This window comes from Urocampus carinirostris, chromosome 9 (assembly GCF_059441175.1).
Source record: "Urocampus carinirostris isolate Australia breed hairy pipefish chromosome 9, RoL_Ucar_1.0, whole genome shotgun sequence".
In the NCBI taxonomy this organism is placed as follows: domain Eukaryota; kingdom Metazoa; phylum Chordata; class Actinopteri; order Syngnathiformes; family Syngnathidae; genus Urocampus; species Urocampus carinirostris.
The window spans coordinates 25,605,496-25,663,449 of record NC_142357.1 but is presented as its reverse complement, the minus strand read 5'-3'; the positions used below and the strand labels follow the sequence as shown (position 1 = coordinate 25,663,449).

At 40.2% G+C, this 57,954-nt stretch overlaps 1 protein-coding gene and 2 long non-coding RNA genes across 3 annotated transcripts; 2 read left to right on the top strand and 1 right to left on the bottom strand.

Annotated features, from left to right (window-relative positions):
- Window positions 1-10,688: 10,688 nt before the first annotated feature.
- On the top strand, window positions 10,689-57,000 carry LOC148359911 (BTB/POZ domain-containing protein KCTD12-like). The gene is made up of 2 exons (XM_088343348.1): window positions 10,689-11,972; window positions 56,121-57,000. Exons 1-2 carry the CDS (start codon window positions 11,138-11,140, stop codon window positions 56,765-56,767), a joined length of 1,482 nt encoding a protein of 493 aa, XP_088199474.1. The 5' UTR covers window positions 10,689-11,137; the 3' UTR covers window positions 56,768-57,000.
- Window positions 41,902-43,318, top strand: LOC148359913 (uncharacterized). Its single transcript, XR_015851257.1, has 2 exons — window positions 41,902-42,143; window positions 42,852-43,318. It is a non-coding gene; the product is annotated as an uncharacterized LOC148359913 (long non-coding RNA).
- LOC148359912 (uncharacterized) lies at window positions 43,402-44,906 on the bottom strand. Its single transcript, XR_015851256.1, has 2 exons — window positions 44,507-44,906; window positions 43,402-43,777 (listed from the first exon to the last, which is right to left on the bottom strand). It is a non-coding gene; the product is annotated as an uncharacterized LOC148359912 (long non-coding RNA).
- Window positions 57,001-57,954: the final 954 nt, after the last annotated feature.

Below are 57,954 nucleotides of genomic sequence, written 5' to 3'. Positions count from 1 at the left end.
GTGAGTCAATCGAGCCATTGTATGTAGGAAAGGACGCAACTGCTCCAGGAAGGAGTTCAAAGAGCTCAGAAACTGCCAGTGCTTATATTGCGTCCGCTAAATACTTCAGCTTTTTTAACACTACACTTAGCTAGCACCTCAAATGTAACTAAATAATGATCCGAGATAACGGTAGTACACGGTAACACCATAATGTTTGAGGTTAAAACTCCTCGAGTCAGAATCAAGTCTAGCGTGTTCCCATTTTTATGGGTTGGCAAATCAACCAGTTGATTAAAGCCAAATGCATCAATTAGAGACCTAAACGCAATAGTAAGTGAATTGAGTGGGGAGTTCATATGAATGTTAAAGTCTCCCATAATTATAATTTTGTCTGCATAGGTTACTAGTTCAGACAAAAGTTCAGCAAATTCGTCTAAGAAAGTTGTGTATGGCCCAGGTGCACGATAGATAGTTATTACATAAATTGACAATAGAGAGGACCGCATCACAAGAGCCTCAAACGCCTTGTAATTATTAGAGGTACGTGGATTAAATTTGAGCGATTTTTCAGAAATTAGCGCAACACCACCACCCCTTTTCAACGCGCGTGCTATATGGCTACTCTCGTAGTCTGGGGGAGAAGCATAATTTAGCGCTAAGTACTCATCTGGGCGTAACCAAGTTTCACACAGACCCATACAGTTAAGTTTATAATCACGAATAATGTTATCAACAAGTAAAGCTTTTGGAGCAAGCGATCTAATATTTAACAGACCAAATTTCAGCTTTGCTGAATCATTTGACTTAGCTGAACTCTTTGTAGTCTTTGTCGAAATCTTCAAAGGCTGCCGCTCTTGTGGCTTTTCGTGTGGGTTGTCCGGCGAGGGATGAATGGTGGAATTAGTTACATCCTCGCGTCCTTCCTCGCGTCCATCTTGCTGCTTAGACTTCGCACGCTTCACACATCTACCTGCACGGCAACCACGCTTCTGTTTTCTGTCCTTACGGCGCCGTTGTCGTCGTTTATTAAGCGGAATAGCCGTCCACAAGGATGCCGGGTCTCTTTGAAGTTCGCTCGGTATATCATAGGCGGTATAAAAAGTGCCCGAAAATCCTAAATTTAGACGCCCACCCAACCGAATAAGTTCGTCCCTACTGTAAGTATTTTTGGCCACACATGTGTCCAAAAGTGAAAGCAAAAAAGACAAGAGAACGGCAATAAATAGAAGATTAGCTGGAGAGCAACGAGCCGCAAGCATGTATCCATGCGCCGCCATGTTGGAGTCATGGATTTTATTAAATCATCAACATAGACTGTGCTTTTTATCTCTTCTGTAATACGACCATCCTGAACACATTTACAGGCACAACAACTGTCCAAAACAGTGTCAAAGTGGTCCTAAAACTCAATAGTCAGTCTAAACATTAGCTGAAAACACATCTGCAGAATTTATATTTCATTTTAACCATTATTAATTTCTTAACACAATCTAAATTACATACAAATGCAACAAAATGGTCATCAGAATGCCATCTTTTTTATTCTAGAAAAAAACGAACAAATGAAAACCAAAACTTAATTTACGCCGAGGTGCTTAACTTGTTTGGATGTTTGGGCATTTGGGTTGGCCATGATCCAACTTCTTTTGTGTTTTTTGCTCCTTTTTCCCTTTTTCTTCTTCCTTCTTTATTTTTATGTATGTTCTTATCTTGCTGTCGGTCACCCCTCTTAAAGGATATGACCAGGGTAGATAGATGGATGTGGTAAAAGGATAGTGGGATGTTTAGACGGGTTCTAAGGGATGGGCAGAGCACCTGTATGATGCGGCAAGGGTAAACCAGTGAAAGCTGTCGGGCCCTGCTGTTGAACAGAAGAGTGTGTTGTGTCACCCTGACCGGAGTGACATGTCCGCTTTCTTGTGACCCGTTTCATCTGGAGGAACGAAAGCAGGACCAACTTGGGTGCCGAGGTGCTCAACTTGGGCATTTGGGTTGGCCATGGTCCAAACATTTTTGTGTGTGTTTTTGCTATGTTTCCTTTTTTCTTTTCTTTGTTTTTGTGTATGTGTTTGTCTTGCTGTCAGTCACCCCTCTTGAGGGATATGTCCACGGAAGATAGATAGATAGATAGATATTTATATTGATATGGGACACATACTCTGGCATTATTATTATTTCATGGATTTTATTAAATCATCAAACATCACACGGTGAAATAAAATGTGCTGAAGAATATATGGTGTGGCTCTCTCTCTCTCGCTCTCTCTCTCTCTCTCTCTCCCCCCCAAAAAAAATAAATCAAAATATTTTTGCTTTTATTGCTCTTTGGGTCCAAAAGGTTCCCGACCCCTGGTTTACTGGTTTAGAGCATAGCGAGAGCTCCCTTATAAGGAATCATTACTCCAAGTGATGAGTTGCAGCAGCAACTCAGTTGTCTTTCTGTTTGGAGTCAGCAGAGCATCAAAGGCAAGCCCACCTCATTGCCCCAGAGCAGAGGTGTCCAAACTTTTTTTCTGCTGACTGCCACATACAGAAAAATCGAAGGACCCTGAGGACACTTTGAAATGATGAGACTTGAATTTGTTTGGACACCTAGAAACAAATCAATCAAACACTTCAATCCTACGTGAATGAAACTTCCATGTTACAACTTTGTTTAGGCACAGAAATCGTAGCTTGAGGAGGTGAAGAAAACAACACATTTTCCATCCATCCATCCATTCTCTGCACCGCTTATCCTCAGTAGAGTTGCGGGGGTCCTGGAGGCCATCCCAGCCGTCGTCTGGCAGTGGGCAGGGGACACCCTGAACTGGTTGCCTGCCAGTTGCAGGGCACATGGAGACGTACAACTCACTCGCTTATTCACACCTAGGGACAATTCTAACCGGCCAATTTACCTGACTTGCATGTTTTGGGGATGTGGGAGGAAACCAGAGTGTCCGGGGGAAACCCACACAGGCATGTGGAGAACATGCAAACTCCACACGGGGAGGTTGCGGTAGCTGGACTTGAACCCTGAACCTCTGCCCCGTGGGGCTGCGCAAACCAACCAGGTGCCGTGCCACACAACACATTTTATTCCACCCAAACTATTCAGTTTGGGGGTTTAATGACAGGAGATTGTCATGGTCGCCCTGGCGACCGGTCTGCCCCGCCCCCTGGGCACCAGCTGAAGCAGATCAGCTGATTGCGTGGCTGCTATTTAAGGTTGGGTGGTGGGTATTGCGGGGGTTGGCTCAATACACATTGTCCGTTCTGTTATGCCTTGTCCTGTTTAGTTGAGTTGGAAGAAACCTGTGTTTGCACGTTTTTGTTAAAGCCTGTTTGTTCTGTCTTGTCCCTGAGTTTTGGACAACGTTTATTTTGGTAAATAAAAGTTTTGATCGTCACGCAATTGAGTTCTCCCTTCCTGCCTCCTGCCTCCGTTCCGGTCCCCATCACGTGAAAGAATGAGCCAACCAACATTTGAACTCAGCAAACGATCCCAGCGCGATTTGGGGAGAGCTGGAGGACGCCGTTTGGCAAGCACCCATTGAGGTAACCTTCCCTGCCCGCTCGAACCACGGCCCCGCCCGTCGTGGCCAATGCTGTGCCTCGAATGGGGTCCCGGGAGGTTTTGACGCCTGCCAGTCCGACTCCGCTTCCTGCCAGTCCGACTCCGCCGCCTGCCAGTCCGACTCCGCCGCCTGCCAGTCCGACTCCGCCGCCTGCCAGTCCGACTCCGCCGCCTGCCAGTCCGACTCCGCCGCCTGCCAGTCCGACTCCGCCGCCGCTGCCTGCCAGTCCAACTCCGCCTGCCAGTCCGACTCCGCCTGTCCTGTTCGACGCCCCTGCCTGTCCTGTTCGACTCCCCTGCCTGCCTGTTCGACTCCCCTGCCTGCCTGTTCGACTCCCCTGCCTGCCTGTTCGACTCCCCGGCCTGCCTGTTCGACTCCCCGGCCTGCCTGGTCGACTCTACGGTCTGCCTGTTCGACTCTACGGCCTGCCAGTCCTGGTTCCGCCTGTCCTATCTTGCCGGTTCTGATTCCGCCTGTCCTATCTTGCCGGTTCTGATTCTGCCTGTCCTGTTTGCCGGTTCTGATTCTGCCTGTCCTGTCTGATTCGACTCTTCTGATTCTGCCTGTCCTGTCTGATTCGACTCTTCTGATTCTGCCTGTCCTGTCTGATTCGACTCTTCTGATTCTGCCTGTCCTGTCTGATTCGACTCTCCTGTTTGCCGGTTCTGAGTCGACTCTTCTGTTTTTGCCTGTTCTGAGTCGACTCTCCTGTTTTTGCCGGTTCTGATTCGACTCTCCTGTTTTTGCCTGTTCTGATTCTGCCTGTCCTGTCTTGCCGGTTCTGATTCTGCCTGTCCTGTTTTGCCGGTTCTGATTCTGCCTGTCCTGTCTTGCCGGTTCTGATTCTGCCTGTCCTGAGTCCAACTCCCCTGTTACCACCTGTCCTGATTCCAACTCTTCTGATTCTGCCGGTCCTAATTCCAACTCTTCTGATTTTGCCTGTCCTGATTCTGCCTGTCCTGAATTTGCCTGTCCTGATTCCGACTCCGCTGCCGATCGCCTGTCTTTTCTGTATCCAGTTGGTGGCGAATAATGACATTTTCAATCTACTGTAATCTGATGAGGTACCATAGGTAAATAATTTGGTTGCAAATGTTTAATGGATTTACATTGAGCATCCCACCCACTCCCCAAATTTTGTATTTTAAGTATGGAAAAAAAGTTTATTTAATTTATTTCAGTAGAAAACGGGAAAAAAAATACGTTGAAACTGGTATATACATCTTAAATGAAAACAATTATAAAGTCAGTTACTGTTATTCTTGTACTAGCTCCTGACTCTTTGATCGGAAGAAATTTATATCATCAATTTATTTTATCCTGTCTAGAAGACGACATGGTGCCACGGGCCCCCAATGGAAGCCTATGTAACTCGTGGACTGGTTCTGAAAATAGATCTCCTGTCATTATGATTTCTAGGAAATTCGACATCCTACCGGGATAATGTTTTTGTGATCGACTGAGCCTATTTCAACACTATTTCTAATAATTACATCCTGGTAATAACATAATGATAACAGGAGAACAACACAGTAGTAACATGATAACTTGTTATTTTCGAAATTAATATCAAACTGATAGCCCTCTGCGCTAATAGTCAACAAAAAAGTAACTCTCACCTCAAAAAAGTGAAGTGAAGAAAGATTACTTTTCCTCCTCTGCTTATTCATTTCCCATCCAGGTTGCGAGATAAGTAAAACAAGCGCTTGAGCTGAGCATTTCCCTTGAGGTTCTTATTACAGAATATTCTGGGCACAAATCGGGTACAGAACAAAGCTGTATGATTCACAAGTGCGGGGTCAAAATAGCTCATGATCACTTTTATACCACGACGGCAAGCTTTGACAAAAACAGGCAGTGGAAATATCCCTACTTCACACCAGTCTTTTATCTAGAGTGTAGATCAGACCTGGGTACCCCAATCTCAAATGGCCACATGTCCTTCATGATTTTGGAGGTTTCTTTTATACAACTCAGGGGATACAAATTACCAGCTTGTTAGCAAGCTGGCAGAATATTGTTAATTCTCCCTCTTTTCTGTTCCTATTTTCAGTACTCTGTCCCCTTGGTTTCTTGCTAGTTTGTTGTCTTTTTCATCATTTTTAAGCACCCAAGTCACAGTGCTCTTGTTTATTCAGTGTAACAAATCCCTGCTGAACCTCCCAGATTACGTGTACCACTTCACGGACTATTGGACTGTCAACTTTGCTACTCGAGCTTACTGGAGTTACAAAGAGTTACAAACCTTTTTCTTTTTATTAGGCCACGTTTGTTTGCCTCTAGGGTTCTGGATACTGTTGTTGACTGCCTTTCCAAGTACCAAATCCTGACCCGATTAAGGAATAATTGTACAAATTCGTGCTTCTACATGATGCTTCTGCACCATTCTGAGTGAGTCATACATGACTGAAATAACAAAATGTTATAAATGATAAACTTGTACAATCATGACTATACTGTATATGCAGTGACAAATTAATATTACAACATGACCCCTGGTTTAACGTTTCAAAACAAAACTTCAGCCGATAATTCACTTTTTCTGAGACATTTTATATGGGGGCAGAACGGCAGCGCAGTGTTTAGCGCGTGTGCGGCACAGTTCTGAGGTCATGAGATCGAACCTTCCTGTGTAGAGTTTGCATGTTCTCCCCGTGCTTGCGTGGGTTTCCTCCGGGCACTCCGGTTTCATCCCATATTCCAAAATCATGCATGTCACGTTAATTGTCCGTTCCAAATTGTCCGTATGTGTGAATGAGCGAGTAAGTTGTCCGGCTCTTTGTGCCCTGCGACTAGATGGCAACCAGTTCAGTGTGTCCCCTGCCCACTGCCCAAGGACAGCTCAGCTGGGCTCCAGCACTCCCACGACCCTACTGAAGTTTGAAAAACACTGCAACAATGTACTGTAACACTTCTGTTTATTTAATGCATTTTACACAAATCAGTCGATTATAATGTCGCACCTAGTAGGGGTAAATCCCTTACATGTGCAGATGTGCAAGGGACAAGCAGCCGCCTGCTGTCAAATCCAAAAGTACTTCAATCATTTTGAAAATCTACAAGCAACAGTTCATAAGACGAAATATTTGGATTAGTCTGGGCGACGTGTAACTCAGGGTCACACGGCGGCGTATGTTGTTGCAAATTGCCGTGAACGGGAACAGCAGGGATTTGAGCCGTCAAGCCCTTTTTTTGGCAGTCGGTCTCGACACATTCCGCACCCTGCGCCGGCCCGTTTAGCAAGAGTGGACTGATCCAGATTTTTTCAGACGGGGCCGCATTGCATCCAAGTAGCCAGAGATTGGAGAGCCCGGTGGGAAATCACAATCCCTTAATGCTTTTGGACGGCGGAGGTCGGATACAGACTCAGCAAAAAAAACGAGATGCCAATTACTCAGAAAGGACAACTATTGACTGGGTGAAGGTCTGCACATGTGACACTTGAGTTGGATGCAACTGCGTCTTTTCCTTTGCATTTAAAATTTCGAACAAATGCACAAGGAATCTGCAAACTATTCGGGATTATGGGAGCCACATGATTTATTTGGGAGTACTCGGGAATGCAACAAATGAAAAACTCATTTATGTGAAGTCAAGAGAGGCATGGGCGACTGTGCCTCACCTTTCATTGTGGGAATATAAAATTAAAAATTATTAAATGTTTACATTTATTCTTTGTTAAAAAAGTGGTGTCGTTTGCGTTCTTTAAAAAGTTGCAAGTAGAATATTTTTTTCTCCATTGAATATTTCCATCCATTATCTGCACCGCTTATCCTCAGTAGGGTTGCAGGGTGCTGGTGCCCATCCCAGCTATCTCCGGGCAGTGGACAGGGGACACCATGAACTGGTTGCCACCCAGTCGCAGGGCACACAGAGACAGACAACTTACTTGGTCGTTCACAACTCGGGACAATTTGGACCAGTCAATTAACCTGACATGCGTGTTTTTGGAATGTGGGAGGAAACCCAAACTGGCACGGGGAGAACATGCAAACTCCACACAGGTTTGATCCCATGACTTTAGAACTGTGTCACACGCTGCCCTAACAATGTCCACCGTCCCTCTCTGTTTTTATCTTACTTTCAGCCCTGCTGTTCGAGGACTAGAAACACTTTAGGAAACAAGAAAGTTGGGAGGTTTTTAGAGAGTGATTTCATGCTCGTTGCGTTTTTTTTTTTTTTTTTTTTTTTTTTTGTAGCCTGAAAATGGTAAAAGTAAGAACAGGTCTGTTTCGAATACAGTCCAAAGGCCAACTCAAACCTGAAAAGATGAAAAAAGAGTTTATTAGTACTTAAGAAATGAAGTGACTGAGGCTGCGATCATGACTTTAAGCCAGGAGATGGCGTCACAGAGTAGCAAAATTTCAGGTTACGGACACTACTTTTAAAGTTCTTAATAAATACATATATATTACATGTCTTATTTTTAAATGTATACGGTATGTACAGAAAATTTTGGTGCACCGATCGAATTAACAAATACATTCCAATATGATCAAATAAATTAAGCAATATTGTCACGGTTGCCATGGCGCCCAATTGGCCCCGCCCGTGTGGCACCAGCTGCAGCTAGTTTACAGTTTGGGTTCCCCACTATTTATACCCTGTCTTGTCAATCCCCGGTTGTCGGTTCGTCTGCAAATCTCTGATTTTACACGACAAGCCCTTTTTCGACCCTGACTGACGCCTGCCCCGTTTTTTGCACCTCCCGCTACGACCTGTTTTGATCTTGACCACGTCTGCTCTCCCGTCCCAAATAATGATCCGGTTTGGATCTCGACCACGTCTGCTCTCCCGTCCCGGCTTATGACTCGTTTCCGGCCCCGACCGCATCTTTCTCTCCCAGTCCCGGCTACCGACCAGTTTTCCGCCCCTGACACCGCTATCGCTCGCTACACAAGATCCACTTCCGCGTTCAGAGCGACCTGCTTCCCGCGTCCAGCAATCCCCGGATAGTGGGTGTAACCATTTCCCTTTCTTCTAATAAAACTTGAGAGAAATGATAGGCGAGTGGTTCCTGTTTCTGTTCTGGTCCTGACAAATATTTTCTTATATCTCTGTCAGTCATCTTTAATTTTCAACAGTGACAAAAGATCATTTTTCTTAACATAAGAATTCTAATTTACATGAACCCTCATTGAAAGAAGCACGTATCTTTGAGTGTATATTTCGTACATCTTGCAAAATATGTTTTCATATATATTTGGGTTGGAATTTAATGAACTAACAATCAAATATCTATTAACTAAAACAAACGGTGCGATACGGCGGCTGGGTTGTTAGAGCAGAGGTTCGGGGTTCTAGTCCAGCTACCGCAGCCTCCCCATGTGTAGTTTGCGTGTTCTCCCAGTGCCTGCGTGGGTTTCCTCCGGGCACTCCAGTTTCCTCCCACATTTCCTAGGTATGAACGAGCGAGTGAGTTGTCTGTGTTTGTTTGCCATGCGACTGCCTGGCAACCAGTTCAGGGTGTCCCTTGCCCACTGCCCGAAGACGGCTGGGATGGGCTCCTGCACCCCTGCGACCCTACTGAGGATAAGCGGTGCAGATAATGGATGAATGAATAGATAAAACACACGTTCTCAAAGGACAGTGAGAAAATACACAAGGAGTACTGGTGTACGATACAGAAATGACTCAAGATCAACTCAAAAGCCAAACAAAACCTCTTTGTAGGCCCGTGACATAAAAAAAAAATCTAAAAAGAATGAATGAATTCTGGTCACAAAAACATGTTGGCACAATACCTCATAGTGCCCGCTAAGTGTCACTGTTATCACATTTTATTACACCACTCTTGATTGATATGTCATTGTCATCCATGTAATTCCGCTGCAGTAAACGTTTACCAGGATCAAATACTTGAATTAATTGGTTAATATCAGAATACTGTTTATGCTAGCAAATATCAGTATTTGAAATATCGCAGCTGATACTCAGTATTCTCTAGACGGAGAGTCGAACAAGGGGTTGATTGAAATTAATTTCATTTGAGTCATAAATAAACCCATACCTGACGACTTTTACGTTTTTCTCGTAATTTAAAGTTGTTGGTTCTTTTCATATAAAATTCTCTCCACCATAGGCTATAAAATTATTTATTCAGGATAATATTTCTGAAAATATACTACACTATACTAGTAAATGGTTTTTTTTTTTTTTTTTTTTTTTTTTTTTTGGGTGCAATGAATGGGTGCCGTGTTGTATTTGTAAGGAAATATACTATACTATACTATACTATACTATACTATACTATACTATACTATACTATACTAGCAAGTAGGTGTCGTGTTGTGTGTGTAGTATTTCTGTGGTAGGATTTCTCAAGTATTTCTTTTTTTTGGTGGTGTTTTGTTGTATTGTCATAGCATTCCTGAAATAGTATTCCAACAGTAATATCTTAGTGTCATTTCACTCTTATTTTGGTTGTTTTACTGTAGTTGTATTTTATGGAGGATTTTTTTAAGTATTTCTTCTACTGTTTATGTAAATTCTTCTAGTATGTCTATAGCATTATTGTAGAATTTCTGCAGTATTGTTCTAGTATACCTGCAGTAGTATTTTTGTAGTCCTGCCGTAGAAGGACATTTGTAGTATTTCTGTAGTATTATTGTAGTACCTCTGCAGTAGTAGGATTATTTTAGTATTCCTGCAGTACTGTTTTTGTAGTGTTTCCGCAATGAAAGAACTAAAGAAGATGCGATTCTTGTTTTTAACTTGGAAAATAAACTTGTTCACACAAATGATCTTTGTTTTTATTCATCAAAGTCTGACTTGTGAGTTGTGAGCAAATAGGTCCTCTGTTGCGTTTGTAAGGTTTTGTATTGCTTATTAAAGAAAACTGCAATCATTATTAAGAGGAGCAATTGGCTGAGGTTGACAAGTATGTAAACCCAAATCTCACTAAAATGCTATTGTATGCAATTTTGAGGGTTGAAAAAGAAATGAAGAAATCTATACAGTATATTAGATGTTTTACTTTTAAATGTATACAGTATGTACAGAAAATGTTGATTCAGACGTTTGTCATCTAAAGAAAAGATTTAATTCAAAACAAATATTCTCTTGGGAGGTGGGTGGGTTCTCGTACGTCATCGCCGGTGGGCGTGGTTTAGCGGTTGGACTAATGCGCCTGTAAGCCGCAGAAGAGCTTCAGTGAGGCAGAAGGAGGAGAGTGTGTGGAGAGTAGCAGCCAATTTCCCCATAGTGATGGAAACCATCCAGCTATTCCTTTACACCTTCCTTGTCTCTCACTACTTGTGGAACGTCTTATTTATCGTGTGGCTCTTCGTCGCGGGGACGCCCACGGAGCTCAGTAACTATGGATTGCCTCATTGAAGTTGGCGAGGACCAGCGCAGGGAAACACGCTACAGTCGTTATGGACACTTGTGACATTCTCGCACTTCCTCTTCTGTGCAGGATTTCCGCAGGATATCTATTTCACACAACGCATCGATCTGAAAATCTGCAATGTTTTGGTAGTTTAGGGTCTGATAGTCTTGTGCGTGCATAGAGGTATACATCTGTCTTTTTAAATCACGTTTTATTAGGGGTTGGGAGTTCTGCAGTTGATCAATTAGGACCAGGTAATTTTTGTACGATGGCGCTACCAGATAGTGGTATTTCGACAGAGGAGTTACCCTTCCCAGAGATTATAGAACTAAATGTTGGTGGTCAAGTGTACATAACCCGCTACTCCACGCTCACAAGTGTGCCGGACTCTCTTCTGTGGGAGATGTTCAGCCGCAAGTCAGCCAAAGGGCTGGCCCGGGACACTAAAGGCCGTTTCTTCGTGGATCGGGATGGATTCCTTTTCCGCTACATCCTGGACTACATGCGGGACCAGCAGCTGGTCCTTCCGGATCACTTCCCTGAGCGTGGGCGACTGCAGCGGGAGGCCGAGTTCTTCAACCTGCCTGAGTTGGTCAAGCAACTTGCGCCCAAAATCAGTAAGCAGAACTCGCTAGGGGATGACGGGTGCCAGAGCGATCCGGAGGACTCGTCGCCTGGGGGGGAACCTGCACGGAGTCTAGGTTCGTTCGGGGCGGCGGCAGCCTGCTTGGTCCCCACTTCAGTGGACGGGAAGCGGTCCGGTTTCATTACTATCGGCTACCGGGGCTCCTACACCCTGGGCCGTGACAGCCACACCGATGCCAAGTTCCGCCGGGTGGCCCGTATAATGGTCTGCGGGAAGACCTCTTTGGCAAAGGAGGTCTTCGGTGAAACCCTGAACGAGAGCCGGGACCCTGATCGCCCGCCGGAACGCTACACATCCCGCTACTATCTCAAGTTCACCTTCCTTGAGCAGGCCTTTGACAAGCTGGCGGACGCCGGCTTCCACATGGTAGCCTGCAACTCCACTGGCACCTGCGCCTTCGCCCACGAGCAGACGGACGACAAGATCTGGACCAGCTACACAGAATATGTGTTCTACCGTGAGTGACGATACCAAGCCCACCCTCCAAAAACCCTGCCCACCCAAACCCTGTTGTCTGCAATTGTCCCCGTCCCAGTCTAAAAGACTTCTCTCTAGTAGATGTGCAGTACATATTCAGCTTCAGGCCCCAGACCGTCCCTCCTGTGAACAGTTACCCAGTTCCTGCCTTCTCCTTTGCCCCTCAGACCTTTCTAGTCACCTCTCGGGCGAGAGACCTCGTTCGCCTTGACAAAGCACAACTCTTTCAGCGATCCTACTTCGAGTTTTGAACGTTACGAAGAAGGAGAAATACGGCTATTGTGTGCTCTATAACTTCACTCATTCCCTTAAAACTACACCTCATACATAAATCATTGGTGTAATTTGACTTCTTATAAGCCTCGAGGGTGTCGCGAGGGCTAAAAGAAGCAACGTCCTTGGTTCTTGCCATAGAGGGACAGACGGTTGTCGGTTTTCAGAGACAGTGTCGTGTAAAGACTTGTGGACAAAATAAAAAAATTGCAGGTAAAGTCAACATTGATTGTGCCAAATGACCTTTTAGTATCATAAATTCCGGACTACAAGCCACTTCTTTTTACTACGTTTTAAACACTTTAAATACGGTGAATATTATTAATTTTGTTTTTAGTGGTGGCACAAAGAAGAGCTGCTCTTTCCTAAATTCGTCCTAAATACAAAACACTGCGGTGACGTCTTAATTATTTATGACATACTTTTAGAAATTAGTCGATGTTTTTGCCAACATTATTCATATTATACCTAAGCGGAGAAAAATCATAGGTTTAATAGTACTTTATTCAATATTTGCAACATATGATATGTCAACTTTTCATCCCTGAATCATATCCTCAATTTCTAATGTACCTCTGAATTGAACAGCATTGCAGTTATTCGGCAAAAACTGCACTTCTCTTTCCCCATCATTGGTATCAATATCAGATTGTTTAAGTCTTTATTAGTCCTTGAGGAACAATGACGAGTGAATACAATTGGGTCCGATTCTGCGGAAACCACCAATCATAAAAAAAAGACAACCTTATGACTTTGTTGCAATCTGGCACTATTCTCCTCAGTATGGTTGCGCTGGCACATTTGTCCAAAAATATAGGGCGACGCATCCCTCATTTGCGTTTACTTGGCGTAGTAGTAAATATGTGCTCGTCTTTGTAATCAGCATCTTGAATGGTCACAATGCCGGCTTTTACTCAGGTGCGCTCTGTCGTCTGGAATTTACGGTAATTGTGCCACCCGCATTAACAAGGCAGAGGACCAGAGTGTGGTGATGGGGGTACTGTTTTCCCTTTCAAAAGGGCTGCTCAATATCAGTACTTTTTTTTAGTGTTCCACCGCTCGATAAATACCTCGACCGAGTCTTGGTTTGACGTTTTATGTCCGTAGTTATGCGATGTCGCCAGCAGATGATACCCCGAAGCTGTAGCGTAGCCGTTGCTCACGGAATGTGTACAGATCGCTAACAGTGATGGGAGTGAGGCGTGACATATGAACGTGTTACTGGAACGCATTTACTTTTCTTGAGTACTGTAACACGTTATTAATACAATTTTGTTACTCAACTGTCGTAGCAACATGGTGCGTTACTGCGCTACTTATTAAAAACAGATGAATTGCAACGTCCTCTAATCGTTAACTTTTCCTCCTTGTTTGCATTGTTACTTTTAATCCTCGATCCGCCAGCAGCACAAGTGGGCATGTTCATATCTACCTACGAATTAAAAACTAAATACAGTTACAGTGTCGCCATTTCAAGTATGAGAATGCTGGATTTCTCTCTATCAATTCTGAAATTTTTGCGACTGTACATACTCGCATCCAAGCCGTGTTTACAACTATAAAATAAAACACTTAAATCAGGGGATCAGTTTATATGCGCATATTTGGTTGTTTGTCACCAGTAGCAAATAGTAGGGCGGTGTGGGAAGGGGGTGTGGCTTATACAGGGACAACAAAATCAATGGAGCAAACGTGAGCATAGAATTTACTGGAAAAAAGTCCAGAATTTGGGAATTTTTAATTATTTTCGCAATACACCATGCCTAAGGAAAAAAAACCTGTCTTGGACAGTACCCAGTAATGGAGAAGGAATTCTTTGGTTGGTTTAAAAACAAAAGGCAAAATAGATATGGAGTGCCTCGGCTAAGCATTTGTCTGCAATTGCACAGGCCAAGAAATATGAAGGCTTCACTGCTTCTGCAGGTCGATGTACACGTTTTCTTCGATTTATTTTATGATGTGTCTATTTCTAAGGAGTTTTAGGGGCTCGGCTTTAATGCGAGGATATACGGTAATTTGTAACTAGATAATTACTTCCAGAGTAGCTCGCTACTTTTGGGTGTCAGTAATCTGGAGGGAAGGGGGGTTGAACGGAAAAATGTTTCAAATGAAGTAAATAGTAACTGTAACTTATTACTTTTTTTTTCAGTAACGCGCCCAACACTGATCTTGAACATACCTCAAGATGTCAGGGCAGTCATTGGGAAATGGTGGGAATTGAACGTGCCGTTGAAAGATCAACAAACATTGAGTTCTTTTGAAAGCCGGCGGGGTATTTGTCTGCCGTTTGTTGTGAAATGTATGACGGTACGTCAGCGTCGATTTGTTAGACTCGCGGGAATGAAGTGTTCGACGATAAGATTTGTCAAATAAAGGATGTTCTATTTCATTTGTATTTTGGATCCTGAATGTTGTTTCAGAAACAGACTGATGACATTTGGCTCCAGTAGGAAAACTTTCCTTTAATTTTTTTGGAGTTTTTTTTAAAACCTTTGTGGCATAGTACTGTGAACCAACTCCTAATCGTATGTTGTAATACTAATTACTGTACATCAGCATCTCGGATTGCACACAAGTTATAGACTAATCTATTGCAGATAGTGATACATTGGTGATTAAGGAGGCAGATAACAAATATTTTGCAGTCAAGTTAAATTGCCAGCATTGCTTCTCAATAAAAGCCAACCCTTATTTTTATTTAATTCCCCAACTGGCGTAGTAAATGGAGGAAATGGTACAAAAGGACCACGTCATACCATTCCTGATTGGCTCTTGCAAAAAAATAGGATCAAGTCAAGTCATGTTTACTTGTGGGGCCCTTAATCACAAGAAGTCTCAAAGGTCATTCATAAGTTATAGAATATAAGTGTTTTAAGCCTAGATTTAAGCAGTACCATTGAGGTTACAGATCTTATCCCAGAGGGCAGAGTATTCCACAGCACTGGGGCCCGAATGGAGAACGCTTACCCCTGCAGATATCTTCTTAGCTCTTGGGATCACTAGTAGACCAGAATTTTCAGAGCGAAGGCTCCAAGCAGGAACCTAGGGGGAATTAAATCTAAAAGATATGAGGGGGCAAGTCCATGCACAATTTTGTACAATACCAACAGAACCTTAAAATCACATCTTAAGCTGACAGGGAGACAATGCAGGTAAGCCAAAATCGGGGTATAGTAGTAATTTCCAACTTTCTTGTCTTAGTTAAAAGTCTCGTTCCAGCATTTTGTACCAACTCCAGGCTCTTAATGCTAGACTTCCAGAGGCTGATGCCAATATCTTCCAGTATGGTGAATATTGGCGCTGATAATCAGCCCAGTCTATTATTGGTCAATCTTTAACCAAGACTGGCTTGTTTTGGAGTGTTGACGAGAACAGTTTGGGTCAAAAATGTATGGAACTGCTATTTAAGGTATTTTTACAACAATTTTCAATTTTATGATAACAATTTAACAATAGACATTTGTTTGATAAAAATTTGCTTGGTTAAATCTACACAAATAGTGAATAGGTCATAAAGGTTTCTGCTATTTTTTTTTTTTACTTAAAAGCTTTACACTCACACTTATGAGCAACTGAAAGGTTTTAAATTACATAGAGATGCACAATGGCTGGGCTGATAGAAGATTATATTCGGATGCTTGGAGTGGTCGGGGATCGGGAGCTGCCGTACCCAATTTGGCTGCCAGAGGACTTTACAGACCCCAGAAAAGCAGACCACACAAAAGCAGATGTTTATCAATTGTGTTGGTATTTTATGGGTGTGCCCTGATGGAAAACTTAATCGAACAAACTCGCAAAGGCCTAAAGTACTACTGTGTAAATCTTCACAAAAATCGGTTCAGCCGTTTTGGAGCTTATAAGTCACATACAAAAATACACACTTGTACGCTCACACACACCCACTTAAAACGGGGTTTATAAAGTAGTTAAGATGAAAAAATATATATTGATTAAGAAAAGGAGAGATATTATACTTTTCATGTTTTATAGACCTTTTTCCGTTTAATTGTCCCCAAATTGGGTTACCTTTGGCCCAAATGGTCCTTAAGTTGACTATACATGTGTTTCTATTGTTACCAGAAGGAAAGCTCTGGTGATTCCTTACCAATAGTGTCCTGTACTGCTCCATTTATTGATTATTAAGCAGTACCTTTGGCCTTGGCGTTATTTGTTTTTTCCTATCCCGTTGACAGTGCAAATGTTACTTAAAATTCCGTTTTAAATCAAGTAAAGCAACTACACTTAATTAATACCGTGCAGCCCTTTCCATATGTACATTCATCCCAAATGCGCTATAAAGGCTTATTACAATATGCATAACGTTTTTATTAAGAATACATAAAAAGTGTAGGCAATGTGCGAACAAATTTCCAACAGATGGTAAAATGCCAGGCATCAGAGACATCATAAAAACAGATTACATAACCCCATTTACAGTCTATAAAGGTGGCGGGATGACTTTCATTCATTCTTTTCCTAGTCCTTGTGCATTAGTCTGTCGTCTGTGAAAACTGTGGAGGCCTGATCCTGCCTAAGTAGTAATAAATGTATGAATAAAGAAATAAATACCTACAAATTGTATGCCATACAAAAAATAATACATAAATGAATCATGTAGTACCTAATTGTATGCCATAAATGCAATTTATTCATCTATGTATGCATTTTTAACAAAACATTTTTATTTCAGTATTTTTTTTGGTCGTGTATTTTGAAGTATATATTGTCATGTATTTTTTGTTGTGGATTGAGTTGTGTCATTTTTCACAGCAAAATTGTATTCAAATGGTGGCCCAGTTGCCTGTGCTTTTAACCTGTTGGTTGATCAGTGATAATTGAATTGGCTATAGGTGAAAACCTCACCTAATATGACACGCCCTCTCATTTTAATGAAATACATGACAAAAATAAATGGCAAAAGACACGACACAATACATTAAAAGTACTGGATCAAAAAAACAACAAACTGAATGATTAACTACACGATAAAATACAAATAAGAATAATTGAAAAAATACATGCCAAAATGCACGACAAAGTACACAACAAATACACGGCTAAATACACGGCAAAAAAAATGACAAAATACAGGACAAATACACGACAACATTTAAGACAAAATATACGACAAAATATATGACAAAGTACATGACACAATACACAACTAAATACACAAGACAACAAATGACAAAATACACGACCAAATAAATGACAAAACACATGACAAATAAAATACAAAACAAAATACACGACTAAATACTCGAGAGAATATATGACAAAGTAAATGACAAAGTACCTGACACAATACACAACTAAATACACAAGACAACAAATAACAAAATACATGACAAAACACATTACAAATAAAATGATAAAATACAAGACAAAATACACAACATATAGACGAACAAATACACAACAGAATATATGACAAAGTACCTGACACAATACACAACTAAATACACAACAAAATGCTTGAAAAGAATACACAACCAAATACTCAACTAATTACACGGCAAAATACATAACAAAATATATCACAAAAAACATGACAAGATACACGACAAAATACAAGAAGAAATATATGACAAAATAAATGACAAAGTACACTACACAATACACAAGAGATACACGACAAAATGCGTGAAAAAATACACAACTAAACAACAAAATACACGACTAAATCAATGACAAAAACACGCTAAAATACATGACAAATAACATGACAAAATACAGAACCAAAACAAGACAAAATGTATGACAAAGTAAATGACAAAGTAGATGACACAATGCACAAAAAATACATGACAAAATGCACGATAAATAACACAACTAAATACACGAAAAAAATCCACCCTGACATAAACATTTTGTTGTCACAAAATGCACGACAAAATACGAATAAATGACAGAATATATTGAAAAAAATCCTTGATGAAATACACAACGAAATAAATATTGAAATAAATGACAAAATGCATAAATAACTGCATTCAACACATTTATGTCACATATTCCGGTATTACATGATTGATTTACGTGTTCCTTTATTCATAAAGAATATACCTCTAGTTATTTATTTCTGTCTCCATTTTTTTCTACATATGGCGTGATCGGTCCCCTCCGTAGAAAACAGAAGCAAGCTAACCGTTGAATTCCACCGGGACAACAAGTTACAGGGCTGCAGTATGTAGGTGAGATAAATCCTTTGGTAAAGCTCTGACTCATGTAACACGAGATTATCGCTCACGAGCAGTTCTCCCTGCTCACACACAAACCAGAAAACAAATCACAGCAAAATATATATATATATATATATATCTGCAAAATACATATGATTCGCTTCCTGGGAAACAAAAGAGACCTTTGGGAATGAGAGCGTATTATTCCTGCGCTGTCTCTAAAGTGCAAAGCAAACAGGCAGCATTCCTCTGTTGCTCTGCTCGGGCACACACTGCAACTGGGAAAAGCTCTTTTAGTTGCCTGCTCAAGCTCAAATTGGGGGGGTGGTTGAAGTATTTCCACTTGCAGTTGCATTCAGAGAAGAAAGTAGGGGAGGGCAGTTCGATCCAAATATCGATATTATCTAAACTAAGCAAGTACTATCGACCCTTTGCACGTGACCTCACGTTGCCTTCTCTGGCAGAATGAGAACCATAACCGACGGCAAGAGCATTTGACCACACGGCAGTTGAATAAGCAGTTGAGTTGATACAAATACAGACGTTGCCCTACTTACGAATGAGATGGGTTACGGACGATCGTTTGTAAGTTGAATTTGTTCGTTCGTTGATTCAGTGCTATATTTTGTATGGAATGTATGTTTAAGGTTTGTATCAGTATGTTTAAGGTTTATATAAGTAAGTTTAAGGCTTATTATATGTATTGTTTTGTACTAAAAAATAAAAATTTCATAAAGTAATATGCCCTATAAAGATAAATAAAGTTCAGCTTAACTTACTTTTGGAAGATGAGCTTCAAAAGTTAAGCGACTTCCTCTTTCGTGGTAAAAAGTGGCCGAAAAAAAGCGCTCCGACCATTTTCTCAACCGCATCAATCTTTCTTATTCCACTTTCATTTCAAAAGGAACGGCTCACCTTCTTTACACTTTGCACCACCCATATAGAATGGATTCACAAGATATTTAACAATACAAATGTCAAAGTTCTTACCGCGCTGGAGGTAGTATAGACATAGACAGTATAGAATGTTTACACACGAAATTGGAAGAGGAAGCAGATTTATTTTCTTCCGGGTGGATGCTGGGTGACCTCTCACAGCGCCACATGCCGGTAGCGGCGGAACGAAGCACTACAGTACTGTCCTGTACTCGGAAAAAACGTGCAAAAGACAAAACCTAACTTACAGCAATGTCCGGATATTTTTCGACATCCCGAAAAAATGTTCGTATTTACCGTTTTAGGTAAGTTCAATGGTCGTGAGTAGGGGGAGCGTCTGTACCAATTATCTCGACAGAAGAATATAACCACTACGTTTTACCATGGTAATTATTTCCTGTGCGGTGGGCAAGTTTCTAAGCCCGATATCGAATTGTATCCCTTTGGTGAAGACAGAAGACGGAAATGTTTATCTGCAGTCAAACGGAGGGACTAGTCTTGGTCTTAGTATTCCAGGATTTGCAGCATTTTTGCAAAAAAAAATTATACGATATGTTTGATGAATTTTCGAGCAATTTAATGCTAAGTAGGTATGAGTCATGCCAAAGACACTTAATATAATAAGTTAGCTAGTGATGTTAGTATCTTACTGTTGCCATTTTTCACTACATAAAAGAGCTGCTTTTATTGTGATTACCAGGGATTCATACCAGAAGTCTCCCGCACATCACATGTAATAAAAACTGTTATGTGCTCTAGCATAAAGCTTATTACACCGAAATAAACTGCCAAATTCCTGAAACCTTACCTCAATGTCTTGCATGGTCCATAATAAATGTTCATAATTAATATGTAATCCTTGCACTAACACACATTTCCTAGTGCCCTGTTTACATGTAGAGTGCCTGTAGTCTAGGCCGTGACCTGTAGGGGATGATAACGCTTCATAGGACAACGCCGTACAAACTACTGCCAGCTACTGTTGATCACGATTGAAGAAGAAATGCCATGGCAAAGCCACCAGAGAGCAGTGTCGGTGCCATTTTTAAGCAGACTTCTTGAGAAACATGCTAGCAATTTCAAGCATTTACAAGCACTTCACCCAAAATTCTAGCAATTTTCAAGCCTTGAATAATTCAAGCATTTTCAAGGACTTCAAGCACCCCTACGAATCCTGCAAACTACCCACGGCCTGGTAATGGTCCGTAGCCCTGTGTTTGCCGACCTGTATTATAGCACGTAGATACTGACCCACAACTGAAGTGTGAAATTTTGGACTCTCGTGTTGTAGTCAACCAGTCTCGAAATTCAACAGCAGGCGAGCGCCGATTACCCCTGCCGACCCTGCCGTTTCTACATTAGCATTTGGCGCTAAAACGGCGTTCTGGGGAAGCATCGCACTTCATGATTCAGCTGTAAAACATCAAAAAAAAGGAGCAGGGAGGAAGGGGGGCTCAGAGCGCCAGTCTGTTCTGGCTACCCTCCGGCTGCAATTCTCCCCTCCTGCTGCCATTGTCATCCACATGGCAGCGAGCCTTTCGTATGATCGCCTTGTCTCGCAGCCAGCTGGGTCAGCGCTTTCCCTATTTGGATAGCAGAGGAGAGGAGAGGAAAGGATGTACATCAAAAGGGAAAAAAGGGGGGCTGGAAATTGGGCCGAGGAGGAGGTGGGCGGGATAAAAAGGCGAGGCAAGAAATTTCGGTGCTCGTGTCTGATCTCCCTAAGCGAGGCTTGCCTGAACTAGCAGCAGCATATGTTCTTCAGAGAGGAAATGGGCTTGAACTGTCGTTTGTGTTACACCAAACAAACGTCGATCCATGAGATTGCTATACATGTCATGTGAGTCGAATCGATTTACAATGACATTACACGGCCAAGTTGGGAACTTGATATTTTGGGGACAATAACCTCCCCCTTTGCAGATGATAATGGCCATGGTAGAGTAATAGATGTCCAGGTGAAGATTATTGGACCTTTGATCCCGTACTGACCCGATCCTTAATATTTCACATTTTTACTCCAGCCCAGAAAAGAATTAATGTTGTACTTGTGTTAATTTCATAACCCATAGACAGAAGTATTTTCCTCAACACACATTTTCTATTTAACGAAACCTGAACTGGGCAAAAAACAACAACCTTTACATAGCAATAACCAGGACTAAACTATTAACTTTTTTACAATGAAGTACTTTGCTCTAACCTGTTTAATTGTGTTTATTTACATTTTAAAATGGGCTAAAAATGAATCACATGGATCTATTTTATCACGATATACAGGGAAAAAAGAACAGAGGCAGGAGTGTTAAATAATAAAAATTAATAAAGGTATTCAATAACAAACCATAAGGTCAACATAACTGTCAGAAGATCTAGACCAGAAATCCCCCAAAATTGAAATGGAAGTAGACAATGATCCAACAGCCTCAGCACAGTCCTTAAATACCAGTTTCTTGATTACAGTCAGTGGCCTAGGGGGCATGCTGGAAGGACCAAAAACATGAACAAAATAACAGACAAATAAACAAATATGTGGCTAAAAAACACTATTCACAAATCATCCAATCCAGAAAACAAAAAAAAAACAGATCAAACCTGACCTGTAATTGGGTCATTGTCTTTCACTGCTGATACTTCTGACAGCCTCTGCTGTAGGTACAGTCCTTAAATACCAGTTTCTTGATTACAGTCAGTAGCAGAGGGGACATGCTGGAAGGCAGCAAAACATAAACAAAGTAACAGACAAATAAACAAATATGTGGCTAAAAAACACTATTCACAAACTATCCAAACCAGAAAAACAAAAAACAGATCAAACCTGACCTGGAATTATGTCTTTGTCTTTCACTGCTGACATTTCTGACAGCCTCTGTTGTTGGCACGGTCCTTAAATACCAGTTTCTTGATTACAGTCAGTAGCCGAGGGGCATGCTGGAAGGCCCCAGAACATAAACAAAGTAACAGACAAATAAACAAATATGTGGTTAAAACACTATTCACAAATTATCCAAACCAGAAAACAAAAAAACAGATCAAACCTGACCTGGAATTATGTCATTGTCTTTCACTGCTGACATTTCTGTCAGCCTCTGCTGTTGGCACAGTCCTTTAATACTGGTTTCTTGATTACAGTCAGGTATGGGTAATAAGCTAAGGATGTGCGTGTAACTGTCCGTCTACCACCAGAGGGCCCCAATCCTCTGGAGGATGGTTATGTGCAAGATTCTGACCTTTTATATTCCTCTGATAAACAAAAATGAAAGCGATAATATATGCTTTGTGTAAAATATGTTGCCCTCCAGGGGGCCCCTGCTGGTAAGCAAGCCCCAAGCAATCGCCTGGGGAAGCTACGCCTCAGGTGCCGATTTCAAGTGGTGCGTGTCAACGGAGCAGAAATGCTACTGAACGGGCACGATACTTTGACTTGATCCACTTCTTTCCGCACAAAGTAGATGGAACAGAGGATGATATCTAATGAATACCATAACAGAAAACCTCTAGTCCGACAATTTTCCTTGATACATTTTGGTTCCGTTTTCCACATCTCAAATTGTCTGCAGCCTCGGATGTTGTCAGCACGCTTCTCGTTCGAAGCTCCTCCGCTGACTACATCTGTGCCTCGTTGCTTATTTATGGCCCCTCAAATCATTCGGCTGCAACTTTAGGACCGGCATACCACCACTTTCAGTTTCAACCTTTTTGGGGTGCAAGCGGGAGTCTATGTTCGTTTTGGTGCTCCCCGATTCGCCGTTAACCGGCAACGGTGAAGCCAAGGCGAACCCGGACACACGGCAACTAAAAGAAGAGAATTACGAGCCGCTATTGTCTTGCTCCTTTTCCCTTCATTGTAATCATTCACAACGCGTTTTCCTCTCGACAGTCGTAATCAGGAGATTGCGCTCGCAAGAACAGCATCTCGGCTAGTTATTAACTGGTAGGAGAGATAACGGATAATGCAAGGAGTGGGAGGGCCCCGGGCGGACTTGCCCGCTATTATTTTGGCCTTTCGCTTTCGCGGCGCCTGCAAAGTCATAATGCAAATGTTGGCCAGGACGAAAGCTCGCATGTAAGCAAGCCCTTACCCGCGTGCGGCCACGCTAGCTTCGAGCATCCTTATCTCATTGTGCGATCGACTATTTTTAGTCGGTTGGGCGTTTAGCCAGATGTGTACCAACTGCGCTATGTCCTCCAGCATGGGTCCACTTCCTTCTCTCGCCATACATTGTAAGAGTACATATGGGCTTGCATTCAAAGAGGAAGTCAACGTGAAAGTAATGGTGCAAGGACCGTTGAGTGGGCTTTCAGTCACGTTAGGGTTGCCAGATGTTTTGCTCTTGATTTATCTTTGGGGGTTTTCTTTAGGGTTGCTCAAAATTGGGGTGCAGCGTTCGAGGTTTCCTTCAAAACATTAAAAATATGAGTTCAAAGAGCTTTTATACTTTATCTTACATTGAGCAAAGCTGTTCGGGGTGAAACACATTACGTAGGAGAAATGGACGTCATGCCCGTCCCTATGGGTTTTTAATTTTGTCGCTATTTGTTAGTGTTGCATAAAATTAGTGTAAGTTCAAAAAAGAAGAGTTTATTTAAACGCATCTCAGGTATGCACGTACTCATCAAGAACAAACTAACTGAGGCTGCAATAATGACACAAGCCAGGAGGTGGCAGCAGTGAGTCAAAAAGTTCCAAATTTTGTACAGCTCCTTTAAATATTTGTAAAACTGGACATTCAAACAAAATATTTCACTCTGACAGGGGTGTAGTAATTAATGTTAAACTCCCTTTCCAATTATAGCTTGGGAAATATTGGCCTAAAGTAAAATCTTGATTTGGTGAGTCTGATTACAATTTTACTACTGAGGATAAACGGTGCAGATAATGGATGGATGGAGGTTCAATAGTGTTTAAAACAAAATTAACGATAATTTGGTTATCACAATAAAGTACCAATATTGGCAGGCGCATTGGAGGTGGTGGGTTGGGACACCCAACGACCCATTTGTTTCCCTTAAAGACTCATTTTTTGGGGGGAGGAGGGGTTGTTGTTTGCGCAAAATAACGAATAAAGTCAGTTCAAATTAACCCAAATATTATCACAATCACTTGTTTACCCAACTAAATTTAATGCACTGATCACAAATCACTGCTTCCTAACAAGGATTCACTACCGCTTGGTATTTTTTCTGAAAGAGTTTAAAGGTTTTGGTTTGCTTCTCGCGTGTGGGGTTTAAATGTGCTTATGTGGGTTTTCTCCAAGGACCTTTTCCTCCCACATTCCAAAAAATGTGCGTGTCGGGTTTATTAACGACTCTAAATTCTCAAATCTTTCCTTATTTGTCCTGTTTTTTCCTGGCAAATAAACCTCTGTGCAGATTACCTCTTGCCCAATGTCAGCTGTTATAAGTGCGTATTCACCCTTGATTCCAATGAGAGGGGGTTTTAGAAAGTACAGTACAGCAATCCCTCAGTTATTGCGGTTAATGGGCCCAGAACACCCCCGCCAGAAGTGAAAATCCGCGAAGCACCTTCATAAAAGCCCCCAGCAGTCAAGCTTACCTTGAGATGACGTCCTTACCGACTGAAAGTATACGACTGTAACAAAATAACAACTATAGATCTAAGAATAAAAACACAGAACACAGAATAGCATTTGAATAAATGCTCTGAGTTGTCTTTATACAAAAGTACTACACAATTGGAAGGCTTCTCTCTTCAGTTGAAAAAAGCGATTCAGAGAGTGGCTGGCTAGCTGCACCCAAGCATCAGGTAACCTGAGTGAGCCAGGTAACAGCGATGGTTAAAATACAACCGTCCCAAATGTACAAGTTTCCCACGAGTTGTATGGACAGGTTATCTGTTTCCCGGGTAATAAATGGGGCGTTGGTGAGCTACAGGCTTGGTAGGGGTGGCTTGAGAGAGTTGTTAGGCAAGCCGTAGCAGTAGGCCAGAACTGCAGCCTGGCTCCCCTTTTTCCTGACACTTCCTAGACCAGGTAACAATTCAAAGAGAACCCGCTGGTGATCTAGCTCTTCTGACTCTCCACAGAGTCCGATTGAATTGATTAATTCACTTTCAATGTAACGAACAGCTAAAATACTAGCTATCGCTATGCTTCCATGTTTGTTTTGAGTCGAGACATTGACTTTCGAGTTCGCTCTGCAGTTGGACTGGCAGTATACAGTAGACCTGCCTATCACAGTCTCACATGCAAACAGTCACCCCCATCCAACACATAGAGCCCTACCATACCTGCTCCAGTGATAGCATTTACTATGTGCTGTCTGCCAAGAATACAATGCACAATACGGTGATATCATTGAAATTAAAGACTATTAATTAAAAATTTGTGGAACGCCATAACCGATGTGCAAGTAACAAGTGAGTCTTTGTAGTTGAATGTTACAAAGTCTCTGCTTTCCTTGAAAATGACCTCACATATCCTTTAAATGTCAGATTTATTGGAATGATAAAGAACGGAAACTCTTTTGAGAAGGCACAAACGATAGGTTTGAAGCATTTTTGGCATTTACGATCTATATTTCACCCCTTTTGGTCCTTCACCGTCTTGCGTCCTCCCCCCAGAGAACTATGAATGTGCGATTAAGGGGAATTTAGCGGGCATAGCATTAGGGAAAAGTGAATGGTTCAGTCAAGCCAGTGGCAGATTTTGTGATAAAGAGGCAATTAGAGACATAAACGGTCATAGACAATGTCAAAAAGTACAGGAAGAGCAGCAATGAAGGGTAGGCAAGAGGAAAGAAAGTTTTGTGGGAGGTATAAAAATAACGATAGACAAATCCACTCCTAAGTTTGATTTTGTTTTTTTATTATCTCTATGGTCTACTAAAAATTGTTTTCTAAATCGGTCAATAGCCAATGTATCGATGGTTTCATTTATACGAGTATCTTCAAAAACATTTATTTAGAACGTTCAACATTTATATACAAGCTACAAGAAATACGACATACGACAAATTTCTTTCGTCCCTATAGGGGGAGGTTCTGTTAGGATCTGACACGTCTCCTACGACCAGGTCAGGTTAGTTTGTTTCCAGTTTCTTTGATCCCTGCGTTATTCCAGTTCAAGGTTTAGTGTTTTTAGTTTGGACTTTTCTAGGTTTGGTTTTTGTTTCTGAATTCTCGTTTGGGCATTTGCTTAGCATCTTTGTGCCCACTTCTCTGTTGCTACTTTAATCTTGGTTTTGTTATTCAATACAATTCCGTGTTTCGAGCACCTCTGTCTGAAGTTCTTGCTTCCCCCACATGGGTCCGTTCATCTACGCTCAAATCATAACACGCGGGCCGCATTCGATGTGGCCAAGAGACCTAAACAACTTTTTCATTTATGAATAAATATACATGTAGCCATCTTCATGTTACAGTATATATTTCTTTAATATTTTTTAAATAGATCAGTTTCATCAAATTGATTTTGAAATTCTTACAAATAAAGCAAAACAGATATGTTAGGTCCCTATTTTAAGAACAAAATTTGATATTTTGTTTCGTCGTATAACTGTAGTGGTATTTTTATTTATTTATTTTGTATTTATGCAGTCGGACTTATGTAGTATTTTGTAGTATAATACTGTAGTTTTATAATTGTAAGATTTTTGTAGCCTTTCCATACTAGCCTTTTTGTAGTATTTTTGCAGTTTTTTGTAGAATTTACATACTAGTTTTTTGGTAATACAGTATATCTGTAGTATTTTTATAGTATTTTTATCTTATTTCTGTGGTATTATTTTGGTGTTATAGTATTCCTGTAATTGTATCTTTGTAGTATTTCTGTAGCAATGTTTGTAGTGTTTCTGCAGTAGTATTTTGAAGTAGTTCCATAGTATTTCTTCTGTAATATTTCTGTAGTGTTTTAGTATCACTGTAGTTTTATTTTTGTAGTATGTTTGTCATATTTTTGTAATATTCCTGTGGTTGTACATTTATAGTATTTCAGTTATGTTTTTATAGTACTTCTATTTTATTTATTTTTTTCTTCTGAGAATGAAAGCAAAATAATATATCAGATCCCTGTTTTTAAACACAAAATTTAATATTTAGTTCTGTTTTAATTTTTTGGTAGTATTTCCACAGTATTGTTTTGGAATAATACTGTAGTATTTCTGAAGTATTTTTGTAACATTACTGTGATTGTACTTTTTTGTATTTTTTTTTTTACATTTTTGCAGTACTTTTATTGTATTTTTTTACTTCAGAATAAAAGCGAAATAATAAATAAGATCCTGGTTTTTAAACACTAGATTTAAATTTAGTTCTGTAGCAATTTGGTAGTTTTTTTTTTGTTGTATTTCTGTTGTAGTAATTATGTTGTAGTCACATAAAGGGACAACGGGAAAAAAAGTTGGCACCAAAAAATATTTTTTATGAGTAGTACTTTATTTACTATTGTCTACATTGGTTGAAAATTACTAAATCATAGCGGAAAGAAAAGGGAAAATATAGACTCAACCTTTAATGTGAATCGGTTCACACGAATCCTAAACATACAACGGTTATCCAAAGGTGCAGGACTGATTTTGAATAAGATAATCCCAAAATTTGGGAATTCAATGAAAAAGAACGTTAGAATTGAAATATTATTATTAGAATTTGTTTATATTTCTAATTTAATATTCCCATCTACTAGATCAACTTTCTCAGAACATTTTCTATAGAAAAAAAGAGAAGACATACTGTATTGAAAATTAGCAGTTGCAAGTAGTCTCCTTGCATGGCTGATGCTGCTGTGTGTGAGTGTGTGCGTGAATAGATAAGTGTGGAACACATCGTAAAGCCCTTTGGGAGGTCTTCGGTGTCAGGACCAGAACAGAGACAGTACCCACTTGCGTAGCGTTTCTCTCAAGTTTTATTGGAAGAAAGAGAAAAGGTTGCGCCCACGATCCGGTGATTGCTGGACGTGGGAAGCAGGTCACTCTGAACGCGGAAGTGGGACTTCCGTGGCGAGAGATGGCAGTGTCGGGAAGTGAGAAACGGGTCAGTGGCCGGGACAGGAGAGCAAAAACGTGGTTGGGGTCATAAGCGTATCATAATTCAGGAAAGGAGAGTAGACGTGGTCAGGGACCAAAGAGGTCGAAAGCCGGGACGGGAGAGTAGACGTGGTCAGGGTAAAAAACGGGTCGAAGCTGGGGAACAGACGGGAGCAAAAAACAGGTGGGAGTCAGGGTCGAAAAATGCTTGCCTAGTGTTAACTGAAGTTAGCTGACAGACTGACAAAAGGGGACAGATGGGAGTGAGTTTAAATAGGGACAGGTAGCCAATCAGAGTCTGAGGCAGTTGGCGCCAAAGGAGCGGGCACAGGTGATTCACATCGGTAATCATGACATTCGGTGACTTTGCAGCACCAACCTGTTCTACTTATTGTTGGGTCCCACAGGGGTGAGTCACTAACACTAACTGTGCATGTGTTTCTGTTTTTAAAGCATTATAGAAGTATACATGCAAAAATTGTCATTACATTTCGCCCATTTTCGTTCGGCGGGCCAGACAAGAAAGCCCGTTGTGCCATATGTGGCCCGTGGCCATAGTTTGCACAATCCTGTTTAAAACGGTTCAACGGCAGACTTTATTTTAGGTATCAGTTTGCCGCCGGTGAACTTTGTGCAGATTTGTGAGACGTTCGGGCTCCCGAATGTACTCATAGGTGTAAGCAGCGAGTTGTAAATGTGTCAGTGTTGGCTGTTGCCCGACCGGGATTCACTTCTTGGCCATCTGGAGACTGGCCGTCTAATCTGCCTGCCTAATTATCTGTAATCTGCAAATTCAGCTTTGTCCTTGCTATCTCAGTCCTGTTTGTTGTCACCACCTCGTGATGGATACGTATCAATTAGCTTCAGATGGGCTATTATTTCCTCAACCGCTGTTTATCACTCATTACCGCACTATTATGTAGATTGACAGCTTCCTAATTCCCGAGGATGCAGGCGAGTAGTTCTGCGTGTAAATTTAGTATATGTGTCAATATGTCTTATTCTTAGTGATACTGGGAATTCTGGTATCGATCCAATCCGAGTTAATACTGATACTTGTTGCTTTGAATTGTCATGATCACTGGATAATTAAACCCCACCCTCCATAGCTCATAATTACGATAAATGCAGTGTAGAGATAGTCGCTGCATTTTACACAAACCCTCTTCCGACAGTAACGTCCATTGTCTCGAGTGCCACAAAATGTAGAGTAATTGCTATAAATTATATTTATTTAAGTCAAAATCTAATTTGGTGTACCGATTCAGCAATTAGGTAGCGCTCACGGTTTCTCACCTGAATTGATTCAACATAGCCTCGGGTTCTGACTAGCATTTATCATGAAGGAAGCAATACTCGAACATATTTTAACTTTAGCTTTAAATCGTTGTTTTTTTTCAGTTCATTGATATGGATAAGGATTGATTAGTTCGGAAGGAACATTTTAGAAGAACTCAAATAAATAATGCACGTGTTTGATAAAAACAAACTACATTTATTGACATGACAAGGAAAATCGAATCAAGGACATTGTTGACACAAGCCCTTGTAGTCTTAAAAAATTGGAATGGTAAACGAAATTCTGTAGCAATAATGAAATGACTGATCCATAAGCCCGTGGTTAAGACAATCAACTAATTTAAATGATCAGGAAGTATTTTTTCTAGCATGTCCGAAGTGAAATACTATATGCCCGTGCACCAAATACAGTTGGCCATGAAATATTTTCTTGGTTTACCTCACTGAAACAAAAAGCATCTCGGCCTGCTATGGTTTATGGCCGCATCGGATTATATTTTTTGGCATCACTTGGACGTTATTGGGAAAACAAATGCCCAAAAAACATCAACAATGTAACAAACAAGTGGTAAAAAACATATACAAATTATTAAAGCGGCAAGGTGGCTGGGTGGCGCGCAGCCCCACGTTGTGAAGTTTGCATGTCCTCCCTGTGCCTGTGTGGGTTTCCTCCAGGTACTCCGGTTTCCTCCCATATTCCAAAAACATGCGTGTCAGGTTAATTGGCCGATCAAAATTCTCCCTCGGTGTGAATGAGCAAGCAAGTCTGTCTCTGTGTGCCTGGCGACTGGCTGGCAACCAGTTCAGGTTGCACACTGCCCGAAGCACCCCCGCAACCTTTGTAGAGGATAAGTGGTGCAGAAAATGGATGGATGAATTTACAAGCTATCCAAACCAGTAAACAAAATAGACTTCACATGGAAGTGTAATCGAAAACAGAAATTTTAAAAATGACTCGACAGCCTCCGCTGTCGTCACAGTCTTTAAATGCGGTTTCTTGATTTAATCTAAACGTTTAATCTTTTGTGTCGGCACAGAGCATGACAAACAACGATGCATTCAACATATGCATGCTGGTAAATTTTATTATAGCACATGTCAATCTTGAAGAATGCACAATAATTATAAAATACAATTAAGACACAAAGCTCTCTTTTTGCAGTTTGCTCACTGCAATAGCATTTGCTGGAAGAAGGAAAATATCATATCAAAATATTTATATGATTTGGAAATATACTAGTTTAAAATTTAGGTTTAATTCATTAGTCCCCATAAGGAACCACATTTCAGATCATTTTCCCTTTTCCAATAACATATTTAAGACAAAATGTCTTACATTATGTAGAGTGACAGCTTTCTAATAACCATAAGAGACCAAGGATACAGGCAAGTTGTTCAGAGTAGGGCTGCACAGTTAAACGAAATCTAATCGACATTGCGACGTGACGTAGTGCAATTGTGTAGTCGCACAACACTGCGGTTTCTTTCAAGGATTTATGGAAAGTAACCCTAACAAAGCTCCCCAGAAAAGGACAATGTTTCCTTAAATTGAACATTTTAATAAGCCTTTAAAATTCACCTAAAATCTGAATCCAAGGCGAATCCGAATAAAATTGAATGCTGTCGTTGAACCGTTTGAAAGGTAACACCCTGAAGTTTTGTCCTCAATTGAAATAATCACTGCAAGATCTTCTAACATTAAACAATCGAAGTTGGAACACACAGAAATGGTCGGCTTTAATTCTCGCCTGAATTATTTCTTGCAATCCCATGCAAGATGAGTGTAGCATTTGCATCATTGCCGGAAAACACCTGGACAAATGCATGAAAACGTACGTGTTCCCAGGTTGAATTTATCACAATCTGAAAAACTAAACATTAGTATTTTGCTCATTTTTCTAAGGGTATGTGTAAGCGATTCTAAAAGTGGCCATTTGGAGTCTCCAAAAAGACCAGTTACTGGTGACATCATACAGACACGTTTTTGCTTCTTAACAGTCAGACGGCTCGCCGGTGTCAGGACCAGAATGGAGACAGGACCCACTTGTGTTGCGTTTCTCACAAGTTTTATTGGAAGAAAGAGAAAGGGTTGCGCCCACGATCCGGTGATTGCTGGATTGCAGGTCGCAGAAGTAGGTATTCCGTGGCGAGCGATGGTGGTGTCTGGAATGGAAAAATGGGTCAGTAGCCGGACAGGAGAGCAAAAAGTGGTCGGGGTCGGAAGCGAGTCGGAAGCCAGGAAAGAAGGGTAGACGTGGTTTGGGACCAAAGAGGTCGAAAGCCGGGACAGGAGAGTAGACGTAGTCAGGATCAAAAACGGGTCAAAGCTGGGGGACAGACGGGAGCAAAAACAGGTGGGAGTCAGGGTCGAAAAAGGCTTGCCTAGTGTTAACTGAGGTTCGCAGACGGACTGACCAAAGGGGACAGATAGGAGTGGGTTTAATCAGGGTCAGGGAGCCAATTAGAGTCCGAGGCAGTTTGCGCCAAAGGAGCGGGCACAGGTGATTCACATCGGTAGTCATGACAGCAGGCAGGTTGAAGCATGTCAATAGCACTGGTAGCTCATGCATCCAAGAGTTAAGTACTCACAACAAAACAAAAAACTGAACAGAAAATGCACTTTCCTTTTGAAATCAAAAATCACATCGAAATTGCAATACTGGTCTGAAAATTCGCAATTAGGTTTTTTCCCAAAATCGTGCAGCTTTAGTTCGGAGTGCAAATGTTTAGGGTGCTGAAAGTAATAAGAGAAAAAAGCTTGACTGTGAGAAGTCAGGCTTGGCAAAGCCGTGCGCAAGGACTGTTTTGTAAAACAAATGTTAAGAAATGCGAGCTAAAAGGAGGAGAATTACACATGATGCATTAAGTAGAAGGCAAAAATATCAAGGGAGGCTCTATACCCGCGACCTGGAGCTATGGATGAAAACCCCTCATTTTTTGTTTGGTGGGAATGTAACAATCCACTTTAGCTCTGCTTCCTTCACACCAGACTGACGTTTCCATGGTGATGGTGCGATCCTCGTGTTTGCCATCGTCTCCCATTGTCAGGTCAGAAGATTTAGATGGGTACGTGCATGCTTTCTAAAGCAAGTTCTAAGAAACACACTGAAATAAGGGGGTTCGAAGTCTCAGGCACATTAGGGCATTGAATTTCTCCATCCATCCATCCATCCATCCATTATCTGCACCGCTTATCCTCAGTAGGGTCACGGGGGTGCTGGAGCCCAACCCAGCTATCTTCGGGCAGTGGGAAGGGGACACCTAGAACTGGTTGCCAGCCAATCGCAGGGCACACAGAGACAGACAACCATTCACTCGCTCATTCACATCTAGGGACAATTTAGATCAGCCAATTAACCTGACATGCATGTTTTTGGGATGTGGGAGGAAACCGGAGAGCCCGGAGGAAACCCACGCAAGCACGGAGAGAACATGCAAAGTCGACATAGGAGTTTCGATCTCATGACCTCAGAACTGTGCCGCACACATGTAACCACTGTACCGCCGTGCTGCCCCATTGAATATCTCGTTAACTGTTAAAGGGACTGTATGTAATAATGATTGCCTCCTTGTGGTACAAAAAACGTTGTTGATTTGAAAACTAAGCAAAAATACATAACCTATTATACCCCAAAAAACCATAGGTTGAGAAATCTGTATGTTTGTCTCGGGTCGTGCTACTACGGGCACCCAAAGCGACCAATACTTGGCATGTGTTAGGCAAAGCTCCCGGTTCATCTGCAACATGGAGATACTACCACGGAGAAATATTTTGGGACCTCGCTCAAACCGTTGAGTAGCCACACGGGTAAGAATATTGCGTGTTTTTGTTTTAAAAGAAAAGAAAATGCTGCATTGTTTTATTCAACTCGTGTTTTAGGCATTTTTAAGACTGCTACTCCTAGCCATGTTATCTGCTTCCTGATAAATTTGACTCACAGCCACCCTTACTTATTTATACCCGGCTGGTAGAAAAAGTTTGTTTGCGTTTTGGAAGAAAACGTTATACAACTTTATTCTGAGTCGATTTTTTTTTCTTTCTTTATAGTAGTTGTCCGTGAAGCTAAACAATTCGAGCTCATTAGCTTTAACATTGCCGTTCGATCTCGATACTCTTTTTGTGTTACATGAACACATTACCTTGGACAATGTAACTTTGTCATTTTTAACTTCGTATGACAATTAGAGTGTGTGAGAGAGTTTGTGGTGACATGTACTGCATTCTTAGTTTTATGATATACACTCCGTACCTTGTGCGTTAAGAAATAGTATATTGAACAAATACATCACATAACTGCAAAAAAAAGGAACCATAAATGAAATTGCAGCTCTTTTCTATATAACCTTTTGTCAAGTCAAGTCATGTTTATTTGTATAGCCCTTAATCACAAAGAGTCTCAAAGGGCTGCACAGACCACAGATTATTGCAAAACACAGACTATTATTAAACCATCCCCTGATCTAAAACCTACATGAGGGCAAGGAAAAACTCAAAATCCTAAACATGAGGAAAATGAAAAAACCTTGAGAAGGGACTGCAGATGAGGTAACCTTTGTGAACATTTTTTCTTTTTATTTTCCAATATTGATCAAAACTACGTGGGAAACAAAGTCAATGCAGAATTTTTACATGAACAAATACTACTTGTCGTTCACAGGATCAGCTGAATGGGTGCCTAAAATCATGGAGTCATCACCATCCTTCCCAAGCCTTTGTTGCACAATAATAATAGCTGGTGGAGAGTCGCTTTACCACACCATTCCAAACAGTGGTGCAAACCTTTTTGCTAAATACTTGGTGAAAGAGTAGAATGACTTGTGATAGTGCTTTCTACAAACTTTCTTTGTTTTGCCCCCAAAACATTGCAAGGTGGGTCAAATGTGGAGTTATGGGTTCCATCGACAGCCTTTATTAGCACGATATATTTATATATTTTCATTGCACTATTTTTACAATGCACTATTCTTCATTGGCTTATTATTATTATAACTTGGGCCAGTTTTCTAAGTACTATATTGTAATTCGCATTTTATCTCTTCTCTCTTCCAAGTCCCTATATTACATGTTTAACCCTGGAGTTCCATGCCTAATCTCATTGCATACCATGTTTCTCAATGTAGATATCAATGACAATAAACATAATTCAAATTTTAACTGCCACTGTGAATATGCACATTATATATCTAATTACCTTTTACACATTCTTACCATTTCATTTTGTTTGAATTGCACTGCAAAGAGAAGCCCTCCACTTTCGCTTTACTTGTACAATGACAATAATGGACACGCATTGATTCATTCATTTTTATTGTTTGTTGTGACTGTTGGTTGAGATTGACACATGTTGCAATGTTATATTTCTGGTCAAGTAAATGAATGTTGGAGCATTCAATGACACACTTGCATTTTGACCCAAAAATAGTTTGTATTTTAAACACATATAAATATGAATAAAACAGATATTTACTTGTTGAAAGCAATTAGATCCCAGGTAAACTGGAAACTGGGTGTTTATTTCTCAAACAAGGCAGCTTGGAAAAACATGCAGGTTCCCCGATCAGCTGGTCTTGTTTACAATTGTCATTTCCACGGTAAGTCAGCCAGTAGGTAAATGTACGAAGATTTTCCGGACAAACCTAATCGTACAACGAGAGGAAAAACAAAATATTCAATAGCCATATGTAAACACTATAAAATAAATCAAGGATTACGTTTTTGTACTTTGAACTAAAACGCAAGTTTGCTTACAAATTTGACAAGGTGGTAAACTTGGTGTTTTAATTTGGAAATCACTGAAAACTAAATTGTTCTATATGAAGGCAAATTGTTTTAAAAATATAAAACATAGCATAAAGTAGCGGTGTCAAACATACAGCCCGTGGGGTTCAGAGGAGGTTCAATCAGGCCCGCAGAATAATTTAAAAGTGGAAAAAAATGCACAAACGACATGGAATTCATATTTTTGATAAGATGCAATTCAGAGAGTGTCCACTAGGGGCAGAGTGATGCTGTTTTGAATAGCGTAGAAGAAAAACAACTGTGTTTTTTTTCAACAGCCTTTATACTATAAAGGCTTTAGCATGTATTCATGTATCAATAGCCAGTCATTCTAGACATTTTTGTGATTGAGAGCTAGACAAATAAATGTGACTTGACCCAAAACACCACTTTCTGGAGTGGACACTAAATGTATATAATTCACTTTCACTAGGGATAAACGAGTACTGTATGCGTAACACATTTTATAGACTTACTTCAATAATTGAGGGAATACTGGAAGTCGGGTGCGACAACATTAGGCTAGTGTGGTGGACAGCATCCCGACAAGGCTAGGCTTGTAAATTAAAGGAAAAGGCTAGTGATTGGTCACCGGAATCTATGTAGCTGGTTCTTCTTACTTCTGCTTTGTAGGACTCGTTTCCGGTCTTACTATTCGATAGAGTGACACCTAGTGGTCAAATATTACATAATGTACCTTTAAGGATACAAACACTTGTGATAAATTTAGAAAGCTTGTAATTTCAATGGAATGTTCAGAATTGTTTAATGTTTACACCACTGGTCATTCGGCACAAATCAAGCCGATAGTCATACGCATTATAGCATTTCATTGTGAACAACTCTGTGAAAAGGGGACAGAAAACGTGACGATTCCTTTCTCTTATCCCCACAAAAAGAAATCAGATGGTGTGATATCGGGAAATATGGGTGGCCAGGACATAAGATCGGGATCATTCTGCCCAGACGTTCCAATCCATCTGTCTGGCAATGTTGTGTTCAGAAACGATCTAACCCTGAGGCTCCAGTGTGGTGGTGTGGATGAGCTGAAGGCACGAATAACAGAAGTCGTTGCTACCATTGTCAATGCAATGCTCGGACCCATTTAGCAAAAATTTAACGGCTTGATATGGGCCATGTGACCAATAGTGCTCACATTGAACATCTTTGAACATTTAAAATTGAGATTAAAAGATTTCCGAATTTACCAGATGTGTTTTTATATCCTCAATAATTTCCGAGATGTTCAATGTCAAAATGTGCCCAAGACCTTTGGAACACCCCTTGTAGATAAAAAAAAACAATGTATCCAATTTATCTTAATCTGCATTTGGATGCCTTCATCTTTTATTCACAAATTTGATAATATTAAAGCCCGAAACAGTCAGAGACCGACAAAGTAACATGGCTTGAGCCAGAAGAAAAAACGAATTTTCATAATTTATTTGTGAGGGTTTGGGATGAGGATGGGTGTTTTTGGCCGACTCAGACTTTTATTGGCATACTGTACAATTGTATAAAATATTAATACATTTAGTTTGGCCTGTACTGAATTTCCTAAAGTCAATATACTCCAACATAAGGCAAAAGCAAACTAAAACAACCACACAGAAAATCTTTTTTTTTTTCACGAGTCCCTATTAAGATACCAAAAAATATGAATCAGAAAATAACACCCACATTCTTTCCTGACAAATAATAAGAGTTTTGGAAAACCCATTTAAAAACCCATATCTCAAGCTAAAACCGTATTTTAAAACCCTACTTAGAAACCTTAAAACGCTTTAAAACCCTAGTATCAAGCCGTAACTTTTGTTTAAAACCCAAGTTGGAAATGCTATAGCACTATAAAACCCTAGTATGAAGCTGTAAGCATACCAAGAAAAGCTTAAAAACATTTAAAATAAATCAAAATGAAGCTAAAACCCTATTTGAAATCGTAATTGCAAACACTGCATACACTTCAAAACCCTAAAATTAAGCCAAAACCCTTTTTGTACACCCTCAAAATGCTTTACAAATCTAGGATAAAGCCAAAACCCTAGTTCGAAACCCTAGTTTGAAACCCTAAAAATGCCTTAAAACACTCATACAGTATAAAGTTTGAAACCCCACTTGGAAACTCTCAAAACGCTCTAAATATCTTCAAATGAAGCTGAAAACCTTCTTGGAATCCAAGAAACAGCCTTAAAACATAAGTATCATACTGAAACCCTAGTTTGAAACAATTTGGAAACCCTGAATAGGTTTTAAAACCCGAGTGTCATGCCAAAACATTAGTTTGAAACCCTCCAAAAATTGCTTAAAACCCAAATATGAAGCTAAAACCCTACTTGGAAACCCTCAAAATATCATAAAACCCTAACAGAAAGCCAAAGCCCTAGCTCGAAACCCTAGTTTGAATCCCTGAAAAACGTGTAAAAACCTGATATTAAGCCAAAACTCTTGTTTGAAATTTGACTTTAAAAGCTATTATAAAGCTAAAACCAAACTTAGAAACCCTAAAAACGCTACAACCCCAAATAAATCCGAAATCCTACTTTGTAACCCTGCTTGGAAACTTTAAAAACGCTTTAAAATCCTAGTATCAAGCCCAAGACTCTAGTTTAAATCCCCAGTTGGAAACAGAAGTTTAAATTTACAGAAACCCTTCAAACGCTTTAAAACCCTAGTATCAAACCCTCCCATGTCTTTGTTTTTTATTCTTGTCCCAGTGCTCCCAGTTTGTACAGCGTTGAAGCGAAATTGTCCTAAAAATGCCAAGATGTTCCTGGTAAGAGTACCAGCTCCATTGTTTGACTGACATTTCGAGGGCTGATACTGAAAGCAGATACAAATGTGGACCTCCTCTGAGTATTGTGTTGCACAAGTATCCATCAAACACCGCCACCATTCTGCACGATCTTCATCCTTTTCTGCCTGTGCATACAGTGCTACGAAAGCAGTATTTGTGATTAGCGTTCTTTCATCTCCATAATAGACAAAAGTGTGTATGTTTTTGTGTGTTGTGTGCGTTTTTGTGTCCGTGCTTCACATTAAAATGAGTGGTCAGTAGTTTACATTGTGGTAATCCAAAGCGTGCATTGTGCCATATCGTTTTTAGGGTTGTTTAGAAATACTGGACTGTCTCAGAAAATTTGAATATTGTGATAAAGTTCTTTATTTTCTGTAATGCAATTAAAAAAACAAAAATGTCATACATTCTGGATTCATTACACATCAACTGAACTATTTCAAGCCTTTTATTATTTTAATATTGCTGAATTTGGCTTACAGCTTAAGAAAACTCAAAAATCCTATCTCAAAATATTAGAATATCATGAAAAAGTATACAAGTAGGCTATTCAACTAATCACCTGAATCATCTAATTAACTCGAAACACCTTGCGAGGTTTCCTGAGCCTTAAAAACACTCAGCTTGGTTCAGTAAACTAAATCACAATTATGGGAAAGACTGCTGATCTGACTGCTGTCCAGAGGACCATCATTGATACCCTCCATCAGGAGGGTAAGACACAAAAATAAATTTCTCAAAGAGCAGGCTGTTCACAGAGTGCAGTTTCAAAGCATATCCACAAAAAGTCTGTTGGAAGGGAAAAATGTGGCCGGAAACGCTGCACAACCAAGAGAGATGACCGCAGCCTTAACAAAATTGTGAAGAAGAGCCGCCTCCAGAATTTGGGGGAGCTTCAAAGACAGTGGGCTGAAGCTGGAGTCCAGGTATCAAAAGCCACAGTTCACAGACGTGTCCGGGAAATGGGCTACAATAGCCGTATTCCCATGGTCAAGCCACTTCTGAACTCAAGACAACGGAAGAAGCGTCTGACTTGGGCTATGGAGAAGAAGCACTGGACAGTTGCAGAGTGGTCCAAAGTCCTCTTTTCAGACGAAAGCAAGTTTTGCATTTCATTTGGAAGTCAAGGCGCCAGAGTCTGGAGAAAGGCTGGAGAGGAGCAAAATCCAAGTTGCTTGAAATCCAGTGTGAAGTTCCCACAGTCAGCAATGGTTTGGGGAGGCATGTCAGCTGCTGGTGTTGGTCCACTGTGTTTCATCAAGTCCAGAGTAAATGCAACTGTGTACCAAGAGATTTTAGAGCACTACATGCTTCCATCTGCTGAAAAGCTCTATGGAGATGAGGATTTCATTTTCCAGCATGATCTGGCACCTGCCCACAGTGCCAAAACCACCAGTAACTGGTGCACTGACCATGGCATCACTGTCCTTGATTGGCCTGCTAATTCCCCTGACCTGAACCCCATCGAGAATTTGTGGGGTATAGTTAAGAAGAAGATGAAAGACACCAGACCTGCAAATGCAAATGAGCTGAAGGCCGCTATCGAAGCATCCTGGGCATCAATAACACCTCAGCAATGCCACAGGCTGATTGCCTCCATGCCACGCCGGATTGATGCAGTAATCCGTGCAAAAGGATTCCCAACCAAGTACTGAGTGCATCAATGGACATTTTCAAATGTTTGATTTAGTTTTGCTGTTATAAAATTATTTTTTTACTTGGTCTGAGGAAGTATTCTAATATTTTGAGATAGGATTTTTGAGTTTTTTTCAGCTGTAAGCCAAAATCTGCAATATTCAAATAATAAAAGGCTTGAAATAGTTCAGTTGATGTGTAATGAATCCAGAATGTATGACATTTTTGTTTTTTTAATTGCATTACAGAAAATAAAGAACTTTATCACAATATTCAAATTTTCTGAGTCAGTCCAGTATGCTCTGCTAGCAAATTAAAAAAATCTTGGTATTTTTATGTCAGTTCCATTCAGTACACAATTTTAATTCCCCCTTCAAAAGTTTAATTAATTAGACTGTTGGGATGGATGAATTAAGATAAGTAGATTCTATTAGTGGTGACTGTCAAAAAGCTTTAACTTGGCTTAATACTATCCAGGTTTAACACATAATTATTGAGCTGGAAACTCAGAAATCATCATTCCAACACAAACAAATTGGAAGGAAATAAAAGGATTTTGTATTAGCGGGTGATTCGAGCGTGCCGACAACTAGCGTCGGTTTCTGCACTGGAAATTAACTTTTTTTTTTTTTCTGAGGCAAAAACTAGCAGTCTTGTGTGGCATGTTGTCACGGTTGCCATGGCGCCCAATTGGCCCCGCCCGTGTTGCGCCAGCTGCGGCTCTTTGACAGATTGGCTTCTCTTCTATTTAAGGTCAGTGCTCTCACTCTCCCTTTGTCAATCCGTCAACGAACCTCTACCCCGCAAGACTTGGGTTTTGACTCTGTTCAGATTCCTGCCTGCGTTTCTTGTTCGGTATCGTTCCCGTCTATTTTTGTCCTGTTTATTATTCTCTCCAGTTTTCGTTCCCATCTAGTTTGTCCTGTTTGATTTCAATATCCAGTTTCGATATCAATCCTGTCTATCCAGTCATGTCCGGTATCGACCCCATCTGTCCGATATCTGCTCAGACAATTGGTATCGATCTCGTCGGTCTATGGCTTCCTGTCACTCCACGCCAGACTGCTGCCTAACGTGCATGACTCCCCATTTCCCGTAAAATAAAAGGCTTGTGTGATAAACGTCACGCATTTGGGTTCTCCTTCTGTTCCGGTTCATGACACATGTAAAAAATCCGACTTATACTCCAGTGTATCTATTTGAATGAAAAGTAAAACTTTCATTCGTGTTCAGCTTCTCTGAAGACTAGCTTTGATTTTTTTCTACATTGTTTCATCTTCGAGCCGGATAACTAACTTCGCCTTTTGCATGGTGTGACTGAGCCGTTGCGCTACCTGGACTGCTAAAACTAACGCAAATAGTGGATTTTTCCCAGTTTAATCTAATTTCTTGTAGGATAGACACACTACTCTGACAACTGTTACTAAATAAATGAAGATTATAGGCCTTTACCTATTCAGTTAGGGTGAACAACCTTCAGTTAAGGGATTCAAGATTATAGGACTAGCTAACGCTAAAGAGCTAGCTATCAGCACGGCGCGACTGAGCTGATGCGCTAAATTCACGACACTTCTGTTAATGCTAACTAGAGCTGACGCTAATGACTATTATGACGAATAATAGTCAACTAGTCACCAACTATTTAACTGATTATAAGGATAATTGGATAAAAACAAAATTGAAGTTCGCATTAAGTTGTTTTAGCTATGTAGCAAAGGATGATAAACATGATACAAATTAAACATGAAAACTACATCTTTTAATGAACATTCTGCAGATTCTTAATAGAAAAATAAATTAAAAAGCCCTATTTAAAACTAATCAGCCTATCGTTTGATGAGTAGACATAAATCCATAAACAACCAAAATCCATAAACTGTCCGTTTTTAGGGACAGACAAATAAATAATGAATTAAAATCAAGTAAACATTTTTTTATATCTGTCCACCAAGAACAGGCTCACTAGCAGCAGTAGAACTGTAAATAGACCAAGTACGTGCATTTTGTGAAGTAAATTCAGTTTTAGGCTGCGTCCCATTCTTCGCACTTTCACTCGCTATGTGCCCTAGTCACTCGGTTTGCGCGTTCACGTGAAAATGGGGTGTGTCCCGATACTCTCAAGACCGAGGCAGAAGTGCCCTCAAACCAAGTCGTAACCACTTCAAGACCGAGGGGGCTCTCGACCTCACTTGGCAGCGAAGTGACTACCCAGAAGGCTTTGCGAATTCTCAATATCAACAAAGATGCCCGAAAAGGAACCACACAAATGTAAGTAGTTTTCCACAACCACGCATGTATTTGCAATAAAATGTATTGAGATATCTTAGTTAGACGTAAATGCAATAGAAAATCGTATTTTCGCGTTAAAACACGAACATTGCAAAATCGCTACTTTACGAAGTGCACTAATCTACCAAGGGAGCTGGCAAAAAAAAACCTTCACGCTACAAACTGTAAAGTAGGATAACTGTGCAGAAAATCACGGTTCAGCCCATCCCTGTTTTTATCTTAAACGAGTCGTGCTTTTCATGTACATGGCCAGTCGCTAAAGGAGCATAGTCAGAATACCGTTCTGGACATAAGCGCTTGTTTACTGCACACAATTTCGGGTGTCGTGTTTTATTTACAATATGATTCTTTCATGTGAGATCAGAATGCATTAGTTTTCATCATGCATTACGAGTAATGTCTCCGAATTTCACGTGGAAATACAGTTGAAACAAACTACTATCACATAGTTCACTGTCTTCTCTGTAAACACATATTAAGTGAACGAATTACCTTCTCAAAATGTTGTCCAAATGTGGAGACAATTCTAAAGCATATGTGATGCTGGCCAATAGAAGGCTCATACAGCCATAAGAATAACATGTCAATTTCATGTCTCACATCAACTAGTTGAGCATCGTATACACAGTTGTTTTTGTACAATACATCAGCATTAAGTAATTCTTGTTTTTTCCACCCAACCTAAAGGCCATTGTAGAACGTCCCGTGGAAGAGCTGGTCACCATCACAGCTACCACGCCATCCACACCACCGGGCACGTCGTTGGCACCTTCTAATCCGGCGCCAAACCCCAAATCACCCAGAAAAAAAAGGAAGCACGATACACTCCTTGACTTTTTGAAAGTGGAGTCTGCCGGAGTGAGGAAAAGTCTCGAAGAAACTGTGGCCAAAACTGAGCGGTTCCCGTCCTTTTTGGGAAGCTCGCGGACAAATTTCCAGAACAGTGACATCTCTGCAATGTTTCCCTTTGTTTTATAAAAGGAAAATATTTTTTTTTATTAAGAACTCAATGAAGTTCCAGTTTGTGTTTTCCAGCTTCATGGAAGTATTGGTATATTTTTGTTAAAATTTGTGACACATTATTTATTTACTATTATGTATTTTGGCCCAATGTGAGTTTGTTTTTCTGAAAGTAAAGTATTATTTAAGCTGGAGTGATTTGTAGTTGTTTTCTGTCCAACAGTCACATAGTTCACACGCAGTATCTCACATCATTATGAAATAAACCACCAAGGTGTTACTCAAAATGAAGATGTTTATTGAATAGTAATGCAGAAAAGCACATAATGCAAATGTGGGTCTGACTTAAAGAGCCTAAAATATGGCTTTTGGGCAATTTATTCCATATTAACTGTGGACAATTCTTTGTACGGTGGACCTGGGAACCCTGAAGACCCGTGACACCACACGGTAGGACAGAGCGTGGGCCAGCCAGTACACGTAGATCAGGACCTCCAGCCATGGCCCTGTTCCCTCTTTAGCAGCTCCTGCAGGGCCCACATAACCTTCTTGCTCAACCTTAAGTCCTGAATGAGTTCTGACTCCACATTCAACCATAAGCACAGGATGGGAACATTCCTGTCCAACCTGTCCATGCTTATGGGACAGCCACTCTGGAACACAATAGAAAACAAACATTTTAGACATAAATGTGGGCATAGAAAAGAAAAAGACCGCTTTAACTGTGATGTAAGCATCATGAAAAAATGTTGAAATTTTTTTGGTTTGAACAAATTTATTGACACTAATAACAAAAAAAAACAATCATGACAATCACAACAGCAATCAAGCACATTCACAATATTATATTCCAATATGATGTTATTAACAGCAAACACAATGTGAGGGTTTGAACAACCCTTCTCGAAAATCCTATTTGCAATCAAGCATATTCACAATTTCATTATATGATATCTTTGTTAGTGTCAATAGATCTGTCCAAGCCAAAGTCGATTGTCTTTTTTGGTCTGAACAAATCCCTTGACACCAACAACAGAAAACAATCATGACCAAACAACAGCAATCAAGCACCTTTTTTATATCCAATGACAACTCTTTTGAATTAAATTCCTTATGAACTAAGGTTTTTGGGTCGTACAGGGAAGTTTGGTGACGATATTATGTCAGCTTAAGGGTCAGGTGGACTGTTCTTGTGTTTGTTTACTTTTCGTCATGTCACACATTCAAGACCCCTACTATGTGTCATAAAATGGCATTAAGATACTAATAAGTAGATTGCCATTTATGTCTACACAAACATAGGGTATTATGTGAACGTGCATTGTATGTTTACTCTTACTGTATTTGACCGAACGGGTCATTTTTTTACTGAGTGTACGTACCTTGTAAAGGTGAATCAGCACTACATAGCGCCGAAGCTGTCTTCAGTATAGCACATTTCTCCTCCGTTGATTGGAGACACGGAAAAGATGATGAGCTTTCAGGCAATCGGTAATAACACAGCTGTAGCGGGCATTTTTAACGTTGCACGAAATCTCCAACTGACACACTACTGAACACGCCTCAGGTTGAGACTCGAGTTGTTTACATGTGACGTAGGCCTATACGTCACTAAGGTCTACAGCCAATTAATATTACCGCCATCTCCTGGACAGGGGTGGAACCTTGCAAGTCTTGTCCAAACCTTTTCCACTTTGCACTCGACTCGATGAGGGCACTCCTCTATCGAGGGACCTCACTGGAGGGTTCTCGGGGCCGAGTGAGAGAAATGGGATTGGGCCTAAATCTTCAAAGCTTGTAACAAAAGAATTTACAGATTCTGAAAATCTGAAAGAAAACGGTTATAAAAACCGACGTTTGTTCTGCATTAATTTATTTTCAGATTTGGTTTTCAGGCACACAGTCTGGTCAACAGTCAAGCTTTTTTTGTAGCGAAATACACACACGTTTTACTTGAATCTTACTGAGGCGAGTTAGACTCCGTTTCGTTCAACTTACCTAGAGTTCCTTTTAAATGTTCGTGCGTCACCAATCTACCGCCATGATAACCTAAGGTCTCCTTTGCAAATTTTTTATTTGCCCTATCCAGGCTAAAATGCTCTGAAACCTTAGATGTTTGATGTCGATGCTGTAAATTCTGTATGTTACCACTCAAGACAGAGACGCTATTGCGCATGAGCAACTCTCAGCAGAGATTATATTCATGTAAAGATGACTCCCTCTGTTGGAAAATGTGTCTGGCAGTGACAATAGTCGACAGCGGGATTAATTGTCGACTTTTTCTATAATCGATTTTTGTTGACATCACCGACTAATTGTTGCAGCCATAATGCTAACGCAAACACTTTTTCCATATACCGTATTTTCCGCACTATAAGGCGCACCGGGTTATAGGGCGCACCCCCCAAAAATAGTTTTTGGTCCTATATTTTTCATACATAAGGCGCACCGGATTATAAGGCGCTACAATGGGAACGTCGACAAAACAGTCAGATAGTTCAGTCAAACTTATTACCCCCTTAACATTCCGAAAGCTTGCAAAGAAGCAAATACGTGTCTCAGACATGTACGGAAACAGTGTCTGTACGATGTCACCAATCACTCAAATGCATCGTTCCAAACATCATTTCTTAGTTTCCATTTTATTTTTTGCTGGCAACTGTGTGGATAGCAAAGTAAGAATTTTATTGTGCAGGGAAACGGGGTTCTTTACTGTGCATATGACAATAAACACTTTGAATTGAATTTAGTTTAAAAATAGACTCATCACAGAAACATCCAGATCGTTCTAAAACAAGATACCGGGAAAATATAAATCCGCATAGCTCAAGTTCTCTTGCAGCCATCACGTTCAATAATGATATGTAACCATGGTCTTTTTACAACCGTGAGTGTAGTAAATCCAGGAGAGTAAAATATTTACAAATACAGAATAGTAAAAAATGTTTTCTCTATGCCGTAGTGCAACCCAACGTGTGATTCACATTCATCTTTTTTGGCCAATTGCAGGCTTTGTTTCGCCCCTTTAGCCTATGCGACCCTGTAAATGATAAAAAGGATCCGCCCCCTTACCCTCCAAATAACTTTAGCCAATAGTGACTGATTCAAATGATGATTGACACATTGGTTAGGAAATGAAATGCCGGTATATAAATTCCAGCATACAACGCGGACTACTTCGCCTTCGGGGGAAAATCTAGTCGGCGGCTGCTTGCCTTAGTTGCAAGACTTTGCGACTTAATATTGATCCTTATATAAGGCGCACTGTATTATAAGGCACATGGTCAGCTTTTGAAAAAAAATAAAAGCTTTTAGGTGTGCCTTATAGTGCGGAAAATACGGTACTTGCTACTTAGACAACTGTTGCTTTTTTAAACAAATACATAAATAAGGATTATAGGCCTTTATCTATTTAGTCAGGATGAACTACGTTCTGGAGAATATTCCGCGATACCAAGGTGCTAAATGTCAGCCGCGCTGTCACATCGGAGCCGCTAACAGCAATAACGATGGCAGCTCAGCCATGTGTCACATTGCACAGATGGGAGAGCGCCATAGTCAACGTGTGTGAACCTACTTTGGCTTTAGCATGCATCCCCGGAGAAGTGGCCTATGGGAGGCTTGAGTGCTTCTCTTTTCACAGTTCTCCTCCAGCAGGCTTAGCCGCTGAGGAAATCACGATGCCCATCCCCCCAGTGGATTATTTCTAAGCCCCCCTCCCCAATACTCCCACGACCAGGCATCCTCAAACACATGTATTCATTACAGCAGATTTGAAATGCGGCGGGTGGAGAACGTGGCTGCAGGCGGCATGGTTTTTTTTTTTGTCCGCTTCCTTTTTTGCTTTTCTTTATTCGCTCCACTTTGAAATACTCGGACCAACACCTACACGTGTACCCACGCGTAATTGCACAAATGCAACGCGGGCGGTGCTCAAGCCACTGCACCTTTGTCACATGTTGACGTTTCAATGTTGGAGAAGGTATATGGTACATGACTTTTTTGCATGAGCGCGGCTTCGGAAAGGATTGGCTTTTTTTTATTGTTCCTTGGCAGGGTTACTTAAAAATAGTATAGTGGTTCCTGTTTATACGAGCGCCTCTAAAACCAAACAGTTTTATGTTCGAGGTTTTTTTTTGGAACAATATGTTGCTTACTATTGGAAGGAAAATCCAGTTCACAAGGAAAATCTAGTACACGAGCAGTCCCAGAGGCTACCACTGGAGTCTGCTCACCGCCATCGCCCGGCCCAGTTTGCGTATGCACGTCCAACTATCAGGCACCCGATTCCGTTCTTTTGTCTGATCACAACTTTTTAATGAATCTTTACAGCATTTTCTGTTTGTGACTTTTTGCAACCTTAGCCATGAGTTCCGGAACGAGAAACGGTAAGGTGTTTGAGAAAAAAGGGAATTATGAAAATGAAATGAAGCAAGAAATAATGGAAAAAGATTAGTGCAGTGTTTGTGAGGGTGTCCAAACGAGTACCATCGGGAAGCAGCAAGTGCCAAACACAAAGCAGCAGAAGAATTTGTTCAGTGCTTCGCTGCAATAATTTCCGACGAAGGTTATATTCCTGTAGCAAAGAAACAGTTTTTGTCTACAAAGGAGATTAAAGTGTTGCTGGCTAAGTGGGAGGGAGGAAGTTGCTGCTTTCGTTTAAAAGGGGCAACTGGTTGTCCAACAGCTTAATGACACTTGCTTTATGCATTCCCGTAACATTTTGTAGGGAAAGCAGAGACTTGGATATGTTTCTTTTCAAACGAGTTATAGAATCTGAGAGCTAAAAGCAAAACAAAGTGATGAATTAAAACTCGAACAGGAAAAAAAAAGTGCTGTAAAAGGTTTTGTGTCTTCGGCTTCATTTAAAGTTACAGTAACTTTAATTTTAAGTGTACAGTAATTGCTTACCTATCCTCAAAAGTTGTGCGGCATCACTCAATTCCGCCTTACCCCACTCCCGCACCATACACACACCTTTGTTAGGCCGACTTCCTCCATGGTAATTGCACATAATGAACTCGCTTTTATTTTGTTGGAATCTCTTTCATCTTATTATCAAATGGATTTTAGTGACCTGGAGAATGTGTTTAGCCATTAAGGCTTTACTTTGATGCTTTTGGGAGGTTGGGAACAGGCCAATTAGTTTTCAATTATTTTATATTGGGAAAATTTACTCGATACACGAGCAATCCGAGCTATGAGCACGACCGTGGAATGAATAAGGCTATTATAAAGAAGTACTGCTGTAATCTGTTATAATTACTAATAATTTCATTTTAAAAATAATTCAGTTAACCCTCTGATTACTGACACCAAAAACTAGCGTGGTTCTTTGAAAGTAACTTTCTAGTTACAAATTAAAAAATACTTGCATAGAAGCGGACCCTTTAAACCTGCTTTAAAACTAACTCATAATAAAAGAAAGAAAAGAAAAGTTGAACATCCACCAGTGGGAGCAGTGAACCCTTCATATTTCTTTACTTGACAACAAAGACTTAGCCGAGACACTCCATATCCATTGTTTCTCCGGGCTTCAAACCACTCGAAGATTTCTTTCTTAATTTCCGAGTACTGTCCAAAATGTTTTCTTCTTTTCTCCGGGCATTGTCTATCGCAAAATCGCTTCATTTTACAAATGAAAAGACCAAAATTCAGCGCACTTTTACTATATATTATATGCTCACGTTTGCCTCATTGATTTTCCATTGTTCTGTTGTTTCTGTATAAGCCACACCCCCCTCTCTTCATGCGCTGCCTACCACTCGCTACTGGTGACACACAACCAAATATGCACAGATGAACTGACTCCCTGATTTCAGTATTTCATTTTATAGCTGTAAATTCAGCTTAGATGTGCGTATGTGCGATAGAATAGAATATCTCCATAAGGAGAAATTCACTACTCTCTGTGCTTGAGATGGGGCCTCTAAAACTGTAATTAGGTGTATTTTGTAGGTAAACATAACCACTGTAGAAAAGTTGGCTGGTCAATTAATTATTTTAACCAAAACTTTATTGGCCAATTACACTAAAGATCCGAGTTCATTTCTCGTCCTTCCTTTTTGGAGCACCACATTTGTTTTTCAGATAATTATGTCAGGGAAACAGAATGAAAAACTTTTTCAATCTCATAGATTCAAGGATTGGGCTACATAGCAATATTAAGTGAATTATTCTTTAATATATTTTTGATAGTTCTATATACTTGTGTCAAGACACACACACTCTTGGATCTATGGGGTTTTCTTTTTCTAGAAAGTTGATCACCACATGAACAAAGAGAACAAAATGAAACACAAAGATAGTTTGGGATTTTGGCTTTTCGTATCATTAATGTGTAAGGCTATTACTCCAAAACATATTAAATTATCGATTTTGCAGTCCATGAAAATGATCAATTATCCTTCTAAAGGAAAAATATCTAGGTACACAAATGAATGAACTTGGTGGTGTTAAAACGTTCAACTTATTTAGAGGACCGGGAATTATTTCATAGTATGTCAGAAATGATATATTATTTGCCCCTGCACCAAAAAGGTTTGCTGTGAAATCTTTTCTTGGTTTACATCACGGGACTCAAAACGTATCTTGTTCGAAGAGTTTGTTGAGATGAATGGTGTAGCAGTAGAGACCGACCTTCTGCTTCCAAGCCGGGCTGCATGGCGTTTGCCTTCTGGAGAACAAAGTCAAACAAGTGCGCCCCCCCCTTTTCAGGAGTGGATCAGGGGGGGTGGGCCTTGGCTGGAAATCTTGTGCTGAGCAGTGCGCGTGCCGGAGAAAGCGTTTGGAGCCTGCATGTTGGTTTTATAGGTGAGAGGCGTGAGTGTGACTTCCATTACGGAGTTTAGTTACTCCCTGTAAGGATTGTTCTGTGGCAAAAGAAGTTGGCTGAGGGCATCGACTCTTTAGTAACCTTCAGGGATCGTGGGGAATATGTGACAACGTAAATGAAGCAAGAGTACTCAATAACATACCTGTCAACCTGTACGTTTTTGCCGTACAAAGTACGTTTATTATGCATTTTAAGACGTGTACGACGTACAAGGAAATCTGTACGGAAAAACGCGAATTTGTCAATTGTGGGTACCATCCGGTATACAACGACTATAGCAAGACGGCAAATCAATCAAGTGAAACGAGTTCGCCGCGGTAGCCTCTATCTCGGTATCGTTTTTTTTCGTTGCAAACGAAGCAAGCGGTTTGATGCTACTGTGCGCATGCGTCTGTCGCCTGGGGATTTCCCATCATGCACATTCCGTGGTAGTTGTGTAGTGAAAGGAAGTCCGTCTCTTTTTAGAGAACCGGCTTTTCGGCTCAACTCATTAAAGAGAGCTCTTAAAGGGCTCACTTGCTTTGATGCATTATATTACGAATTATTATCTTGTATAAAGAAGTTAAAAAAAAATGAAGTATAAAAGGAGAAAATTAAAAAGGACAGGTTTGTGGTTAACATGTTAAACTGCATAAATAAAGACGTTTGAAAAAAAAGTATGGTGTAAGATTATTTTGTAAGGGAAAATACGACAGTTTGTAAGGGCATGGAGCCGTGGAGGTTGACAGGTATGCAATAATCAGTTGACAGTGATTTATAAAATAGCAGAGTAACGTAGCAACACATCAACTAGTGCTAAAGTAGAGTTACCAAATGTTTTTAGTCACATACCACAGTGCTCGTGATCGAGAACAGTAATTGCGTTCTTCGAACGTGTCTCTCTGTAATATGTTAGTCCCAACACTGCATATAGTACGTGACTTTTTTGCCTGAGCACAGCTCTCGGGCGGATTAACGGGATTTTTTTTATACTTCCTTGGCTAGCTTGTGACGTAAGATTTTAATATAATGTGATTGTGTGCACAGCATGCATGCGGCGCTGTCATTACTGCTTAGCATGTTCTTGCGGAGAGCTATCAGGAAGGTATGCCTGCAAAATGTCACAAAATTCCTCCAGTCCAGTTGAATCGTGATAAGCGCAGTGGGATATTATTTTTCTGGGAAAACACTGGGGAGAAAAATAATTTAAACTTGGAAAAATGATATTATCTATCAAAATATCTGATTTAAATATATTGTATTCCAGCCAGAAATGTTGACAGTGTGTATGCAAAGCTTGTTTCATGAAGCGATACTAACTCATGCGTTCAAGCGGGATAAAGTAAAAGGGAAAATCAACTTGAAAATTTTACACTGGAAAAAATTTAAACGCTTGGCTCAAAACATTAGTCAGTAAATTATTATTTTATTAGTTTAAAAAATGTTAAATGGCATCTTTGGTAAAAAAAAAGCCACAAATCATTCACAGTCAATATCTAATTTTAATAAATTAAATGACATGTTATTTTATTTCTAATTTTTCAAAAAATGAGAGAAAAATGTTTAAAATAAGAAAAATCTGCCATTATAAACAACTTTGCTTGTTCCACGAGATTCTGAATTGAATGACGATAAGGGCAATGTGGGAAGTAATTTGATGATTTTGAACTGAATGAAGTTAACAGCATTGTGGGAAGTAGTTTGGTTGTTCTGGATAAATATACATATACGCATGGCTGCACGTAATCGATATGTTTGTCACATGTTGTGGAATGCTTTGTGATTCTATCTGCAACCTCAGTGAAACTGTTTGAATCTAGGCTCAATACACACTTCTATTCTATAGCTTATGAATGACCTATATTTCATGATGTCAATACCTGTGTACCAAATTCACTTTAATACTTTTCAGTTCGTGCAATATCCTGGATCCACAAGGTCATTTTTTTTTTGTCGAAATCTAAATAACGACCACTATAAAATCCATTATCAATTCATTTCCGAAACTACTTGTTTTGTTATGAATTAATTTTACATAAATGTTTGGGAAGTGGCTAGGCCCCCTGTTTTAGGAATTACGATTACTTTTGTCTTTACCGTTATTGATAACCCCATAGTGAACATTGTTTACAATGAGATTAGACTTGGCACTTGTTTAAGGCTTGTATACGTAATCTGCATTGTTTTGTACTAAAACATTAACATTTCATAAAATATTGTGCTCTCTAAAGATAAATAAAGTGTAGTTTAACTTACTTTTGGAAGATGAGCTTCAACAGTTAGGCAACTTCCTCCTTCGTGGTAAAAAGTAGCCAAAATGGAGCATCCCGACCAATTTCTCAACCGCATCAAGCTTTCTTATTCCACTTTCATTTCAAAAGAAACGGCTCGCATCTTCTTTACACTTTACACCAACCATATTGAATGGATGCAGGAGATATTAAACAATAAAAATGTCAAAGTTCTTAGCGCGCTGGTGATACAGTATACAGACACTGCCTAACCCTCGCGACCCTACTGAGGATAAGCGTTGCAGATAATGGATGGATGCATGGATGGATGCTTATTGGTGGATATTTGGTTGTGTGTCACCAATAGAAAATGGTAGGCAGTGTGTGGCGACGGGGGTATGGCTAATACAGGCACAAGAAACTAAAGGAAAATTTATGTTTGAACAGAATTTATGTTTAAAATATGCAGAATTTTGGTCTTTTCATCTCTCCAAATTGTTTTTCAAGACACCGGGCCAGGAAAAAAAAAAGAAACCGGATTGGACAGAAATAGAGAAGAAGATCTCCTACGAGTTTGAAATCCAGAGTACAGTAATATATCAAAATATGGCAGGGCATAGCTCCCAAAATTTGGTGTGTTGCCTTCACTATTGACAAAACACACCAAGCGACATTCAATTTCCTTGTTCGGACCTATTTGGTATTTCCACGGGACGGGCATGTTCAGAGTTATCTCGAGAATGTTTTAAGCTGACGTGCAAGCATTCACACAGAATTGACAAATGTTCCTCTCATGAAAAATGTCTCACTCGGCTTGCGCGAGAGATTCTTTCACCTCTTCGTTGAATAGCTTGCACACACAGAACGACAGTCGTCCTCCATTCTCTTTGTCTTGTTTCATTTTTTTTCTCCCCCCGTGAGTGATTTTCCTGTCTCTTCTTCCCCCCCTCCTTCTTTTACTAAGAGACAAAGCATCCCTTTTATTTTTTATCTGCATGATGTACTTTCTCTATTGGGCAAAGCAAACAATAAGTGCTATTATGGTGTTATTGTTTGACTCGGCATAGGGCAAAACACATTCATTATCTATAATCTTGCATGACGGAGACGTAATTTCAGTGATTATCTCCCCTTGTTGTAGTTTCTTCTACAGTGTTATCGTAGCAACGATCTTATTTTCGATACAGCGTTTTAATGAAAACCGAGGCAAATCATAATTGCTGATACTTGGATTTTTCAGAGCTCAAATGTGTTTTTATATCGGACCGCACACAAATTGAACTCCTTTTAAAAGAGGGAAAAGGGATTTGATAAGTGGGTTCTGTTGAACAAGCGAACTATTACCAATATAAAACGTTTTTTTTTCTGTTTGTGCTTTTCTTATTTCTATATCAAGTCATGTTTATTTGTATAGCCCTTAATCACAAGGGCTGCACAGACCACAGACATTATTGCAAACTACAGACTATCCCATGATCTAAAACCTACATGAGGGCAAGGAAAAACTCAAAAACCTCAACATGAGAAAAATGAAGAAACCTTGAGAAGGGACCACACATGAGGTAATCCCCCTTCCAGGATGACCAGGCTGCAATGGATGTTGCAATAACAACACAAAATATAGGTCATTTATAAACTATAGAATAGAAGTGTGTGTTAAGCCTAGATTTCAACAGTTCCACTCGGGTTGCAGATTGAATCTCAGAGGGCAGAGTATTCCTTAGCACCAAGGCCTGAATGGAGAACGTTCTCCAACTAGCGGTTCTCTTCTTGGCTTTTGGGATCACTAGTAGACCAGTATTTTCAGAGCGAAGGCTCCGGACTGGAACATAGGGGGAATTAAATCTGAAAATATGAGGGAGCAAGTCCATGCATGATTTTGTATGCTACCAACAGAACCTTCAAATCACATCTTAAGTTAACAGGGAGCCAATGCAGGTTAGCTAAAATCTGTGTCATCAAACATTCTTGTCTTAGTTAAAAGCCTCGCAGCAGCATTTTGTACCAGCTTAAGGCTCTTGATTTTGGACTTCGGGAGACCGGAGAGTAGTGCATTACAGTAATCGAGACGGGAGGTGACAAACACATGAATTATAATCTTCGCATCCGACTGAGACAGCAAAGGACGAATTTTAGCAATGTTGAGAAGATGGAAAAAAGCTGTTCTAGTAATATTCTTAACGTGTGTTTAGAAGGATGGATCGGGGTCAAATGTGATACCTACATTTTTGACTGAGTCACTCTGGGTGATATTAAATTTATCAATGTTCAGAGCAGTTTTTGAGAACAAGTCATGGCATTTAGTTGGACCAATAACTAACATATCGGTCTTTTCAGAGTTAAGGCGCAAGAAGTTGAGTGACATCCGTTATTTTATCTCAGTGAGGCAGGCCTCCAAATTTCCACAGTTTAATGTGGCAGATTCCTCCATTAGAAGATATAGTTCAGTGTCATCTGCGTAGCAATGAATTTTATTTTTGTCACTTTTCTATTTTTTTTCCATCCATTTTTCAAGCACATTTATTTATATTCATTCAAAAAGTTTTCCTTTGTTTGTTCCTTTGTTTATTTTATTAGTGCATTAATTTAGTTTTTGAATTGATTCATTCATTGATTTTATATTTTGTATTGATTCTGTTTTTTTTGTGTATTTATTTTGTATTTTTTCCTATTTTTTACTAATTCGTTCTTTAGTAACTCTTTTCTTTTGTTTTGAGTTTTACCTTGTCCTCATGTTGGTTTTAGATCAGGAGATGGTGTAATGATAGTCTGTAGTTTGCAATAGTCTGTACAGTTCTATGAGACTCCTCGTGATTTAGGGCTATATAAATAAACATGAATTGACATGACTTGACTATTTTCTATTTGTTTTCTTTTTTATTTTGTGTTTTGTATTTATGGATCTTCTATTTTGTAACTATTTTGGATTTATTTTTTCTATGTATTCATGTATTTCTTTATTCATGATTTATTTCTGATTTATTGTGGTAACTATTTTGGGCATTTTCGTTTATTTTCATTTACAATTTGTTCACCTCATTTTGTATTTTGTACCAAATTCTTTTTTTATATGTCATTTTCTTTATTTTCAGTTTTTATTTTTATTTATTTTTGTATTTGTTTATTTTCTATTTGTATTTGTTTTAGTTTATGTTTTAGTTTATATTATCTTTAAATCTTTCCATTTAGTTATTTTTCATCTGTATGTAATTATCTTTCCTTACTTAATTATTTTTGGTGATTGCTTATTGAATTTTATTTTTATTTTAAAATACATTTCTCCTGAGTTTACAAAATCCTGTTAAGGGGTATTGTGTTTTATTTATGGCCTGTGACTAGTAAGAAAAAAAAACAATTAAAAAAAAATATTGCTTTAAGTAATAAGCAAAATATACATTAACTAGCATATAAACGTGATTTAAAAAAAACAAAAAACTTATAGGTCAAATTTCTTTAAATTTATGTTACGTAACATCAAGCTCACCTAGAGGAAGCTGGCATATCTAACAAATTTTGACTATGGGTATCTTGTAAATGGATTGGGCAAAAAAATGAAAAGAAAAATTGTGCTTTTTGGTCACTTTGAGTCTCTGTAGTGTTTTTTCTTTCTTGAGATTCCAGATGACAAATGCACCATTTTTCCCCCCAGCCTTTCACAAGGTTTTGGGTTTTCGGGGGGTACCCATAGCAGCAAGAAGGTCGAAAACGATGTCAGCTACCTGTAGGTGAGCCTCGTTTTAAGTAAATTGATTTTTTTTTTAAATGTTATTTATGCAGGGAGAAAACGCTGTCCTATAAAGTCAGCTTCATTGCTTCAGATCAAGTCAAACTTTGATTGCTTTGCACCATAAACATGCCAATGGCAGACTTTATGATGCAAAAAGAAAAACAACAGAGATGTCCCCAAATGAGCTTTCTATTTTGAAGTAAACTATATTTCTTTCCCACCAGGCGGCTCAACAGTGCTCCCCAAGGCCAAGACAACTTCAGATTTCCGCCCTCTCCCTGAAGCGGCCCCGTCTGAAATCAAAGCCGAAACCGAGGCCAAAATCGAGGCCGAAACAGAAGCCGAAGCCGGCACCCACCCCGCCCACGACGCCGTCACCGTCAACATTCGAACCCGAAGCCTCCCGGAAAGCAGCATCGTCCCAATTCCGGACGTACCCCAACCCCGACCTTTTAACTCTCCTCCTCCCCCTCCTCCTCCCCTCTCCCCCGAACTTCCTTCTCCTCCGTCGCTTCCCCCGGGAAGCCCCGAGATCCCCCCCGAGCTCCCTCCTCCGCCCCCTGTCGTTTCGACAGAGACGCCGCCACTCTCCCCTAAACCTTCACCTACACCCAGCCCACCTACATCCACGTCCTCCCCTAAGACTCCCCGACGCCCTGGCGAACTCCACCTGAAGACGCTGCCCCGGGTTTTCCCCCGGGAGAACGGGGGGCCCCCTACCTTGGTAAGTGAGGAAGAGGAGGAGAGGAAGATGCTAGAGGAGGACCTGAAGAAATGCATCGATGACTTCAGAAAGATCCGCGTGCCCAAAGTGTTTCCCGATCGCAAGAGGCACTGGCAAAGTGACTTGCTCAAGAAGTACAACGCGTAGGACGCTCTCGTCCCGTTTTTTGTATCGCCGATTCGTAGAAACTGTGTTTTTTTTTCATGGTGCTCGTATCCGCTTTGTGGTAACACTCTCTCGCAAGCCCATTTCAGCAAGGCGGTACACCGATTCGCAGAGCTAGCTCGCATGTTAGCAAGACGTACGATTTTAATTTCCTTCTTGGTTCTTAGTGATATCTGCTTGTCTTCATCTGTTATCAATAAATATTAAAGCACTGATTCAAAGATTTTTTTTCTCAATCGCCATAATCAGTGGCAGGCCCTGCATTTCACACCTTGGCCTTCAGTGGAACTACGTCTGAAACAAGTCAAGTCAAGTCATTTTTATTTGTATAGCCCTTAATCACAAAGAGTCTCAAAGGGCTTCACAGGTTATTACACAGACTATTTTTTCAGATTATTATTACACCATCCCCTGACCTGGAACCAACATGAGGGCAAGGAAAAACTCAAAAACCTCAACATGAGGAAAATGAAGAAACCTTGAGAAGGGACCGCACATGTGGCATTCCCCTTTCAGGATTACCAGACAGCAAAGGATGTTACAATCACAAATAATACACAGATATTGTCCAAGAAAATTATAGGTTATTCATATGCTATAGAGTAGAAGTGTGTTTTAAGCTTAGATTTAAACATTTCCACTGAGGTTGGAGAACGGATCTCAGGGGATAGAGCATTCCACAGCACCGGTACCCGCCTGGAGAACGCTCTCGAACCAGTGGAACACTTCTTGGCTCTTGGGATCACCAGGAGACCGGCGCTCTCAGAACGAAGGCTTCGGACCGGAACATAGGGGGAAATCAGATCTGAAAGATATGAGGGAGCAAGTCCATGTATGATTTTGTACAATACTAAGAGAACCTTGAAATCACATGTTAGGCTAACAGGGAGCCAATGCAGGTTAGCCGTGATGTGATCGGACTTTTTTGTCCTAGTTAAAAGCCTCGCTGCATTTTGTACCAGCTGAAGATTCTTGATTCTGGACTTCGAGACGGGAGGTAACAAACGCGTGAATTATAATCTAAAAATAATAATAAATCAAATAATTACAAGTCAACTCAAGTTTTTTTGTAAATCCCTTACTCGCAAGAAGTCTTAGACCATGCTGTATGTATGAAAAATATTCAAAAAATAAAAAACACAAATGTTAAAGGAAAATATTCATCTAGT

Coding starts and splice junctions, on each gene's coding strand:
- LOC148359911 (XM_088343348.1), top strand. CDS start 11,138: ATGGCGCTACCAGATAGTGGTATTTCGACAGAGGAGTTACCCTTCCCA. Junction 11,973..56,120: donor CACAGAATATGTGTTCTACC/GTGAGTGACGAT, acceptor CTTTCCCACCAG/GCGGCTCAACAGTGCTCCCC.